Source organism: Manis pentadactyla, chromosome 2 (assembly GCF_030020395.1).
Source record: "Manis pentadactyla isolate mManPen7 chromosome 2, mManPen7.hap1, whole genome shotgun sequence".
NCBI lineage: Eukaryota > Metazoa > Chordata > Mammalia > Pholidota > Manidae > Manis > Manis pentadactyla.
Window position 1 is genome coordinate 21,645,839 of NC_080020.1, and position 69,158 is coordinate 21,714,996.

At 38.5% G+C, this 69,158-nt stretch overlaps 1 protein-coding gene and 1 long non-coding RNA gene across 3 annotated transcripts; both read right to left on the minus strand.

Annotated features, from left to right (window-relative positions):
* Positions 1–781: 781 nt before the first annotated feature.
* On the minus strand, positions 782–36,403 carry G3BP1 (G3BP stress granule assembly factor 1). 2 transcript variants are annotated; one of them, XM_036879106.2, is made up of 12 exons: positions 36,247–36,403; positions 20,763–20,875; positions 18,636–18,717; positions 17,791–17,964; positions 15,496–15,586; positions 14,507–14,600; positions 11,475–11,676; positions 10,124–10,225; positions 9,802–9,913; positions 9,469–9,594; positions 8,632–8,741; positions 782–5,894 (listed from the first exon to the last, which is right to left on the minus strand). In XM_036879106.2, exons 2-12 carry the CDS (start codon positions 20,855–20,857, stop codon positions 5,688–5,690), a joined length of 1,395 nt encoding a protein of 464 aa, XP_036735001.2. In that variant the 5' UTR covers positions 20,858–20,875; positions 36,247–36,403; the 3' UTR covers positions 782–5,687. The 2 variants fall into 2 exon arrangements, with proteins under 2 accessions (XP_036735001.2, XP_036734999.2); XM_036879104.2 differs by lacking the exon at positions 36,247–36,403 and adding an exon at positions 35,530–35,553.
* LOC130680275 (uncharacterized) lies at positions 26,376–35,522 on the minus strand. The gene is made up of 2 exons (XR_008993241.1): positions 34,480–35,522; positions 26,376–28,114 (listed from the first exon to the last, which is right to left on the minus strand). It is a non-coding gene; the product is annotated as an uncharacterized LOC130680275 (long non-coding RNA).
* Positions 36,404–69,158: the final 32,755 nt, after the last annotated feature.

Here is a 69,158-nt window from a genome sequence, read left to right on the forward strand (position 1 = left end):
CTGGCTTATTAGAGGAACCTTAAATAGTTCAGCACAGCTGTAACATCACTTCCATGAATAATGAGAGAAATTACTGCAAAGGAAGATTAGGACCCCGATACATACACGGTACTGCCAGGCACTGAACAGGATACATGCCTAAGACCAAATTGCCGCCCCTTAGGAGCTTACAGTTACAACAATACAAGGTGGAAAAAGCACCACAATGTACAGAATGCAAAATGCTGAAGGATTTAGGAGAAAATTACAGCTGAGTTTCAGCTATTAACACATTAGGATACCCAATAGCTTTCTGACAGCTAGTAGTAAACCCATCCCTGAGGGGAGCACAAGTTAATGTCCTTAGACAAAGGCCCTGGTAGAACTGGGCATGAAGACAGTTCTAAGATAATAGAGAAAACCTGGGTATGGAAACGGTGTTATAGAAGCAACTGGATAAGCATATAAACTGTGGCTCCTTCTCTTTTCTCCCCACATCTGGGACGTTTGTAACAGCTCTGGTTTCCTACAGCAAAACTGGGGCAGATTGGTGATCCCTGGAAGGGCCCATGTTATTTCGACAAGCCAATCTAGGACTCTGTACTAATCAAGTCTCTGAGCCATCTACCTTGAGAAATGAAGGGGTCGTACAAATCACCTTAGTCCTTTCCAGCTTTAACATTCCACGATTCAAAGAATTCTGGGAGTCTCTCCTGTTTCTTGTGGTTAACAATCAGAATGGGAAGAACTTTAAGGAGATATTCTGGTGTTTACCTTAAATGAATTTTTTCCATATAAATCACAAATAAATCCTATCCCATCAACTAAGTTCCACATCTACCCCACTATTCTTCAAAATCTAACATCTACCTATATGTATTTGTTTTTAATATGATGTGTTCTATACAATCTACTTAAGTGTGCACTGAATCTTTAAAGAAACCAAGTCCTCTTCTTCTCCCATACTTCTTTATGCCAGATTCTCTGTACAATTCTTCATTTTAAAGGACCAAATCAGTGGTCATACACTCTTCATAAAAACATTTAAGAATTTTTATCAAATCTGAAATCAAACAGACGACATGTAATAAAGCCTGAGGAGAGTATCAGTAATCAAAGTGGTTAATTAGAGCAATAGTTTAACTGTTTATATCCAGATTAAATGAGATATAATTGTCCCTCTAATTGCTATCAAAAATAAAGGCAAACTTCCCCTAAGTGGCTTTCTGGAAAATAAATACTTGCTTAAGTAATTCAATAGTTAGTATCTGGTAAACTTCCCTTACCTTGCTTTGTTAAAAAACTAAGACACATCGGATAGATGCAAGTCCCTTAGCAATCCATGACACTGGCTACATTTCAAAGTACTGAACACACATGGATTTGTCACAGACCAGGTCACATGGTTCATGGGAGTTAACCGTAGAAATGCTTTCCAATACTATTTTCCTCTCAAAGGGAAAGAAAAAAGCTACCAGGTTCAAGTGGAAACTGGAGATGGGGAGATTGTCCAAGGCTCTCAAAACAAGTCATATAATGAAAAAGAGAACAACCTCGATTCTAAGCTAATACATAAGCATAATCAAAACCAAAACCAATTAAGGAATTTAAGCCACCTCTGATCAACTTTTATGATTATTATGGCCATTCTGAGACTGTTTCAGGAAAACATTTTAAAGCAAAGCAGTCTAATTTCAGTATTATCCTGAGCTAGATACATATCCACTAAAAAGAATGTAACAAAGTTTTATCTTACATGTACCACCATGTCTCCTTTAAGTCTAGTAAGAGTTCACAAGCCTGCCTATGGTCCCCAGAACCTGTTATCACAGTAAATACAAATCCCAAAGGTATTACCACCTCAAAACCAGAAACCCAATTATCTAGTGCCACATGGCCCTTACCTTGTCTAGCAAAGTTAACCTACAGCCTCACCCCAACACAAAACTTTTCTAAGTTTCTAACACATTCTTTAAGGTTTCTAAAACATGTGTAGAAGACTCCCTCTAAATGCCCATTGTCCATTGTTGATATAATAAGCAGCTAGCTAAAACCTGATTCAAATAAATGTTGAAATTGCTTCTTTTATAAGGTTGAAAATTGCTGAACCCAAAGTTCATCAATTACCTCATTTGTATGTGGTTCCTGCAGAGATTCTAAGTAGCACAAAAATAAAACTTTAATATAAAGGGTATCTTTAGATCAGCAGATTTGACAAATGCAACCATTTACTTAAAAGAAATAAGCCACTCAGCATAAACTATGGTCTACAAATTTAAACCTCATATAAAGATTATTTCCATTTAGATTCTAACAAACTGCTTTCTATAAAGTGCCACATTTTCCACTAAATCATTAAATTCTACAAGGGTTTTCAAGATGAAAGAGTATCAAAGGATGGCAGTTAGAAGCACAATACAAAACCGCTATAAACTCACCTGCATTATGCTATAATAAAAACATTGTTATGTTCCATATCCAAATTTCAATTGTACATGTAGTATTACACAGATGAGAAAGTAATCTAAGAACAAGTCATTATTACTGTTACCATGTATTCTGCAAATCAAAGCAAGCCACACAAAATCAGTGTTTACTTGTTGACCCTTAAGGAAATAGAGAACAGTAACGCTAACCTTGGTCTGAATGTTTTACAGACTCCAGTCTCTCTATACTGCAGTAATTTGTTATGGTCATGTCCTAGTCCCTTAGTATGTCATTCAAAAGTCAACAGATAAGACATTAATCGTTCTAAAGAAAAAGCATGTTTTGGAGGCCAATCTGCTCCTGGCTACAATGGATGACTTGGAGGCCCTGTCATATGTTTTATGCCATTTCTTCATCTATTACTTTGGGAAAAACAGCATCTATCAATCCACAGCATAGTTGTGAAAGTTGCTAAAACTAAAGTGCAATTCAACTAACACTGTGGTTATAACCTACTCTTCCAAGGCCATTATTTTTAGATTATCTACTTCCTGCTCCCCAGCAATCGCTCAAAGATTGAGAACACAAGAATACACAAGTCCAACTTCACCATAAAAGCAAATAAAAGTACTATTGTAAGGCCCAAGACCTTATTTAATTTCAACACATGTGAAGACTAAACCCCAATGAGCCAATGTAATCCCACTTAGCTAATTTAATACACATGGGTGAAGGTTTTAAGTTCAGTAGAAAAGAACTGTACATTGGGCCATATTTACAGATGATAAATTTTATTTTAAAACCTAAAAAAGATTGAACGTGATGAGCTGGGGCTGCCTATGGAAAATCTTGCCCTAACTTATTTTTCTACTTGTGAAAACATGTATCTCTAGGGTGTTTAGTTTATCAACAGTAATGTAAACAACGATAACAGCGTTCTTAATAGTGTTAATACTAAATCCTACTTACAAAGTCCAATGCTATTCAAAACTCCATAATCATCTCATTCTGATGACTTGAAATTACCGAGGCAACCTTTTGTTTTCGGAAATTATGCAGTAGTTCCCTACAAGTTAAAAGCAGCATCTAGTATATTGCTACTGCGTCTCCAATTTTCTTAAAAAAAAAAAAAACATACAATTGGTACAAATAAAGTGTCATTACTTCCAGTAGATGTTACTATAATTCCTGGAAAAGATTTCTAGTTAATAATCAATCTGTTTGTTTATCTGAGGCTGTTATCTCAAAGGAATGAGTCTTCAGCTCCGTTGTCCTAACCCACTGCCCCACCTCCGATGCACTGTAGGAACAGGGACTGTCCACATTCTCAACGGGGTCACTTCACTGTTACTTAACTTTGGCATAGCTGGGCCCCACCTACTGAACGCCAGACTCGGCTACCACCCTCCCGAATCTCACACCTTCCCAAAGGTCCTCTAGGATGTAACAGCCCCAGGTCGAGAACCACTATTATTTAGTTAGTGCCATGAAATCTCTTGAGTACACAGAACTCCTATTTTGAAATGCGTATTCACTTGCGAAAAATGACTTCTAGGTTATCCATGATTTATGATCTTACTGTAACTTAAACTTAAAAAAAAAATAACTCAAGCTAAGTTTCTTTCCATCACAAGCTTAATATAAGCTACAAAAGCACAAGCTGAATTTCTTCCCATTACCACTGGTCTGGGTCAAATGGTTACCAAAGTTACTTAAACTGACCCAAAAATAGCTATGTGACTCAAATTATTTAAGTTTCTTTTTGTGAAAGAGATGTTGCAAATTCTCAAATATCTGAGGTACTGAGGACCAACTAGTAACATTAGACTTCATTTTAGTTTAAGACTTCAGCAAACCTAGTTTTCCAGTAACACCAAAACATTTCCTCTTCTTACTCATAGACTATACTCAAAGTCCTAAAGATGAACACTGTCAAGAAAATAAGTTAAATTTGACCTCATCACCCTTCAATTAGTAATGACAAGTTATCATATCAAGGATTGCTTCACAAATGTGGACACAAAACCTTCACCCACCCCACACAGCACTCAAAATATAACATACTATTTAAAACAAATATTAATCTGTATTGCCAGATTAATTTTCTTCCAGAAATTTTAATAAAAATTGGCCATTTCCAAGAAACACCCACTGCATGCCCATCAACAGAAGACAACTTTAACAAAATAGACAATTTACCATGGCTATGATTTAAAGAAAACAAAACTAGCAGACACTCAAGCACATCAGTGAAGTCCAATGTTAAAGTCACATTCCTTCTCATGGTATGATTAGGCTTCTGAACAGATACTGAAAAACTACAAATGCTGAGCTATTTAGGTCAAAGGACCTCTTACAGAAGAAGCATCTGTCTTCAAAGGCATTCCAGTTGAGATTCAATTTCAGTATACAAGGTGGAAGAGGGATTTCATCCCAACATACTCTGAGCCTGGTAAAACAAACCTAGTTTTTTAAATTATTTTTTCTTTAAACAATTGCCAAGACTGGAATCAAAGATAAATAGAAGGCACAACCGTTTTGCTCTGGTTTTGTGTTATTCAGGTTTGGGGTTTTGGTTTTTGGGGGTTTTGTTTTTTCCAGCAAATACAAATTAAACATGAAAGAAACTCTACTTCAAAAAAACACCTAAGTTCATTGCATTGTACACATTTAAAACCTATCTCACAATTTAAATTTCAATGGTAAAAACAATAGGTTTTAAGAGTTGCTTTGTGATCACAGAACAAAAGAAAAATTCCACTAACACCATTTATTCAGTTTTTAACCACATCAGTGAGAATCAAAATTTATCATTTTTTCCAATGGCAATCTCTCCATACCACAAGTTTGTCATAACTCTCAAAGAAGAGACAATTTGGGTTTTTCCTGTCTCCAAGATATCAAATCCTGTACTTCTCACAGGCTTTTGAAACTCATAGAAAATAAGAATACTCCAATGAATGAAAACATACCAAACGTCAGTAATAAGCAAGACACATTCCTTTGGGAAAACGGCTGTTAAAAAAAATCCAGTCTGTATATGCAAAAGTAAAGCAAGGAAATTCAGTCTTTTTTTTTCTTCTTTAAAAATTCATTTTTCCTAAAATATCATTCCACAAAATTGGAAGTGAAGGACTAAAAGGTCAGGAGGGAAGGGATAGGGAGGGAGCACACACCATTAACACAAAAATTGTACAAACTGAAGCAGTTTATAATAGCAGTTTATATAAACCGCTGGAGCTAACGTTTGTATTGCTGCGTGTAGATCAGTGAAGAGCAATTCACTGCTTTGGAGCAATTCCCCTTCCCACTCCAAATCCTGGTTTCTGCACCATGCCTCCACGGGGAGGGCCTCTCATTCCACCACCCAGCCCACCTCGTGGGCCTCCAGGTCCCCGCAGGCGGTTTTCTCGACGGTCCCCTTCCCGGGCAGCTCTGGTCTTCTTCTCTTCCACATTCAGGCGAACCTCACCTCTGAACATGATAGGCTGTAACAATTAAGGTGGACAGACTTAGACAAGGTGAGCAGACTTAAGAGCTAATAGGCTACCAACTATCACAGATAAAGCTATTATGAAGAACCAGCAGCTTACAAATCAGCTATTTTCTCACAGTTCAGTTTTTGTTTTGAACTCACAACACATAATTTTCCCATTAACACATACACAGAAAGGAGGGGTTAGGTATGCAGGCTAGTTCAAGGAAGTCAATTTACACAGCACAACAAGCTCTCACTGCACTTATTAAAGCAAATCTGACTTTTCCATTGAATTATGTAAATAGAATATAAAAAATGCCACCTTCTCCATGGATTTGGAGGCTTAGAATAAAACCCCACCAGCACCTATAAAAGATTGTGCTGCACGTATTTATGCAAACTACATATATATCTTTCAAAAACATAATTAATTTCACCTAAATATAACATTTCAAAATTCTATTTGCTTTAAGAGGATTTTGGAAAATCTTAATATAACCTTAGTGAAGGAAAAAAAAGATACACATCCACAACAGGTCTTGGGCCTTCTTTTTGCCCAATAGCACTAAAGGAGAAAACAAAACATTACTCAGGATTCCATGCTTATCACTGGCACTCACTGGCTTTCTACCTGAAATATTTTTTTAAGATGTATCATACTATGAAGTGTTCAATGTATTTCATTTATTATCTTATTCAATCTTCACAATAACCCTTCTCAGGATTGTAAGGCCTATTTCAGAAACCAACAAACTAAGGGCCAGGTTGGTTAAGGAACTTACTGCATGGATTACAGTGCTAGTGAGTGAAGAAAAGGAATGTACACGAAGGCATCCTGACTGAGAAGTAAAAGCTGTGAAGCACCACTCTACACTTTGATCACATGTCACACACCATGGTCATCAGTTTTGTTAAGAAGTTTCTGTACCCATAAAAAAAAATCACTGAAGGAAGTATGGTAGATTTCTACTAGCGCAGTGAAATCAGGGAAAGGCAAGCTACTTTTGAAGTGACCGAAGTACGAGTGATATGAAAGTACATGAGGAAAACTGCACACAGAAAACACCACAAAATAAAATATACAACAGGCCTCTTTTGAGCTAATTCTGATGTATATTTTAAATTCTGATTAACAAGTTTATATTTATAAATGTTAATTTTATTTAACATAATTATAGTTTTAAAAAAATACACACACTATATGAATCACTTCACACACATATATCTGAAGCACTGTTCCACCCAATGTTCTATATACAATGGGAAAAAGAAAACCATTATTAAAGTCTTAAAAATAAAGGGAAAGAGACTGAAACCGAAGGTGTTTTAAAAGGTAGTTATGGAAGACATGTCTGAGGAGTTACCACTAGGGTAGAAGGAATCTGAATGAAGGTACCAGACATACAGCCCTTTCTAAGGAAATGGTAAATGCGTAAATCATTTACGCATAAAGATGTTACAGCTTACCCACATGTATTAAGTAAATGAAACAAACCCCGTCTTGGACAATTAACAAGGAAGCCAGTTATCATATCTAGCCTCGTTTCAGATCTAGCCTCATTTGACCCACTGGGAATATTAGTCCCTATAAGGAAGTATGAATTCAAGACTGCACCAAAAAAGTTGACCATGGGATCCATTTATTGCTGAATGATGGATTTAAGCACAAATCCTCCTGGACATTTTTGGGTTCAGTATTCTGTGATCTTAGCGAAGTAAGCTACTGTTCTCTTTTGTGTTTTGCAGATGCTTCACAAAAATACTAGTCAAACAGACTGAAAGGCAATACACACTTGCAGAGTAAGGCTCATATAATGTTATGACCATAACATTAAACTTTACAGTATACCCATTAGTATCTGGGAGACCACCAGAGGTCCTGAAGAACCTACGGGAAATCATGATCTAGGTTTCTATTACAGAAAGTGTAGTTTTCATTTGCAAAGACTGAAAGTAGATTAATGGTTGCCAGGGGCTAAGCAGAGAAGATATGGGGAGGGACTGCTTCCGGTTAAGGGGCTTGCTTTTGATGAAAATGTTTTCTAAGTAGGTAGGTGGGAGCTGCAAACACCACTTAATAGTACACTTTAAAATGGTTAAAGCGGGGTTTTAAAAACCCTACATCCATTTCAGTAAATTAACAATATTTGCACTCTTGTTCTACTACTACTACTACTATTACAGAAAGTAGTTTTACTAATCAAAGATGTGGGGGAAGGTGAGTTCTCTAAGAACTACACAGCAGTTAAGATTCCAATTCTACAAATCCCTCTATTATGAGAAGTACTTGTATGAACACTGTTGGTAAGAGTGGTTCCGGATAGGATGACTTCAAACCCAACTTAGAGAAGGAGAAACTCCTCAGTTATACCCAGATAATCAAGACTGCTCTGGGCAAACTGGCTCTTAATTTATCTTAGCTAAAAGTAACATTGAATTTCATCTTCTACACCAGAAACTACCACCAAGAAAAGAAATTCACATAGATCTCAGTGCATTGTTAACTATTAGTTATTTAATTTTTATCACTTACTCAAATCCTAAGTTTTTTAGAGAGAAGTTTTTTTCCTAAACTCCCAGACAGGTCTTTTGATAATAATGATGAATGTGATAAACTATATTATACAAACATGTTAGAATAAATTGTACTTTATCAACAAGAAGACACAGTTATAAGGATAAACACATTCTAAGAGTCAAAACACACTGTTATTTTAAAAAATAAATAAAAGTGAAAACCTGCTTACCCTGTTGCTAAGGACCTTCTGAACAGGCTCAGAATCATCAAACACAACAAAACCAAAATTGGGCAATTTCCCACCGCTGTTAATGCGCAACTCCACTACATTCCCATAACCTGCAAGAGAAAGAAAGATTCTCAAATAATGTTCTTTTTAGAACATTTCCCTTAAATAATACATGCACACTGTCCAATATGACAGTCACTAGTCACAAATGGCTACCAACCACTTGAAACGTGGCTCGTCTGTAGTAAGACATGCCTTATGTTGTGTGATATAGGCACTAGATTTCAAAGACCTAGTGCAAAAAATGAAAAATACCTCATGTATTTTATTTTTACTTTCTGAAATGATGTTTTAGAATTCTCCAGTTTCTTTTTACTTTTAAAAATGTAACTACTTGAAAACTTAAAATTAGATTTGTGCCAAGCAAAACAGAATGAACAGAACAGCAATAGACTTATAGATATTGAGAAGTGACTAGTGGTTACCATGGGGGAGGGGTTGGGGTAGGTGAAGGAGGAGGGTGAGGAGGATAAAGGGATACAAAAAATTCCCAAGCATAATACAAGCTGGTCATGAGGACAGTAGTAAACACAGAGAACACAATGATTCAAGAACATCTTTCTATGTTGACACATAGTAACCACACTAGTGGGGAGTGAGGATTTAATATATGTAACTGCTGAACTGCTGTATTATACACTTGAAACCAATATAGATTGTATATCAACAATCCTTCAATAAAAAATAAAAATTGTTTAAAAATTACATTGCGGCCCATCTATTTTTATTGCAAAACACTGCCTTAGATGAATCTAGTGTTTAAATTCAGTAACCTACTTTGAAAAAAATCTTTAAGCTCTGATTTGTCCACCTCATGAGGCAGGTTGCCAATGAACAGCTGATGACTGTCAGGGTGTCTCACAATTCTGCGGGGTTCATCACCTTGCTCACCAGCCTCACGAACTTAAATTAAGAAGAAATAAAAACAGCAGTGAAAGACAGAAAGACACCTTTCAGTGACTATTCCATTCATTAATTTTCTAGTCTAAATACAGGTAATTCTATCAACTCCACAAAATAAATTTAAGTACACAAGTATTAATGAAATCCCCCAAAATAAGCTCTCACCCCAAATCCCCCAAACTAGGCAAGTCACCCTTGAGCTCTTACTTGGTCTAGGTCCCCTCTGGGGAGGAATGTTTATTCGTTGTTCTCGTACTCTTTGATCCCTCTGAGTCCTCTGTGGTGGAATCTGAGATTCAGGCTTAGGTTCTGGACGAGGCTGAAAAATGTATGTTAACTTTTGTGTAACAAGCTCACCTTTTTCTTGAAGTTTCTTAGGTAATGTAAGGTTAAACTACAAAATTGACATTTTCTCACACAAATGCACAAAAATTAAAAACTACCTTGTACTCTTCTCTAAACCTCAGAAACCACATTACACAAAACACAAGTAATTATGACTAATATACAAGCGTAATTAGAAACTCACCTGTGAAGCTGGTACTTTAACAACATGTGGTGGTATCCCAGTAACTGGAACAGCTCCACTGGGTGGAAGGTTCTTACTGGTCACAGATGCCCAAGAAAATGTCTAAGGTAACAACACCAACACTGATTGATTAAACCATTTACCAAAATAATATAAAACCTACTAGCTCTTGATTTCTTGTACCTAATACATGAATCACATTTTCATAAGCAAGGTAGAGTTTACAAGTTATCTTGAGATGCCTTTTTTCTCCTTACCTACAATTTAGTACTAAATGTCCTTAGCATGACTCATCAAGTATCAGCAAATAATGATGTTTAGAGTCTAAGCTACTTTCACTCAATTTCAAGTTCATGCATCAAAGAAAATTCTCTCCTCCAAAAACCAGTTCATCCATTGATTCCGCCAGTCTATGGTACAAACACTGACCCAACTTTAGAATTATCTTCAACACCTTTTCAACCCACATCCAAATCACCATATTGTTATTTACCTCTTAATTATCTTCTCTCCATGTCCACTACAACCCTAACCCAAGATACCATAATCTCTCTCCAGAACTACTATAATAGCCACCCACTTGGTCATCCTTTGTCAATCTAGGCCTTCTTTTTCACCTGCAAGCTAAAGTCATTTCACCATTTCTCTTTCCTACTTACATAATAACAGCCAGAGAACCAAGAACCTTATCTGTTTTACCAACAGTTCCTGTACTTATAACAATGCCTAGCACATAGGCACTTGATAAATGAAATTCAAAGAACCCTGGCCCCATAAACACAGCACTAAAGCATTTTCCTTCACAGAGCACCCAATGTAAAGATTCTTTGAGTTGTTATCATTATCCTAATGTGATTCAGGAGGAGTAACTGAAAATTCTCCAACTTTTGATCAGGTATTCCAATTAGAAAAGTAGTTGTAATTTCAGCAGTTTGTTTTTACTTCTACTATAAAGTTATGTTCAGTTAGGTTTCATAGAAACAGGCAGAGTAAAGTCTATTGTGCCATGACATATTTTTAAAGATAGATTATTATCACTGTTGTAACTAGTATGTAATGATTTGTAATATGAAAGATGAAGTATTAAACAGATGAGGGCTGTTGATATGGTGATAAAACAGCACTGGAAATTTCTGGTTGATAAGCTATTCAAATTTCCTTAAAAGTGAAAAAAGTTAACTTTTGATTTTTAAAACAATATGCATCTTACTTATCTGAGTCAGGCTCAATATTTAAGAAATTTCTCTGATCAAATGAAAATGCATCTACAAAAGTCAATGTAACAACAATAAAGGAGGAGGAGGATTTTTTAAAACAAGAAATAGAATAAAAATGAAGACATGTCGCATACCCTCAATTCTTCCTGTACTGTCTGAGCTATGTCTGCAGGTGCTGGAGAAGAACTCTTCTGAGCATCCTCAGGGGCAGCTTCTTCCAATACTGGCTCAGACTTTTCCTCTTGGATTTCAGCTACGGGCTCTTGCTCTGGCTCTGGTTCAGGATCAGGCTCTGGTTCAGCTACAGGTTCCTCTAAATGTTCTTCCAAGTCATTGCTTTCACAGAAAAATTGAGAAGTATCAATCTGCCTCCACTGATTTAGCAAGAAATTCCCAAGTATTTATTACCTATAGAGACCAGAACCCCCAAGAATTCCCTCTCTCCTAAAAGATCTAAGAATTACATATCTGAGTATCAAAACAAGACTTTTTACAAAAGTACTAAATGAGCAGATTTTAACTGCAGTGAGATTTGCCAAACTCTAATAAGCAAATCCATCAAAATTGATCAAACCATTATTTCTCAGAATCCCAAAACTATTACATTTCCCTATCACACATCACAAAACTCTTAACAGGTTGTGGAGAGAGGGCCAAGGGGGAATTCCTCAATATGTACAGTTTTGATTTTCTAAGATGAAAAATTCTACAGATCTGTTGTTACACAACTATGTGCATAGTTGACACTACTATACAGTATGCATAAAAATGGTTAAGAAGGTACATAAACTTTGTTTTGTATGGCTTTTAACTTCAAAAAAGTCTCTCATAATAAATAAAAACACATGAAATTCTAAAGAAAAAGACATTGGTTATGATTTAGAATAGCAGTTCTACAACTTCTACATAAATCACGGTAATGTTTGTTGAAGCTGCAGATGTTTTTCCCCTGAAATTCCAATTGGATAGGGTGACGAGCAACCCAGGTTAAGTAATGTGGTTAATCCATCATTACACCCTGAAAACATTTGAGAATATCCTTTAAGCATTGAATATTGAACATTAATATTAATTAGTATTAAGGGTGTCAAACCACAATTAAATATTAATTTTTATCCCTGTCAAACACATTTCTATTCTGGTTGCAGAAAAAGCACATTTATGATCTGATTACACACATCTACTGCATATTAATCAATGAAATTCTGTTACTTAAAAGAAGCCTGAATTTCTATCAATTTATGACTGATCTCTAAATAAGTCTTGATATACTTTATATTTCCCCCGAGGTACTTAATGCAATTCATTGATAGGTTAAATACCTGATAAGAAATCCCAAACCTAAGACCCTAAATAACCAAAGTAATCTTAGGACAGAGGTTACCACACTACCAGATTTCAAACTACACTGCAAAGCTATAATAAAACAGTATGGTAGTAACACAAGAGAGCATAGACTAAGAGAACGAATAGAGAGCCCAGAAATAAACCCACACTTATATGGTCAATTAATCTACGACAAGAGGAGGCAAGGATGCACAATGGGAAAAGGACAATCTCTTCAGTAAAGGGCACTGTGAAAATGGACAGCTACATGCAAAAGAATGAAACTGGTCTACTTTCTTACACCATACACAAAAATAAACTCAAGACTTATATTTAAGACCTGAAATCAAACTCCTGGAAAAAAACATGAGGAGTAAGCTCTCTGACATTTATCTTAGTGATTATTTTTTTGTACCTGTCTCCTAAGGCAAAGACAATAAAGGCAAAAATAAACAAGTGGGACTACATCAAACTAAAAGGCTTCTGCTCACCAAAGGCAGCCCATCAACAAAACAAAATGGCAACCTACTAAATGGGATATAATGCAAATGATGTATCTGATAAGGGGTTAATATCCAAAATATATTTAAAAACTCAAAATTCATTATCAAAGAAGAAAAACCAAAAACCTAATTAAAAAATGAGCAGAGGGCCTGAATAGACATTTTTCCAAAGACATACAGATGGCCAATTGGCACATGAAAACATGCTCAACATCACTCATCATTGGGGAAATGCAAATCAAAGCAACAAGGAGATACCACCTCACACCAATCAAAATGGCCACTATTCAAAAGACAAGAAATAACAAGCAATGGCAAAGATGTGGAGAAAAGGGAGCTGTCATACACTATTGGTGGGAAAGTTAACTGGTGTAACCACTATGGAATATACTCCCGTGGGGGGGTGGTTTCCTCAAAAATTTAAAAATAGAACTACCAAAGGATCCAGCAATTCCACTTGTAGGTATGTATTTGAAAAAAATGAAAACACTAACTCAAAAATACATATGCACCCCTATGTTCACCTCAGCATTATTTAAAAGCCAAGATAACAGAAGGAACTTAAATGACCATTAATAGATGAATGGATAAAGACGTAGTATATATACACAATGGAATATTGCTAGGCCATTAAAAAGTGAAATCTTGATTTGAGACATGGCTGGACCTAGAAGGTATTACACTTAGTGATAAGCCAGAGAAAGATAAGTATTTTATGACTTCACTTGTATAAAAAAATAAACCAACAAAACAGAAACAGACTCATAGATACAGAGAATAAACTGATTGATGCAAGTGGGAGGAAGGGTGAGGGAATGGGAAAAACAGGTAAAGGGTATTAAAAGATACAATCACCCAGTTATGAAATAAGTAAGATATGGGGATGTAATGTAAAGCATAGGGAATATAGTCAATACTTCTTCAACAACTCTGTATGGTGACTGATAACTATATTTATTGTGCTGACCATTTCATAATGCATAAAAATACTGAGTCACTATGTTGTACACCTGACACCAATGCAGTGTTATCAGTTATTGTTCCATTAAAATTTACTAATTACAAAATTTCAAAATGAAATCCCGAATCTATTTTTCACCCATTGCAACAAAAACACTGAACCAAACAGCAACTGATGGATACTACTTCAGTAGTCCTTATAATGCAATCTATATTTAATGAGTTATGTACTTGTTAGCTCCCACACCAAAAACAAGACCTTTCCTTTAGAAAATGACCTTTATTTTGAGGTAACGTAGGACTGCCTTCCAACAAAGGAAAAACCTGAACAACCCAAACTCACATGCAGTTCTGCAGATGAGCAAAGTTTTCCTTACCTGACAGTCTGATCATAGAAGGTTCCAGAATCATCAGGTACAACCTCGGGTGTCTGCTGTCTTTCTTCAGGTTCCTCTACTTCTTCCTCAGATTCTAAATGAAAAAAGAAATTTAAATTTGTGGTTACTTAATTCAAATATATTCACTTTTAAACACAAACACTCATCATGATCAGAAAGGCAATGAAGAAAAGCATACATATATAAAAGTAAAGACAACAGAGCAGTTTGGTAGAATCATGGCATAGCTCTAAGGACAGAAGTAAGGCTACTGTAGTGTTCAAGTTAAAGAAATGGAATCTTAGATCATATTATCCATAATCCCACACAGACACCTCGGTGCCCTACTCTATTAAATGGAAACAAGGCTGCCTCAAGTACTTACCTATAAAGTTGTTTTGTTACACAATAAATATAAAGTGCGTACTTATCTCAGCCATATAAAACACTAAAATACCAATTACTGTTAGTGTTTGGAGACAATTCTTCATGGGTCTCTTGTGTTTCTGCACATCTTAAATTGAGGCAACGGCTACCCTTTATTTCAGATTATCTTTTAGTAACATTTATACAGCAAACAGTCCTGGGAAATAATGTCTCCCCTCCAGAGCAAAGGACAGGTGTGTTTACTACACATCATCAAAGCTTTGTTTCCTAAAACTTATGGTTCCACTCTTGTAATGCACCTCACTGCACTTCAGGTACCATCTGGACTTCTTCATGGTGTCCTGTGGAAACTGGCAAAAGTGCTACCATTGTTGTTATGAGTAATAACCCGTGTGCTTATGACTACGCATTCTGTATTGTACCAATATCCATTAGTAGCCTAAACTGTTAGCTACAGCAGCTCTGGATATTAAACCCTTTGTATGTCTTGACAATTAGAAATTGTTATTAAAGAATAGAGTATAATGAAAACATTCAAGAAACCCAATATTTTCTTCAGGTCAATCTGATGCCATCAAAAAAGGTTTAGCCAAGTAACTTACCCTCCTGAGGCTCAGTAACAAAGCCACCAAAGACTTCATCTTGGTATCTGAAGATATCATTGTGAACATAGAACTTATTCGCAACAGAGCCCTACAATGCCAACAGAAAGTGTTCATTTACCCAGCAGACTTTTTAAAAGCCAAATAAATCACCCTACACCAGTGGTTCTCAACTGAGGGTAATACTCTCTCTCAATCCTAATGAGACACAGCAATGACTGGACACATATCAGTTTTCATGTCAGGGAATACAGCTGGCAACTACTGAGCAGAGAGCACAGGGATGCTTTCAGCCTGTAATGCACAGGATGCCCCAACAAGAAATTACTCAGTCCAAAATGTTAATAGCACCAATGCTGAAAAATCCTGCTCTATAGTATGGCTATTAAAAACTACACCCAAATATATTGCTTGCTTAAATTATCACCAGATGGATTTCCAAAATTGGTAAAGCTCTAAATAAGTAAAATGCCAGAGACCACACCTTAAATCATTTCCTGAACAGTAAATAATTATTACCAATAGCAGCAGACATTTAAAATCACCTAAATCTGCATACAAGAGTATCAATACAAGCACTCAAGCCAAAAAAATTTGCCCATACTAGGTATAAGACACAACTGAATATAAATCTAACCATGTCATTTCCTAGTTATTCAATTTCTAGAGATTCTTCCTCACCAGTAAAGAGAGCGTATTAAATGAGACACCTTATTAAGGTAATTTTAGATTCTTCCTTTAAAGGAAAATGAAACTGTAAGTAAACTTATAATTGATTGGTAATCACAACCCACATGATTCTTTGCATATTTAGAAGTCCACCAATAGTTTTACACTGCCGATAATCTAAGCTTTACTCTAAAAATAGTGACTAAAATGGCTTCATGTAGTTTTTCAAATAATCAAGTTATTATTCAATATTAAAATGAAAGGGGCTTTAGATTCACTACCCTCAACAAAAAATTATCTCGAGTATTGCTAGAGAAAATCTTTAATTAAGTCCATACTGAGTCACTTCATATACTATGCAGATTGGCTTCCTGATTGTTCAATGTGTACCACCAGAAAGACAATACAAATGCAATTAATTATTCAACACAAACCTATGGTCCTTTGATAAGCATTACAAAAGAACCAAGGCTCCTGTACATTTGATTTCTAGAACCGAGGCTGGGGCTGAAATCAGGGACGGTGCAAGATGAGCCTGAGATAACTGTGCCACAAAGTTACAAAGTGCTAAACAAAGAAAGAAGAAAATAGAAGCCAGATTGAAGGGTTCCAAACTTACCAGACCTGGGACATTCTAGACATCAACGTAAAATTTATTTAATGGATTTAACCCATTAACAAAGACTCTATCCATGATAACAGATAGGAGACAAAGTTCTTTACAGTAGAATGCCAACTATTAATAACAGAATTAGATAATCGCCATCTAACCATCAGAGCAGAAGGTGATTCTGACAAGAATCATCAGTGAATGTTAAAACTAGTGCACTAGTTTGATGAAGAACAGGGTATTTACACAGTCTCAAAGAATCACCCACAATTTACTTACTAATGAGAAAAGTAAAAATACTAAATATAGAACTGCAAAAGCTGGTGACCATTACCTTAGTTAGGTGATTATGGTTAACATCACTAATAGGACTAATACCGGGTACCTCCCTAATATGAAGCACTTTTATGTATATAACCTAAATCTAATCACAAGGAAACAGACAATTCAAACTGAGATGTTCAACCAAGTAATTTGATAGTGCTCTTTAAAAATGTCAATGCCATGAAAAACAAAAGATTAGGCATTATTGCAGATGAAAGGAGACTGAAAAGACACAACAGCTATACTCAATGTGTAATTCTGGATTGATTCTTGGACCAGGAAAAAAAAATTTACTATAAAGGACAACATTAGTACAATTACCAAAATTGGACTATAGATTACAAAATTACAAAAATATGGAGTGGTGATTGATAATTGTATTACATCAATACTTCTTGTATTTGGTGACTGCACTATTGTTTGGAATAGAATTCCTTATTCTTAGGAAATGCTCATTTAAGTATTTGAGTATAACTAGGCATGATGTCTCCAACTTATTTCCAAATTGTTTAGAATTAAAAATGACAGGTAAACAAAGAATTATAAACATATGGACAAGTGTTGACAGTGGCTCTAGGTAAGGAGTATGTGGGAATTACTGTATTATTATTCCAAATTTTCTGTAAGTTTATATTTTCAAAATAAACAGTTTTTAAAGATACCCACAACCCTTCATTGTTTCTTTTTCATACCTCAGGAGCAAGGACAAATGTCTGCATGAATCTCCTCAAAGCCTGGTTGTTGTTAGAGAGCAGCCCCATCACCTGGACGACCACACCATCATTCAGAGTGGCATGAGCATCAACATGGCGAATCTTAGTGTGGCAATTGGTGAAGTTCTGTGACATCACTTTCCTATGAATTTCCTAAGGAATCAAAACAAGAGTTAATGCCTTAAAATTCATAATCTCCAACAACAAAAAAAACTTTCCCACACAATACAGGCAAAGAGAAATTTGCATGTTTAAATTACAAACTACATAGACCCCACTCCAATTTGGCTTAGTATAATATACTCCCAGAGACTACCTTGAGCCTTGTAAAATAACTGTCCTGAAATAACATACCTAAGGAAAATGTAACAGATGATCCCCATTCTAAAACCAATTACTCATCACACACACACACAAAAAAAAACCTATCATACAAAATGAGCAAATGTGACATAATCTTTTTGATGTTTGTCGTATTAATCAAATAGTTACTGAGTACCTGTATTTCTAAAAAGAGGTTGAGAAATTTGATCATTAAATATCAACCATCTATTAAGCCATGTATCCATCTCAAAAATTTTCTTTTTATTCAAGTATCATACAATCTTTTATTGGTTTCAAATGTACAACACAGTGGTTCAACAGGTACCCGTATTATTAAATCCTCATTCCCTCTCATGAGGTTACTATCTATCAACATAGAAAGATCTGACAGAATCACAGACTATATTCTCCATGTTGTACTACTGTCCCCACGATCAACTTATATTATGGGTTATTTTCTAACTGCCTAACAGCCTACATAAAAAGCTTGATATTCTTACTTTCTGTCCATATACTGCATCTGCTGGCTTTCCATTTGAATCCAGTCCCCCATGGACATACGAAGAGTTCTTTCCATAAAATCTGTAAAATGGGAAGATCATATTCACATATCATAAGACCAGGTATTTATTATTCATGTTTGGTACCTATCTGCCTCACTGGCAGATTCTTGGAGGCAGGAAATGTGTTTTCTTCTTCATCTTTGTATGCAATCATAGCTCCATCCTTTACATGTCAGTCAACTTTACTGAATGAGAATAGATTTGTTCAGTGAGAATGAAACACTTATTTCACAAGTTACAAGTTTCAGGGTACGATGATCACAGCGGGAAGGATCTGGTACTTCATGCAGGAAGGCCACTTAAACCAGAAGTTCCTGTTTCTGAAGTAAGTCAAGAAAACAGGCAATTTTGATATAGATGAAAACATCTATACTTTCCATAGACTTAAAGAGTCTTTTGAATCCTTTTATGTCTGAGAATGCATGTCAGGAGTTCCCACTAAAAACCCAGTAACTCACACAGGTAGGTTTTATAAATTCTTTCAAATTTCTGCTAATGCATTAAGGGCCTCAGAGTTATCCCATTTAACTCCCCAGAACTTACCCTCCATTACTTTGTGTTCATTACAACAAATACTGATCAGACAGGCGCGCGTGCGCGCGCGCACACACACACTCTGCCCCTGCCCCCACAATCCAGGGATAACGACTACTAGGATTTCTTGATAACTGTACTCCAGATAAACAGTTCTTCACAAATGGGTCCACCCATATTCATTCACAATCCCAGTTTCACCTCCCCCACCCAAAAGGGGGCAGATCTGGGCCTCTAAGAATCCGAAGTCCACATTTCAACTTTCAAAGTTACTAAAAGGCTGCACTTCATCCAGTAATTAATTCCATGCTGGCTAATCCACTTTTAATTATATCTAAGATGGTATACCTCAGAGATGATATGAAAAAAAAAGATAATGTGTATGAATTAATATATGACAATGCTGACAAAGAAACATTAATGAATTTAGTTTCTTTCAACTTCTGCTCCTTTTCAAATACCAAATTTATCTAACTTCTAAATGCACAGTATAAAATCTTGACATTAAACACACAAAAAAGGAAAAAAACTGGAGACTTGGTCCATCACTTAGTAGTCATGTGAATACCAGCAAATTTTCAACCCCTTAGCATTTTACCTGCAAAATGTTAACTCTCCTACAAAGCCTTACTGAAAGGATTTTGTGAATATCAAGAGTAAAAAGGTGAAAATGTTTGGAAACTGTAAAGCTTTAAAAAAACACAAGAGATATTTTCCACTTTCAGAACAAGGGCTCAAAATGAATTTATAAATTTTCTTTTGCACCAAATAACCATATGACAATATGTAAGCTGGTTAAAATATAAAAAAAAAAATTGCTCTAGTCCAGCAAATACACATTTAAAATTTCTAGGACATTATCCTAACAAGTCCACGTAAATAATGGTAAATTTTCTATAATGCAGCATTTCTGCTTTTAAGAGGAAATAACAGAAGCAACCTATATATTTCATCATTGGGGGATTAAAGAATGGTATGCTACATCTCCATAAATTAAACACTTTGTAGACACTAAAATTAAAGTGATATATGTGGCTACCCTTATAAAGATGCACCCAGATTATTAAGTGTAAAAGTTAAATGACAGTATATTATAAATGTTTGCATATACACAAAAAAATTGTTAGTGTGGTTTTACTAGACACTTCCATGTTTACTTCATAATCTATTTTAATTTACAAGTATACATTATTGCCACTAAAAAGATATTCAATTTTTTAAAGGCACATCAACACGAAAGTATGTTACTACAGAACAGTCAATACATTCTTACTAAATAATTAATGATGCATACAGAAACAAATAATTTGATTATACCTTTATATTTTCAGGTATTATTTTTCTGGTAATGTGTAAATTTAAGTAGCTTATTCTAATTTTTAAATAACATTTCTATATTTTACTTAAAAATATTATATAATTTTAATCAGCCATCACTTATTGGTACTTACGGTGTATGATAGGTGAATCAAGGGTAAGCACCCACATACTGAAATACTTCTGATAATGCAAGGGAAAAAAATGTTTCACCTGTGTAGCATGTCTGGGGCCTGGTTCAGCAGTGTGTAATACTGTCTCACAAATTCCCGCCCGACCAGCAGGGGACTAGGCTTCTCCATAACCATTGCTTTGGTCGATTCAACCTGGGAAAAAATGTCAAATATAGTCAACCTAAAAGATCAAGTATTAAGGGGAAAAAGTGGCAAGGGAGAAGACTTAAATCGTTTAGCTAAAACCAACTCAAAGACAGGATCACTTGAACAATTCTTGGTTTTATAAAGAAATAAACATTGCAGATGTAAAGGGAACCATACAGACTAGGTGAGATTTTATCCATTCAAAATTTACTGCACCAGATTGAGTTACTAGAGAAAAAAAAAAAAATCACTGTAAGGAATTCATTTGTCTTTATTCCCAATATTCAGGTTTCTTAAAAAACTGAATAGAAGAATCTCAAAGATATGTATTTTCAACATGCATCCTTCCTAAGTTATTAAACCCACTGAGGAGTGTTCCAATTGCAAGATTAAAAACATTATGTATGGCAATATTAGATTCAAGGGTAATAAATGAAAACAAATACAGCTTTCACAAGCAGGCAGATACTATTACGTCTAGTCGAAGCAAATCAATTTTTAGTACCCTTGAAAGAAACCACAAAAACTACAAATTCTAAATATGCCTACTTTATTATGGGATCAAATGATCCAAAAATAAATAAAATGGTCAAAAGTTAACAAAGAATGTTTTACTCAACAGAATCCCAATCACCTCAAAATTATCATTTAAAAGTCATAAATGATGATTTAAAGTCAATATCTTTGAATGCTAAGAAAGGCACGTGGTACACAGTACATTTTCATTAAACTTAAAACATAAAGGAAGCCAACAAATTGAAAGATGCTCCACACAACTCACCATCAGAGAAATGCAAATTTAAAACCACAATGAGATACCACCTCACACCAGTAAGGATCGCTACCATCCAACAGACACAACAAATGTTGGCGAGGTGGAGAAAGGGGAACCCTCCTACACTGCTGGTGGGAATGTAAATTAGTTCAACTATTGTGGAAAGCAGTATGGAGGTTCCTCATACAAAAAACTAAAAACAGAAATACCATTTTACCCAGGAATTCCACTCCTAGGAATTTACCCTAAGAATGCAGCAGCCCAGTTTGAAAAAGACATATGTACCCCTATGTTTATCACAGCACTATTTCCAATAGTCAAGACATGGAAGCAACCTATGTGTCCATTAGTAGCTGAATGGATAAAGATGTGGTACATATACACAATGGGATATTATTCAGCCATAAGAAGAAAACAAATCCTACCATTTGCAACAACATGGATGGAGCTAGAGGGTATTATGCTCAGTGAAATAAGCCAGGCAGAAAAAGACAATGTATCAAATGATTTCACTCATCTGTGGAGTATAAGAACAAAGAAAAAAACTGAAGGAACAAAACGGCAGCGGACTCACAGAACCCAAGAATGGACTAACAGTTAGCAAAGGGAAAGGGACTGGGGACAATTGATGGGGAGGGAGGGATAAGGGGAATAAGGGTATTACGATTAGCAGACATAATGTACAGTGGGAAGGGGGGCAGGCGGAGAGCTATACAACACAGAGAAGACAAGTAGTGATTCTATAGCATCTTACTATGCTGATGGACAGTGACTGTAATAGGGTATGTTGGGGGGGACTTGGTGACAGGGAGTCTAGTAAATATAATGTTCCTCATGTAAATGTAGATTAATGATGCCAATAAAAAATAAAAATAAAATAAACATAAAGGGAAACATATATATATATACAGATATACTGAGCATAAAAGACAAAGACAAATTTTATTTCAGGTTTCTTAAAGAATGGGCAGTATAGCAGGTCAATTCTTGACCAACCAATTTGTAAGAGATATGTTTATCCTCATCTAGTACATTTCTGCATTACTCTTGAGTATTTGTCCCATTTACTACTTGTTTCTCCAAAAAAAAATCTAAGAAATTATTTCAAGCCCTGTTCATTTTCCCCAAATTATTACCACCAAGTATATATTGAATGGCTCCTGGTCATCTTTACCCTTCTTTTGAGACTCCTAGATAATTCAAATTAAAAGACTAAAAAAAGCTTATTACTGGCTTGATTACACCACTATCATGAGTATTTTATTTCAGGTCATCACTACAAAACCAAGAAAGTTAAACTTCCATCTGCTGAATTGGTCTTCATCTTATTTGTAGATTTTTCTTAACTGTTACTGCCAGGAGCCATGCTACTCAAGCTGTGCAGCAAAGCTCAGGCTGGAGGAAGACCCCCACAAAGAAGGGGCCTTCGCAGCTGGCTCCCCCTATTACCCACCTTGATTTTGTTATTTTCCATTATACTATTGGCCTTGCTTTTATTTGCATTGTTGCCAAGGGCTAAGCTAACCTTTGATAGACAGTACAGAGGAGATGAGAACATAAATTTCCCAGAAGCTTTTCAACACAGTGCTCCTGAAGAATGGAACACACAAGATAGCCATCTTGGCATAGAATACTGAAACCTACAGTTAGTCAAATACTGTCTACCCCATATCCACCTAAGTGGGAATGCCCCCCCTTTGTTTTTCAATACTAGTGAAGTTAGTGATGAAGAGTTTTATAGGAAAATTAGAGAAATAGTTATAGGGAAATACTGAATGGAATAACCCTGTCTGACAATCATTCTCATGTTTTCTTCCCTCTACTACTTCTATAGTTTTTCTTCTTCCTTCCTAATTACAGCCCTTTATTAGAATTTGTACCTCATATGTGAAATTACTAAGTAACATAATTCTTCCAAGTGATAATAATACCTCAAGACAAGTGCTGGGCGTAGAAGTCATGGGGCATAAATCTGCAAAGAAGTGAAAAGCTAACATTTTCAAAGAATATTGCTTCTCTCTCACTTACCAGCTTTACATCTCCCTGTATGGCCCCGGAAGATGGCTGGTTAGATGGGTAAGATTCCTCAAGGGAGGAACAACCTAAGACAGGCACAGTCGCAGGGGGGCCATCAGGTGAGAAAATGGGGGCCAACAGAGGTGAGGCTTAGAACCTCATCCCCCAGTTTTGAGAGAAATTGTCTACACCCGTGGATGTTTTGTTGCCCTCATCTAACTTGGATTAATACCTAGTCTATAGGCACAGACCTGATCATCTACATTTGCCTTCTTACAACACTAAATTATGCTTTCTATCTTTATCTTGCATCTACTTATAAATGAATGATTATATCTGATCTGAGTGTTTATAGTTCATCATTCACGATCAAAACAGAAACAGTTTCTAAGATATGAATGCCCTCGCATTGTTCGCCATGTAAGAATTTGTTTAGTCCCTACACTAATAGAGCTATAGAGACCTGCATATTATATATCAGAGAAATTTTGGTGTCCACCCAGAAGAAAAAGAAATATAGATAAGAAAGGGAAATTTATTTTGCTGCCTACTGTGCCCTATGAAGAGGTGTATAGTGAAGATATGAGTTTATGATTTTAGACTGATTATAAATTTATTAAAGCCTCTGAGAATACTTTTGTGGGAAAAAATTCTAGCTAACTGTAGCAGTGAGTGACCTGTATTTCACCCCGAGCTGATAAGATTCCATAGTCACTGCTACACGCTGCACGCTTCTGCGCTCACATGCAATACTTAGAAACTGTGTTGCATAGAAACGAGAGACACAAGTTTAAGTCAAGGAACAGAAAAAAGATCACCTAACACTTGACTAACCATGTATAGATTAGAAAGAAACGGAAAGAAAAAAGCTTGCCTATACTTATTAATCAACAGAATAAAAAATAATCATATCCTTGTGCAAAATGGTATAAATAAAGCTGTCATCGGCACTTTGTCCAGAGACCTCCTCCATATGCCAACTCCATCCTGCACCTTCGGGCATCCCACCCCTAGGCTGGAGCTGGACTCCTGCATGTTACAATTCTGAAGCTTGTCAAAGAACCTGTATCATTCATCAAGTTGCCAAATATTTTCTTAATTAGTTTAACAGTTATAATCAAATGTTTTGCAAACTAGGTTCTCAACATTTTTTAATTCCAAACAGTAAGTACTTCAGTTGGGGTTGAAATTTTCAACTTCAGAAATATGCAGTGTAAGCCTTGTTGAAACCAAATTTTCAGCACTCCCAACACTAAACTTACAAGTTTTACTCTCAGTCATCAGGGTTACCTCAAATATCCTCTTGCTCCCAAGGCTTGTATTTATATCACAAGCACTAGATGGTCTCATTAAAGTAAAAGCCCTGGCTCTTAAACTATCTTCTTCAAGCTCTTCTAATAAATATCCCAATGACCTCAAGAGAAATGAAAGCATTTAAAAATAATACTGTCAATAAATATTATTTCAATACAACTGGAGGGGAAAAAGCCATGGTCAGACAAAACCAAAATTTTGAAAGATGAATGCAAGTTTCTTCCTAAATGTTAAGTTTCTTAAGAGTAGAGACCATTTCTTACATGACTTTCTGGCCCCAAAACATTAACTGACACATAATAAGAATAAAAAGTTTTCTTTCATTCAACATTCTCACACAAAAGGTTAGAATTTTATAAAAAGCAAAACAAATTTCTAATCATCCATTTGTCATTTGTTGGGTGGAATTATGTTATCCAGAATTTAGATTAAGATAGCACATGTAACACTGTTTCTTTAGCAATTAAGAAAATGCCAGAGATCTAAGGTGCTAGAAATTAAGTAGTTGCCCCAGGGGTAACTGACTATAAAGGACCACAGGGAAATTGGCTGGGGTGTGAGAAATGTATTTGGATGATGGTTACACACCACTTTAAAACTTCTCAAACTAAACCCTCAAATTCAGTAATTGTTTGTAAATTATGCTTTCAAAATTCTAACTTACAAATGCTTCCAGATTAAAAAGATCCTGAAGACACCATAAAATGCATTAAAATAATTAAGAATACTGAACCACCAGTAACACCAGTAACTACAAAATATTTAAGGAAATTCTTCAGTAATCTAAGACCATACACACACTGAAAACTTTTGTGAATAACCCTAATTGATCATCATTTTCAGTAAAAAAGAAAAAAGCAGAAAATATTGGTGATCTGTTAATCCTAATTAGAAATCATTATTTGGTGAATCACCTCTAAAATTTTCACCTTCATCTCTGGCCCGAACATAAAACACAAGCGTGAGAAATATGTAACTAACATACCTCCTGAATCTTTAATCTCCCTCTGGTAATCAGAACTCTCAATTCTATCAATCCAAAATAAAGAAAACAAATTCACAAGCATTCACCTCAGAAAAGCAGGTTTTGCCAATTACTACTGATCTACTGTGACATTATAAGCTATGCATATCACTGAATACACATGCTAAAAGTTCTAAGATTCTCCCTCATTTGTAAAACACTCCCAGAACACTGCGTCCTTTTAAAAGAGGTTTCACCAATTTGTATGACTATGGATTCTAGCTGTTTCTAACGTAACAGCATGCCAATGGATACAATGTCAAATATACTATGAAGCATGTAACAAAATCAGAATAGGAAACTACAGTTGTCCTTTGACCAACATGATCTAAACTGGGTGGGTCCACTTACAGGCAGATATTTTTTCAATAAATATACTGGGAAATATTTTTTGGAGATACTCAACACCTTGAAAAAACTCAAACCCAATCACCTAGAAATACTGAATAAATTTAGAAGTCAGGTATGTCCAATACTGTATTATGAATATGACACTCATACTGTATGCCATGAAAATTTTATAGCAATTCATCAATTAGTGTGTAGGACAGGCAATTGTGAAACATCAATTATATTAGACTACCAGAATCCTACTGTTGCTTTGTTATCAATGCATGAATCATTGTATCTGTAAATAAGTATGAATTTCCTGTCCACATCATGCTTTCATTTTTGAAGGGTAACATTAGTAATACATGTAACATCTAGTGTTTTGTATCATTAAGACAATACTGATGCAGGTACGCACAATTCACCTTGTCAATAGACGTCAACCTAAAGCATTAATACAGTATTCTCTTCCTTGTGATTTTTAATAACATTTTCCTTTTTTCTAGTTTACTTTATTATAATACAGTATATAGTACATATACAAAATATGAGTTAATGGACTGTTATTTGTTAGGCTTCCAGCCAACAGTAGCTATTAGCAGTTAAGTTTTGGGGAAGTCAAATGTTATACATGGATTTTCAACTATTCAGGGTGTCAGTGAGCTCAAACCTCAGTTGTTTAAGGGTCAACTAATTTTATTGTTTCAATTATCAGTAACAGTCATTCCCCCCTCCCAATGCCAATGTGAAGAACGGAAGACTTCCTAAAAGATACATGCCATTCTTTCAAGGCAAAGTTCATCAAACAAACATTCCAAGTATTCCTATTTGGAGATTACTCCCTTATTACACTGCTTTCAGATCAACAGGATCATAAACCTTCTGCAGCATATATTACAAAATCACTCAAAAATAATATTCCTAAGAACAATGTAAAAGCAAAATCACTATCGTCTAGAAAGATCAGATACGAAACAAGACCTGGGAATAAAAGGGGAGGGAGGAAATCATCTATTTTCACTAAAGGAAGCTTACTTTCCATGAATTTTACATCTAAGTTTATACAAGTCATAGAACTTTTGAAGTCAGTATTTCCAAATTGTACTCCATGAAAAGGACAGGAAAAATACATTTTAAAAATCACACTTTCCCTTAAATATTTTCTCAAGAAATAGTGAAAAGGTACTATGGTAGGGAAAGGGGAAGGACAGGACAGTTCTTAACCTCATTAAGTGAAGAAAAATTGGCCACTTAGAAATCCTTAAGAAAAACAATAAACACAATCTCCAGTTTACCAGTTCTAATTGAACCACCCAAACAAACCTAAGGCAAGTAAAATAATGACAAATGAACTTCAAGACTGACTGCTCTATTTTAAAATGAGTAGATGAGATCCAAAAGATCTAAAAAAACCCAATATCTATTCATTAGTGATATGCTACCTTACATATTTTAGCTCTTGAAATGATCTTTAAAATCCCATAAGATTTACAATTCCATAAATTAACTCCACTCTGCGATTTTAATTAGTGTAAATGAGGTACTTAAACAGATCTGAGGATCATGTAACATCTCTGCTAGCAGCAGGTGTGGAAGGTCCAATTTCAACTTTTTCCTGGTTCAAGAGAAGTTTTACCTGGTTATTTTCTCTGAACTCTCAGGGCTAAGGTCTAAGAGCTAATCAGAGTATTTTCTGATGGAGTTTCCCAATTTCAGAAGGGAACTCGCTTTTGGCTTGTAATACTAAAATTTTTCAAACAGATCACTTTGTGTTGGCTTTAGGATCCTGCAAAGCAAACAATGAAGGCATGATTAAGGTAGCTTATACCAAAGGAAAAAAAATGTTTGAGGCAACAGAATTGATTTGTTGTCCACTGGGAATGTTAATTTTTATACATCTACTTTGAAAAGCAGTAACACTGTCATGTCAATAAGGGCTACTCTAAAAAAACATAAACAATGGAAATGTTAATACATCACAGATTAACATAATCAATTATTTATTTTACAGGATTGACCCTGACCTATGAAATATTCCCTTAACTTTCAAAATGTCCACTTGAATCCCAAATTTTTAGATTGGCAACTGTAAACAAATTCCCCATCAGTAAATTTACTAGTGTTAAAGGTGCTTCAAGTAATTGTGGGCATTTATGTTCCAAAATCAGGGAAGCATGAAGACCAATCATAATCCACCTGAATTTTTAATAGTAGAGCTTTCTTTCTCTTTCTACTAAAAGCAAAATGGCAAAATACCATAATACCTCAGAACCTTTAAGTGTCAGTCTTAAATCACAAAAAAGTGCATCATACAGAAGATTAGAATCCAGAATATATACAGAACTCCTTTACATATCACTGAATAACCCAAAAGAAAAACAGGAAAAGGAAAAGGAACAGGCAATACTTGGCAAAGTAAATGGGAAACAAAAAAGATAAACTAAATTAACCGTAAAATGCAAAATTAAAACCTATCACTTCTCACAGGAGACTCCCCAAAGTATTAAAATACCAGTCTAAACCAAACACTGGCAAGGAAGTAGGGAATTGAGAACCTGCAAACTGAAGGGAGTTTCAACTGCTACAAACACAGTGGAGAACTATTTTGCAACTACCTAATAAAATCAAAACTGTTGATGAATCTAGCAATCCTCTTCTAGATTTATATACAAGAAACATCCATTTGCACGAGACATAAACGGAGAATTTAACTGTTTTATTCTGCCACAGTATTTCTAAAACTTAAAAGGAGTAACAACCTACAGGTCCATCTAAAAGGAAATAGATTAAGCTGTGGTTATTCACATCATGAACCTCAAAAATCATCATACAGGTACTTGAAAAATTAAAAAGTGGTAGGTACTATTTATAATTTTACCAGGTTAACTGCAGTGAATTAGGGCTGTCCCTGGGAAACCAAGACAGTCACCCTATTTATAACAATCATAAAGTGAACATGACACATCTCAAGAACAGTATTAAAATGAAAAAAGTCACTTGACACATACTGTAACTAATAGCCTTTAAATATGTTTCAGTATTTTCAGTATACACAAAATGCCAGATATTGTTCATAGATTAACATGTTTCACAGATACATTATAGTCAGACTATAGTGTGACCATAAAAACTAGACAAATAGATATGTGGAACAGTTAAGAAATATACCCAGACTAAATGGACAAGTGATTTGCAACAATAGTGCAGATATCAGTAGAAAAGGATATTCTTTTCAACAAATGGTGTTGGAACAATTATATATCCACATACAGGGAAAAAATAGAACCTCATTTCATGCCTCACACTGTATTAAAATTTAACTCAAAATGGTTCTCTGTAAAACCAAAAAACAAGAAACCTGCATCAGGTGGGGAAGCGGCATTAATACCAGTTGTAAGCCCTACTGCCAACAAAGGAAAAATAGTAAGAGATGTTCATTGACGAATTATGCTTTTAAATCACCCAGGCAAGGAAGGATCTCCTATAGTGGCCAAAAATAGCAACGCTAAAGATTTAGTAGAAGGTCAAGCTAAAAATATGAAGTAAATGTATGAATTTTAAGTTCTTACTGCTCTGTGTGTATGAATATCAGCTTTTTATAATAAATGCCACAAATCTACAAAAATATATATATATAAATGAAATGAAATTTTAAAATTACAAAAGAAAAAAATCTGCATCATCTTGGGTTAAGTGAAGAAATGAGATACACCACCAAAATCCTGATCTGTAAGAGACAGATAAATGTCATCAAATTTAAAACCTGCTCTGCCAAAGACACTTTTAAGAGAATGAAAAGGCAAGCTAGACTGAGAGTGCATATTTGTAAAGCACAAATCTCGTAGAAAACTTGTATCCAAAATACATAAAACTGAATAACCCCATGAGCAAACAATCTGAAGACACCGCACCAAAGAAATTATTTGAATGCCAAACAAATACATGAAAAACGCTAACCACCATTAGTAATTTCAAAAATACAAATTAAAACCAGTGAGGTACCACTACACACCTGTCAGAATGACTAAAATGTAAGAGGCTGACCATACTGTACTGGTTGGGATACTGAGGAAATGGAACCTTCAAATATTGCTAGTGCGAAGGTAAAGTGGAAAACTTAGGCAATTTCTTAAGAGGCTTTAGTTGTAGTAGCCGAAAACTGGAAACAAACCAGAAGTCCATCAACAGGTGAATAAACAAACTGTAGTATATTTAAAAACACATATTGTAAGATATCAACTGTATAAAATAAATGAAATGCACACAAATATTCAGGGAAAGCAGGTAAGGCATTCCTGGGGGAAGCAGATGTGGGGGAGTGGACAGGAAAGAAGGAATGCATGGGGGCAAGAGAAAACTTTTGGTGGCGATGGATACATTCACTATCTTTTCTGTGGTTATGGTTTATTGAGTATAAAGTGTCAAAAATTACCAGAATGTACATTTGAAATAAGTGCAATTTATTGTATGTCAATTACAGCTCAATAAAACCATTTGAAAAAGGATTTTTTTTTAACCCACTAATAAAACAGCCTGGGGAGACATAAGGTTTTCTCAGGGGAAGAGAGGAATGGGCACCTGTACAGGAAAAAAATAGTCAGACTTTTTAAAAATGCAAATCTGAGTACAACGTATACAAGTGGTCTTTTAAATCTACCTGAATAATTTATCAAAATCACTAAGAAAAAATAAAAGGCAAGGGTCTGTGTATACTAACATTTGTTTAATTAAATTGTCACAAATTTTTGTTGCAAGGTTATGTTATGTACTCAAACATCTGAAATTTGGGTTAGCTATTAAAGAAACAAAAATGTTTTCCCAGGCTAGAGAAACTTCAAACAGAAGCCAACATCAGTGCTCAGAGCAAGAGCAATATCACCATCACTGGATCTGTTAATCTACTTTCCAAAATGTTCATATTTGCTCCGTTACCCCTTCCCCCTCCCAAATTCTTCCTGATAGCTCTTGGAAATAATGGTTATTTCTAAGGCTGAGACAGGCAAAAAACACAAGACTAGCCTGAAGCATCTGATAAAGAAAGACAAAAGAATAAGATAAAGGTGTGAGGGGAGGGGGGAAGGGGGAACCTCAAAAGCACTCAAGAGCCAAAACTGCAACAATGTGAATAGTAAGTAAAAGAGCAAATATTAAGTTAGGGTAACTCTGGATTACAACCCAAAGAGTTAACTGATGAAATAAAAAGATCATGGTAAGAAAATAAAGTCTTAATAAAAAAATGAATGAGGGAGAAGTGACAAATGAATGAGGGAGTCATTATTAAAACACCACAATAAAAGCCATAGGCAAGATTCACTAATAAATGCTAAAATTAAGGGTAACTTGGGAAAAATTACAGTTGCTGATTCAAAGTGTCTTCCCAAAAAACATCAAGTAATTACAGTGGTAGCTTTAACACAGTCCACAAATTCAGACGCTTCTCCCTCTTAGAAGTGACTAACTTCTAATGAAGAGAATATGCAAAGGAGAAAAATCCTAACCTGGTAGACACTACTTTAATCAAATGATCAAGATTAAATTCAACCATTATTATGTTCCCCAAATGTGGTAAGAAGGCCAAATCACCTCTGTGGTATTCTCCAAAATCTATAACCTTAGATCAAAAGTGTCAAGGTAATCAAAGATAAAGGAAAGACAGACAGTGGTCAGAGAATCAAGACTAATGAGACATGAGTACTAAATATAACATAGTATTTTAGAATAGATCCTGAACAGAAAAAGGGCATTAGCGGAAAAACTAAGGAAATCCCAGTAAGGCCAATAATTTAGTTAACAGAATTTTGCTGATGTCAATTTCTTAGTTTTGATAAATATATCATGATTACATAAGACTTTAACTGAGAAGTTGAGTAAAGGTATCTGTATGACAACTCTCCAGTAAATCTAAAACTATCTCAAAAACTTGTTTTCCTAAAAGAAAAAAAGTTCAAAGCAGTTGGAAAACTTAACAATTCACTAGCTTTTCTTGCTTTTTTTAACATCCCTTCCCCATTCCACTTAAAAGCTAGTCATCTGGGTTTATAACCAACATTTGTTTTCTCATCAAAATGAAAAAATGCTTTATAGTTAATACTAATGCCTCATCTATGAAGTTCCTAGAAATATGAATTTCCCATCCTTTAGACCTCATAAAGCATAGGTGAATATACTCCAGAAAATGCTAAAAGCTTGAAGATCAGAGTCCAAAATACTGGGTGTACTTGATGAATGAATGGCCTCTAAGAAGCCTGTAAGAGCAGGAAGGTGTCACACTCACACCTTCCAGATTCTGAATCATTCAGTTTTTTCAATAGCTAGCACACATGCTAGATATACCACCTGCTTTACAAAATAGGTTAGACAACTATTTATATTTCAGAGCTTTAGTTCTCCTATAAATACATGAGAATACCTAAGATGTGTGAAAGCACTTTTAAAATTTATAAAGGGCTATACAAATACAATGACGCTGTTACCCGGCTAAGTTAACACCCAGAAAGGATGACATCCCTAAAAAGGAGAAGTGTGCCCCATCGAGCTTACTTTCTCTGAACTATCTTGAATATCTATTTTATTAAATACCTAAAATACAATACATAGGCTAAGCAGCTAAACATTACAAGACAGGCTGGCCAGAGGACAGATGCAGAAATCTATAGTTAATGTTAACTGAAGACCTTATCTACAAAGGCCACAGTCAGTGAGCGAAATGTTTTAAATTACTTTCTGCTTTATAAAGCCCACTATTCATGTGCAGATAATTTCTACACCACATTATCCACCTTATAGCTCAGTTTTTCCAATCAAGGTCAGATAGGGTGTACTTCAGACAATACTTTAAAAAAAGAGAAAGCTAATTTTTGAAATTTGAAAACACACACCAGTTTGCTGCCAGTGTGATCACCGAAGTTAAGATTACAGTTGCTGAATCTTAGCTGGAAGGACAGTATGGCACTGAAGGTTTTTCCCACTAGCTGTTAACTTACTAGCCAGGAAAAAAATGTGTTTTCTTTAACCTCCCTACTTTGACAATTTTCTCCCTTTGTAAAATAAGTTTTGTCCAAGGCAGTTTTAAAAAGCACAATTTAATGAGCATCCAATATGTATCTGAGTTCTGAAATATTATTTTAAAAAAACAAACTGCAAAATGTTGAAGATCAAGTAATTTTATGAAACTGATAAAAAAAAAGGAAAGAAATGGTTTAGGTCATAGTATCAGGCTTTGTATTAAATTCAACTTTCAACATTGCCTCATCCATTCTCCTCATGATACACAAATTCACAAACCTACAAAAATTTAAAACCTATCCCCTTTATTTTATGTGCAAACTTCTAAAACAAGTTTTTAAAAATGTAAATTACAAGTAACTGCTACAAAGTAGGTCACCAACAAACATTACCGAATCTGATGTTCCCTTAGCAGACTACCAGCTGAGAACAGCAAACTGAAAATGAGTTAAATAAAGAACAAAGAACTGCCTACTTTTCTACTAGTTAGAAGTACAAAAGCTTAGAGTGAAAGGGTTTAGCAACCAAAGTAAACTCTGACTTGGCTGGGAAACAAGAAAGCACAGAAGTCTGTATTATCACAATTTGCTTCAATTCATTTGTTCTTGATAAAAGAATGCACAAGAGGATCAGCTGGGCAACCAATCTGTGAAATATCAGTTTTCCTATTCCTGCCCAACAACTGTTAACCAATGGCTGCAGGTCAGAAACAGTATTTTGTTAAAACAGCTGAAGGAGAAACTAACAAAATTATCCCTCAGTGGATACATAAAGTAATTTCATTCTGATTATCTTCTACATCAAGCAGTAATAAAATTAGCTGGAATCAAACAACGGTTTAAATGTAGGTCATTAGTGTTTTAACATTTGGTAACTTAAAATGCTAATTCAACAGCTCTCCCCCGTCTAAATGCAGGTAACTGGAATTGCTACAGAGGCAAGTTCCAAGAAAAACAATGTTATACTCTAAAGCAATCTGTTATTCATGGCAACATCAAAAAGGCAAGAATGTGTCGATAGGAAAGAAGTTGTCCATTCAACATTTCGATCCTTTTACCTACTATTACTTTCGGTTAAGAAACATGGAAAGCACAAGGTAAATGGAAACACTTGCAAAAGGTTCCTCATAGTTTCTAAACTTCTTACAAGGCTGTATGTGCTCCGACCGCAAAAAAAATCCTTAAAGACCAATCCTTGAAAGTGCCCAAACAGAAGATACGTCTTTAAAAAAAAAAGTTGAAAGCCATTCCAATGAACTAGTCCCAAAATTTTTATTGTAGTTTTATCTCCAGTAGACATTTGTGATGTGATGATTTGGGCTGCAACACAAGAACATTTATTATTTCGTTAATGACTACACTGGCTTTTAAAAAGTCTAAAATACATACTTGTCTTTGGAGGTGTCTCCTATGTTGCATATGCACAGGAGCGTTAACAGAAAATGCTAAACAAATGAACTGAATGTAAACAGGCTTCCATCCACAAAAGATCCCAACTGCCATTAAGGGTGAAATATTTCCAACACATCTCAATCACCCGTAATTCACCTAGTAAGCTACAAAGAAAGAGGTCAAAAGTAGACTAACTTGTAACTGGGCACCTTCCTTTCTATTACGATTTCTAATTTTAACCTACACACGATAGTGAAACGTGAAGTCGTCGCTCCGCACCTCATTTTCTTCAACTACAAAACGAGGAAGTTAAACTATCTTTTGGAAGGTCTTTTTAAGTCCGCTCCGATTAAAAAAAAAAAAAGGTTCAAGGTCGAATATCAGAGCCTAACTTCCTGCTGGCGGGAATTTCCCATCCTCGTGCTATGAGTTTCATCTAAGGACACTGTTCGTGTCCATTTGCACTTATTCATTTTATTCTATCCCTTTCCCAGAAGTATTTTTAGTGCACCACATTCATCAACTACATGTATCAATACACGTAGAAAAGAAGTCCAAATCCTTTCTTTTCCTTTGTCATAATCCCACTCCTAACCCTCGTCTCTCTAGACGCCCGACTGGCTCAAGGACAAATGCCGCTGCCGTCTTCACGGCAGCTGGCCTTTGAAGGCTGACGCTGTCCCCAGGGACGAGTGCCCTAGGGGCAGAGGTGCTCTGGAGCCGCACAGGGCCTGCAGCAGAAAATAAAATGGGCTCGCGCACTCAAGTCAGACGGCCTGGGTTCACACAAATACCTGCCTCTTACCGTCTGCGTGCCTTTGACCATGTCGCTCCACCTCTGGGCCTCCGAGTCCGCTGTAAAGCGAGGAAAATCACAGAACCTACCTCACCGAGTCGTTGGGGGTGCACATGAGAGGCCCACAAGTTGCTCAACACAGGCCTGGCACACAAGTGAAACCTCAGGAAAAAAACTAATTATCATCACTCGTTATCCATGGACCCGCGGCTCCCCGTTCACATCCTGGAAAACCAAGAAGTGTCACTTCTGCTTCCCCTGCCGAAGAATTATTACCGCACTTTCGTGACGCCCCCTCGCCTAAATAAATGCCTTTGGCCCGGGCCAAGCCAGAACCCCATCCCAAGACAGGATAAAGACCCGACTGGCGCGTGGAGGGGCGGGCGGGAAAGGCTGGCCGCGCAGGGCCCAGGCCCACAGATGGCCCTGTGCCCCGGGCGGCGGCCGCAGGTCGCTCCAGCCCCGCGCGGCCGTTGGGCAAGGCACGCGCATGCGGCGGGCGCGGACACGGCCACGCGCGCCGGCCGGTGGGAGCCGAGGGGGAGAGGGGGCGGGAGCTGGACGCTCCGCGCGCCCGTGCGCTCAGCGCGCGCGCGCCGGCGACCGTTAAGGTTTAGGGGTGGGGGGGCGCGCCTGGCGCGGCCGCCGCTCGGACTGGTCCCTCTCACAACCGTCCAGCTCGTCTCCATCCCTGAGGCGCCCAGCCCCGCCCACACCCCGGCGTACCTGCGCGGCTGAGTGGGAAGGGGACAAGCTTCGCTCCAGAGCACAGCACACACAAATAGCCCCTCACGCAGCTGCGTCCGCACACACGCGTGCTCGGTCGCCGGTCTATATAATAGCGATTCAGCCTAACTTGTTGCGACCAACTGGTGACCAATCCCGACGGCGTCCTCCAGACTCCTGGAGCAGCAATTGGGTACTGACTCAGGATGAAGGCGTGGCTCTTGATTGGCTTTGACTCTTACCTATGAGACTCTGAGGATCTCGTTTCCCTAGTAACGGATGGCACCGAGAGAGGCCAATTACTTAAAGGTAAGGTGGGAAGGAGGGTGGGAAGTTCTTTGACCGATACCCACGAAGGCCAGTAAGTGCATGGGGCCGCACCCATTCGTTGAAACGTCTTTCCCTGGGCGGAGATCCGTTTGCCATGCAGGAGCGGTTGCTCCACAAGGTGGGGCCCGTGTACTTTGGGGAAGTAAACCCCAAGCAACTAGGAGGTGGGCACCAGGGAGACCAAGGGAGTCCCCGGCCAATCGCAACGCTAGGAGTTGCTGATTGACACTGGGGTTGGACTGCACCAAGGAGACTGAGCCCCAGGGCCGCCGGCCCTCTGGGGAGGTTCTGAGGCATTCCTGTGCCGCGCTTCTAATCTCATTTCTTTCCCTTGTTGGGTCCCGTCCCTGAGGTTTCTCTCCCGCCTTTTCCGCACATTTCGGCACCCGGGGAGCCAAGTGGTAAAGTTTCCCGTTCTTTTTTCTTCTTATAACAACTTTTTTAATTTACACGCGGCCGCCCAAGGGCACTTGCTGGCTCTCATCATTAGTCAGCACTATTGTTGGACAACCGTTAAGGGAAAGCCAAAACTAGCTCCCGGTGTGTACCTAAGATCTTGTGAAAACGTCATGCGTGAAAACTGCTGTGGAGTTTGAGAACACACATTTCTGCTCTGCTTTCCTTGGCAAATGCTGCTGCAGGTTGGCCCCATGATGTTCACAGAGGTGTTCCCTATTGTTGCCGAGGAGCAGTCCATTGTAATTCTCCGATCAGCTTGGGCCTTAACGCAACACCCTATACGTCACCATTGTCATTCAGTTTTCTAATTGCTGTGGGTGTGAGGACTTATTTCCTGTCATTACATCTTTAAAAGATAATTTGTCAAATTCCTATATGGACACCCCCAAAGATTTCTTGAAACCCTTCGAAGCTAAGTGGCGCTACAGCCTGGTACTGTCCACGTCTCTCGGTGTTTTGTTGGGCCCTCTGTTGGTCACCATAAGCATTTTATAGGGAAATACGTAGACATGCCTCGGTCCGTTCTCATTCCAGGCATGCGGCCCTGCGGTAGGGTCTCCCGTTAAGTTTTGCAGGGAAATTAGGTAATGAAGCACACGGGAGCTTCTCTGTTAGGGGAGGTGAGAAGGGGAGCCGGCAGCAGCCTGGTGGGACCTGGGTGCGTCTCCCCTCGCCTGGCCCCAGGCTGGCGACTCAGGCGTCCCCGGGAGCGTAATACGAGCATCCCTCTGGCCCCCCCACCCCATTCCAGCATCGGCCTCGCTCACTCAGCAAATACTGAGCTCCAGGAGCTGGGGTCAGAGATAATCAAGACGCTATCCCTGCTCGCCATCACCCAGTCGACACAGATGCGGAAGCAGCCCTGGGCCAGGAAGTCCCAAAACCCGGGAACAGGGTTATGGGGGCAGAGTGCAACGCGGGGGGGGGAGCTCAGCCCAGAGGAGAGAAGCCGCTAAAGGTTTTCTGGAATAAGGAACCTACAGGATCTCGTTAGTCTTGCTGAGAAATTGAAATTTGTCTTGGAGGCATTGGAGAGACCTGGAAGGTTTCTTAAAGGGACTAAGAAGTTTGCATTTTACAAGAAGACTCTCCAAATTGAAATGCTAATGAAGCAGATTGTCAGTTTAAACCAGGTGGCCTGTGATAATAATCATGGCTATTCTTAGTCACTTTTGGAGGAATTTTAAGTGATACACTTCTTTTCGTAAGGATATTAGCAGTGTTATTTTGTATTTCCCTCAAAACAATACCATTTCTTAGTTGATAACCACATTTTTTTAGCAAAGAGACTTTTTTTTAACAAAACATTGTAAGCTTTGTTAAAATAATTAAAAGCTGAACATGTAATTGCTCATCAATTGGCAAACTAAGTGGAGATATGCATATAATATAGAGTATTTTACAGCAATTTAAAAAAGAATAAGGTAGAATTAACAGATGTGGACAAGTCTTCATTTAATTGAATGTTAATTGTTAAAAACTCAAGTTCAACAAAATAACAGTGAATGCCGTTTATGTTAAAACCAAGAGTTTATGTTGAAACAAAGAACAAACTCCTGATTTCAGTATGCGAAAATAACTATGTAAGTGCATAGGAAGAGTTCTAAATTTAAAACAATAGTTATTCCCCATAAGGGATCCCCTAGGTTGGGAGTGATGAGGATAATGTATTATTTTGTAAGGTGAGACTGCATTCATTTACTGTGTTGTATAAAGGGCGGTAAGAAGAAAGGAAGGAAGGGGAATGGATTACCACGGGGAAAGTGTGGACAGGAGCCCAGGTGACTGTTGCTGTCTTCCACAGGGGCAGGCAGGTTGGCATCCTGTGATTGTTTTCTCACTCAGGTCTCAAAACTCTCATGTCCCAGATGCTGGATGCTTAGTAAATACTCACTGAGTAATTTACCACCAATGAATTGTCTAGAGCATCCGGTTTTCAAGGCAATGGAGGCAGGAGATTTTGATCCCAGAAGACATGAAAACACTCACTGGTCCAAACTCAATTAAGTGGACACGGAGACAAAGAGAACAGCAGAGCAAGGCTTTAATGACGGTCTTGCAAGATCGTGTGTCCGGCGGGCAAGCACACCTGTTGGCGCCAAGTAATTTATTCCCTAGTACACGAGTCCCTCCCCTGGTTCCTCATTGGCTGAGTACTACATGTTAGGCTGGAGGAAGGAAAAACAAGGACATGCAAACAGAACAGACATGCCATAGGAGGAGAACAGACCAGACCCCAAGGTCCCTGCCTTATATGGAAAGGGGACAGCTCTTCCTGAATTCATCCTTCTGATGTGCCAACTAAGACCCGGATGTAAGCCTCCTCCCTCTTGGAAGGAAAAAAAGTTTCTAGTTGTCTATTATGTCACCTTTAGCCAATCATACCTCTCCACCCTCCCTAGGATAGATTGCCCACTCCTCCCCCTCCTAACCCCTTATAAGCCCCCACCTCCCTGACCGGGTGTGACTTCCCCAGCCTGTAATACTCAGACCACGGAACGTCACCGGGACTTGCACTCAAATAAACTACCTGGCCCTTTGTTGCCTCTCTTCGCCTGCTTATTTCAGCTAAAATTTTTCTTACACTACAGGGTTCACATTCTTCCCCGGAAGTCGCCTAAACCAGTTATATCCACATTGGGCCTTCTCTTATTTGTCTTAATTTCACTGGTAGGTTTAAAAAAAACTCAAACAGGTATAGCCAGGCCCTTACCAATTCCCACCCCTGGTGGGAATAAATCACATTTAGGTTTTATGCTTTTTCTAACAGCCTTGTCACAACTGGGTAGAGGGGGCTACTGGCATCTAGCAGATGGAGGTCAGAAATGCAGAAGAGAGCTGCCCGTGATAGATTATCTGTCCAAATGGTCAGCGGTCCCACAGATGAGAAAGCCCAGTCCAGTTCTCCTCGTCACCTAACGGAGAATCCCCAGCCTCCTGCTAGTCTTTCTCTCCACTGGCACGCAAAATCTGCAGACCCCTCTAGAACACTACACCCTTCTCTTCCTAATTCTTCCATAGCTCTGAGAATCAGGGTGGGAAGAAACATGGGCAAGACCCCAGAAAATAGTTTGGTAGGGAGAATAGCATAGTGGTGGGAAATATTACGTAAGTAATGATCCTAAGAATACCATCTGGGGGAGAGGGGCGGAAGATGGCGGCGTGAGTAGAGCAGCGGAAATCTCCTCCCAAAACAACATATATCTATGAAAATATAACAAAGACAACCCTTCCTAGAATAAAGACCAGAGGACACAGGACAATATCCAGACCACATCCGCACCTGAGAGAACCCAGCGCCTGGCGAAGGGGGTAAGATACAAGCCCCGGCCCGGCGGGAGCCGAGCGCCCCTCCCCCCAGCTCCCGGCGGGAGAAGAATAGGCAGAGCGGGAGGGAGACGGAGCCCAGGACTGCCGAACACCCAGCCCCAGCCATTCGGGCCAGAGTGCAGGGCGCTCGATACTAGGAAAACAGGGCAGCAAGAACAGTGAGCAGGCACTGGAGGCTGGGCGACAGAGGACATAAGAAAAGTGCGCGAACACTTTTTTTTTTTGCTTTTTTGCTGTTTTGTTTTGGCGAGCGCTTTTTGGAAGTCTTAAAGGGATAGGGACCCCAATACTAGGGAAACAGGGCAGAAAGACCGGTGAGCAGAGGCCTGAGGCTGGCACTGGAGAATAAAGAAAAACGAACGACCACCTTTTTTTTGTTAATTAAAAACATTTTTTTTTTTTTCAATTTAAAAATTTTTTTTTCTTTTTTTTTTTTTTGGTGGTCGTTGTTTTGTTTTGGCGGGTGCTTTTTGGAAGTCTTAAAGGGGCAGGGCGGGTCACTTAATCCAGAGGTAGGGAATCCGGGATCTCTGGGCACGCTAACCCCTGGGCTGCAGGGAGCAGGGACGCTCCTTACAGAGATAAATAGCCTCCCAGCAGCTCCTGCTCCAACGCGACTCCACCATATTGGAGTAGCTGCCCGAGCCAGGCCACGCCCACAGCAACAGCGGAGATTAACTCCATAGCAGCCGGGCAGGAAGCAGGAACCCTGTCTGCGCGCAGCTGCGCAGCACAAGCCACTAGAGGCCGCTGTTCTCCCAGGAGAGGAGGGCCACAAACCAACAAGAAAGGAAGTCCTTCCAGCCGTCACTCGTCCCAGTTCTGCAGACTATTCCTATCACCATGAAAAGGCAAAGCTACAGGCAGACAAAGATCACAGAGACAACACCAGAAAAGGAGACAGACCTAACCAGTCTTCCTGACAAAGAATTCAAAATAAGAATCATAAACATGCTGACAGACATGCAGAGAAATACGCAAGAGAAATAGGATGAAGTCCGGAGGGAGATCACAGATGCCAGAAAGGAGATCGCAGAAATGAAACAAACTCTGGAAGGGTTTATAAGCAGAATGGATAGAATGCAAGAGGCCATTGATGGAATTGAAATCAGAGAACAGGAACACATAGAAGCTGACATAGAGAGAGACAAAAGGATCTCCAGGAATGAAACAATATTAAGAGAACTGTGTGACCAATCCAAAAGGAACAATATCCGTATTATAGGGGTCCCAGAAGAAGAAGAGAGAGGAAAAGGGATGGAAAGTATCTTAGAAGAAATAATTGCTGAAAACTTCCCCACACTGGGGGAGGAAGTAATCGAACAGACCACGGAAATACACAGAACCCCCAACAGAAAGGATCCAAGAAGGGCAACACCAAGACACATAATAATTAAAATGGCAAAGATCAAGGACAAGGAAAGAGTCTTAAAGGCAGCTAGAGAGAAAAAGGTCACCTATAAAGGGAAACACATCAGGCTAACATCAGATTTCTCAACAGAAACCCTACAGGCCAGAAGAGAATGGCATGATATATTTAATACAATGAAACAGAAGGGCCTTGAACCAAGGATACTGTATCCAGCACGACTATCATTTAAATATGACGGTGGGATTAAACAATTCCCAGACAAACAAAAGCTGAGGGAATTTGCTTTCCACAAACCACCTCTACAGAACATCTTACAGGGACTGCTCTAGATGGGAGCACTCCTAGAAAGAGCACAGCACAAAACACCCAACAGATGAAGAATCGAGGAGGAGGAACAAGAAGGGAGAGAAGAAAAGAATCTCCAGACAGTGTATATAACAGCTCAATAAGCGAGCTAAGTTAGGCAGTAAGATACTAAAGAGGCTAATCTTGAACCTTTGGTAACCACGAATTCAAAGCCTGCAATGGCAATAAGTACATATCGTTCAATAGTCACCCTAAATGTTAATGGATTGAATGCACCAATCAAAAGACACAGAGTAACAGAATGGATAAAAAAGCAAGACCCATCTATATGCTGCTTACAAGAAACTCACCTCAAACCCAAAGACATGTACAGACTAAAAGTCAAGGGATGGAAAAACATATTTCAAGCAAACAACAGTGAGAAGAAAGCAGGGGTTGCAGTACTAATATCAGACAAAATAGACTTCAAAACAAAGAAAGTAACAAGAGATAAAGAAGGACACTACATAATGATAAAGGGCTCAGTCAAACAAGAGGATATAACCATTCTAAATATATATGCACCAAACACAGGAGCACCAGCATATGTGAAACGAATACTAACAGAACTAAAGGGGGAAATAGACTGCAATGCATTCATTCTAGGAGACTTCAACACACCACTCACCCCAAAGGATAGATCCACCGGGCACAAAATAAGTAAGGACACAGAGGCACTGAACAACACAGTAGAACAGATGGACCTAATAGACATCTATAGAACTCTACGTCCAAAAGCAACAGGATATACATTCTTCTCAAATGCACATGGAACATTCTCCAGAATAGACCACATACTAGCCCACAAAAAGAGCCTCAGTAAATTCCAAAATATTGAAATTCTACCAACCAACGTTTCAGACCACAAAGGTATAAAACTAGAAATAAATTCTACAAAGAAAACAAAAAGGCTCACAAACACATGGAGGCTTAACAACATGCGCCTAAATAATCAATGAATCAATGAACAAATTAAAATAGAGATCAAGGATTATATGGAAACAAATGACAACAACAACACTAAGCCCCAACTTCTGTGGGACGCGGCAAAAGCAGTCTTAAGAGGAAAGTATATAGCAATCCAGGCACACTTTAGGAACGAAGAACAATCCCAAATGAATAGTCTAACACCACAATTATCGAAACTCGAAAAAGAAGAACAAATGAGGCCTAAGGTCAGCAGAAGGAGGGACATAATAAAGATCAGAGAAGAAATAAATAAAATTGAGAAGAATAAAACAATAGCAAAAATCAATGAAACCAAGAGCTGGTTCTTCGAGAAAATAAACAAAATAGATAAGCCTCTAGCCAGACTGATTAAGAAGAAAAGAGAGTCAACACAAATCAACAGTATCAGAAACGAGAAAGGAAAAATCACGACGGACCCCACGGAAATGCAAAGAATTATTGGAGAATACTATGAAAACCTATATGCTAACAAGCTGGGAAACCTAGGAGAAATGGACAACTTCCTAGAAAAATATAACCTTCCAAGATTGACCCAGGAAGAAACAGAAAATCTAAACAGACCAATTACCAGCAACGAAATTGAAGCGGTAATCAAAAAACTACCAAAGAACAAAACCCCCGGGCCAGATGGATTTACCTCGGAATTTTATCAGACATACAGGGAAGACATAATACCCATTCTCCTTAAAGTTTTCCAAAAAATAGAGGAGGAGGGGATACTCCCAAACTCATTCTATGAAGCTAACATCACCCTAATACCAAAACCAGGAAAAGACACCACCAAAAAAGAAAACTACAGACCAATATCCATGATGAACGTAGATGCAAAAATACTCAACAAAATATTAGCAAACCGAATTCAAAAATACATCAAAGGGATCATACACCATGACCAAGTGGGATTCATCCCAGGGATGCAAGGATGGTACAACATTCGGAAGTCCATCAACATCATCCACCACATCAATAATAAGAAAGACAAAAACCACATGATCATCTCCATAGATGCTGAAAAAGCATTTGACAAAGTTCAACATCCATTCATGATAAAAACTCTCAGCAAAATGGGAATAGAGGGCAAGTACCTCAACAAAATAAAGGCCATCTATGATAAACCCACAGCCAACATTATATTGAACAGCGAGAAGCTGAAAGCATTTCCTCTGAGATCGGGAACTAGACAGGGATGCCCACTCTCCCCACTGTTATTTAACATAGTACTGGAAGTGATAGCCACGGCAATCAGACAAGACAAAAAAATACAAGGAATCCAGATTGGTAAAGAAGAAGTTAAACTGTCACTATTTGCAGATGACATGATACTGTACATAAAAAACCCTAAAGACTCCACCCCAAAACTACTAGAACTGATATCGGAATACAGCAAAGTTGCAGGATACAAAATCAACACACAGAAATCTGTGGCTTTCCTATATACTAACAATGAACCAAGAGAAAGAGAAATCAGGAAAACAACTCCATTCACAATTGCATTAAAAAGAATAAAATACCTAGGAATAAACCTAACCAAAGAAGTGAAAGACTTATACTCTGAAAACTACAAGTCACTCTTAAGAGAAATTAAAGGGGACACTAACAGATGGAAACTCATCCTATGCTCATGGCTAGGAAGAATTAATATCGTCAAAATGGCCATCCTGCCCAAAGCAATATACAGATTTGATGCAATCCCTATGAAACTACCAGCAACATTCTTCAATGAACTGGAACAAATAATTCAAAAATTCATATGGAAACACCAAAGACCCCGAATAGCCAAAGCAATCCTGAGAAAGAAGAATAAAGTAGGGGGGATCTCACTCCCCAACTTCAAGCTCTACTATAAAGCCATAGTAATCAAGACAATTTGGTACTGGCACAAGAGCAGAGCCACAGACCAATGGAACAGACTAGAGAATCCAGACATTAACCCAGACATATATGGTCAATTAATATTTGATAAAGGAGCCATGGACATACAATGGCGAAATGACAGTCTCTTCAACAGGTGGTGCTGGCAAAACTGGACAGCTACATGTAGGAGAATGAAACTGGACCATTGTCTAACCCCATCTACAAAAGTAAACTCAAAATGGATCAAAGACCTGAATGTAAGCCATGAAACCATTAAACTCTTGGAAGAAAACATAGGCAAAAACCTCTTAGACATAAACATGAGTGACCTCTTCTTGAACATATCTCCCCGGGCAAGGAAAACAACAGCAAAAATGAGTAAGTGGGACTATATTAAGCTGAAAAGCTTCTGTACAGCAAAAGACACCATCAATAGAACAAAAAGGATCCCTACAGTATGGGAGAATATATTTGAAAATGACACATCCGATAAAGGCTTGACGTCCAGAATATATAAAGAGCTCACACACCTCAACAAACAAAAAACAAATAACCCAATTAAAAAATGGGCAGAGGAACTGAACAGACAGTTCTCCAAAAAAGAAATACAGATGGTCAACAGACACATGAAAAGATGCTCCACATCGCTAATTATCAGAGAAATGCAAATTAAAACTACAATGAGGTATCACCTCACACCAGTAAGGATGGCTGCCATCCAAAAGACACACAACAACAAATGTTGGCGAGGCTGTGGAGAAAGGGGAACCCTCCTACACTGCTGGTGGGAATGTAAGTTAGTTCAACCATTGTGGAAAGCAGTATGGAGGTACATCAAAATGCTCAAAACATACTTACCATTTGACCCAGGAATTCCACTCCTAGGAATTTACCCTAAGAACTCAGCAATCAAGTTTGAGAAAGGCAGATGCACCCCTATGTTTATTGCAGCACTATTTACAATAGCCAAGAATTGGAAGCAACCTAAATGTCCATCAATAGATGAATGGATAAAGAAGATGTGGTACATATACACAATGGAATACTACTCAGCCATAAGAAAAGGGCAAATCCAATCATTTGCAGCAACATGGATGGAGCTGGAGGGTATTATGCTCAGTGAAACAAGCCAAGCGGAGAAAGAGAAATACCAAATGATTTCACTTATCTGTGGAATATAAGAACAAAGGAAAAACTGAAGGAACAAAACAGCACCAGAATCACAGAACTCAAGAATGGACTAACAGGTACCAAAGGGAAAGGGACTGGGGAGGATGGGTGGGTAGGGAGGGATAAGGGTGGGAGAAGTAGGGGGGTATTAAGATTAACATGCGTCGAATTTACCGAGTATCATAATTCTTCCAAGTGGTAAAGACACCTCAAGACAAATGCTGGGCATAGAAGCCACAGGGCATAAATATGCAAAGAAGTAAAAAGCTAACCTTTTCAAACGATAAGGCTTCTCTCTCACTTACCAACTTAACATTTCCCTGTATGGCCCCAGAAGATGACTGGTTAGCCAGAGACGGGTAAGATTCCTCAAGGGAGGAACAACCTAAGACAGGCACAGTCGCAGGGGGCCATCTGGTGAGAAAATGGGGAGCAGCAGAGGTGAGGCTTAGAACCTCCCCCCTCATGTTCTGAGAGAAATCTTCTGCATACATGGATGTTTATTGCCCTCGTCTAGCGCGGATTGACGCATGGTCTACAGGCACACACCTGATCATCTACATTTGCTCTCTTACGGCACTAAACTCTGTTCCCTACCTTTATCTCGTATCTACCTACCACTTCAGCATTTTATTAAAAATAATAATAATAGAGAAATGTGGTATCCACATATAAATCAGGTTTAAAAATCAAATGAGTATTCATATTTGAACTGACTGTTTATAGTTCATGATGCATTAACAAAACCGAAAGCTTCTGTGATGACTGCCCTTGCACTGTTCACCATGTAACTTATTCACTATGTAAGAATTTGTACTCCATGTAAGAATTTGTTCATTATGCATCAGAAGATTGGAGACTGACGAAAATTGGGCTTGGGGTGGATTAATGATTGTGCATTGAGTATTGATCCCCCTATACAGAGATTTGTTGTGGTTAACAACTATTTGATCAATAAATATGAGAGATGCCCTCACAATATATATATATATATATATATATATATATATATATATAAACACACTTCCAATTGTAAAATAAATAAGTAACCGGGATGTAATGTATAGCATAAGGAATATAGTCAAAATATTGTAACAACTTGGTATGGTGATACCTGGTACCTGGAAATATCATGTATATAAATGTTGAGTCGCTGTGTTGTACACCTGAAAGTAATGTAAGGCAATGCTGTTGTCAACTACCCTTCAATAAAAAAAAAAAAAAAAAAAAAGATTAACATGCATGGGGGGGTAGGAGAAAAGGGAGGGCTGTACAACACAGAGAAGGCAAGTAGTGATTCTACAACATTTTGCTATGCTGATGGACAGTGACTGTAAAGGGGTTTATAGGGGAGACCTGGTATAGGGGAGAGCCTAGTAAACATAATATTCGTCATGTAAGTGTAGATTAGTGATACCAAAAACAAAGCAAAAAAAAAAAAAAGGGCAGTACCTGTGTGGTAACCTCCAACGAGATCTACGCAAGGGTATAAAGGGCATATAAAAGTGTAGGCAAAGGGTCTGTTTTTGTTTATACAGAGGATCAAAGCCTAATTGGGCTACCCCGAAAATGAACTAAGATACGATATGAAAAAGAACTTCCAACATCTGCACTCTCTGGAAGACTCATGCCAGAAGATGATCATCAAAAAACCCCAACAGAGATCCACACACTGCTACAGCTGTAGATGCACTCATCCCACCAGTTCCTGGACTTGCCATGGGAATGAGGAAGGAGATATCTAAGCTGGCCTGTGCATACAGTAAAACAACAAATTTGACTGGATCTATACTGTTGGAACTCAACCAAGAATTTGGAGAAGTGCAAATTGTAGCGCTCCAAAGTCTTACAACTACAGACTATTTACTGTTAAAAGAACATATGGCATGTGAACAGTCCCCAGGAATGGGTTGTTTTAATTTGTCTGATTTCTCTCAGACTGTTCAAGTTCAGTTGGACAATATCCACCATATCATAGATAAGTTTTCACAAATGCCTAAGGTGCCTAACTGGTTTTCTTGGTTTCACTGGAGATGGCTGGTAATTACAGATATGCTTTGGTTATGTAACTATACTCCTATTATGTTAATGTGTGTGCGCAATTTAAGTAGTAGCTTAAAACCTATATATGCTGAAGTACTCTACAAGAAGCTATGTCAAAGAAATAATCAATCTTCCCATGTTTTCTTCTGCCTGCTACTTCTATAGCTTTTCTTCTTCCTTCCTAATTACAACCCTTAAATAGAATTCGTGCCTCATATCAAATTTACCGAGTATCATAATTCTTCCAAGTGGTAAAGATACCTCAAGACAAATGCTGGGCATAGAAGCCACAGGGCATAAATATGCAAAGAAGTAAAAAGCTAACCTTTTCAAACAATAAGGCTTCTCTCTCACTTACCAACTTCACATTTCCCTGTATGGCCCCGGAAGATGACTGGTTAGCCAGAGACGGGTAAGATTCCTCAAGGGAGGAACAACCTAAGACAGGCACAGTCGCAGTGGGGCCATCAGGTGAGAAATTGGGGATCAACAGAGGTGAGGCTTAGAACCTCACCCCCCCTTTTCTGAGAGAAATCTTCTGCATACGTGCATGTTTTATTGCCCTTGTCTAGCTTGGATTAACACATAGTCTACAGGCACACACCTGATCATCTACATTTGCTCTCTTACAACACTAAGCTATGTTTTCTACCTTTATCTTGTATCTACCTACCACTTCAGCATTTTATTAAAAATAATAATAATAAAGAGAGAAATGTGATATCCACATATAAATCAAGTATAAAAACCAAATGAGTATTCATATTTGAACTGACTGTTTAGAGTTCATAATGCATGAGCAAAACCGAAAGTTTCTGTGATGACTGCCCTTGTACTGTTTACTATGTAACTTATTCATTATGTAATAATTTGTCCTACATGTAAGAACTTGTTTGTTATGCCTCAGAAGATTGGAGACTGACGAAAATTAGGCTTGGGGTGGATTAATGATTGTGCATTGAGCATTGACTCCCCTATACAGAATTTTATTGTCGTTAACAACCATTTGATCAATAAATATGAGAGATGCCCTCACAAAAAGAAAACAAAACAAAACAAAAAAACAAACAAACAAACAAAAAAGGACAGACTTCCAATGGTAAAATAAATAAGTAACCGGGATGTAATGTATAGCATAAGGAATAAAGTCAAGATATTGTAACAGCTTGGTAGGGTGATAGCTGGAACCTGGAATTATGTATATAAATGTTCTACCACTGTGTTGTACACTTGAAACTAATGTAATGTAATACTGTGCGTCAACTACCCTTCAATAAAAAATAATTATTTAAAAAAAAAAAAAAAAAAGAATACCATCTGGATCAGTGTTTCCCAGGCATTGCTAATCGTTTATGAAAAGTGATTAAAAATATGTGTCTGCATATATCTTTAACTCTTAAACTTTCACCTGTGAACAAAGACCTAGTATAATAATTTTCATTACAGCCCTAACTTGTAGTAGAAAGAGGACAGGAAACAACCCACATGTGAAGCTGTACAGGACGCTTAGATGCAATTCTACAGTGCAGTGCACTCTTAACAGTGGACGGTTGTCTAACCATAGAGAAAATGAGGCCCATCTCTGTGTGCAGTTATAGAGTGATTTCCAAGAGATACCCATAAATGAAGAAAGCAAAGTGCAAGATGATGGGAAGAATAAAATAGAAGGAGGCACACCATGGGAAGATTATTTCTATTAAGATACACTGTATTACTGTAGTTATCTATTCACGTTCCTGTACAGTTTTGCTGTACATGCACAGATTATGTCTGGAAGGAATCACAAGAAACTGTTAATGACTGCCAACAGGGAGGTATAGTTGGTCCAGGATAGGAGAAAGGCTTAGTTTTCATTCATTCAATGTACTCTTTTTATGACATGCACATATATTATTTTATTATTTTATAACATGTACATATATTATTTTTCAAAAGAAATTCAATATGAAGTATAGATTTTAATAGTGATATGAGATATTACAAGTATCGAACCTTTGATCTTTAAAACAAACAGGATGAAATACTATATTACCCTTTAGCTATGTGAGGGGTTTTGAAAATGAGGCATCAAAATTTTGATTGGTCTCCCTCCCTGACTGCTAACCTTTTTCCTTTTGCTCCTTACCATATAAAAATCATGTAAAAGTCCAAAGAGCCCCTTTACTGGCTTAGAAATGCATGCTTAATTGGATTTCTCTTTCCTTTGGTACTGACTGTAATCATATCACCTCCTCAAACTTTGTGGAGTGCTGACCATGAGACAGGCACCTTGCTAATGTTCTCTGTGAAAATTATCTTATTTAATATTCACAACAACCATACTTCTGATATCTCAGAAACAGGTTCAGAGAGGTAAAGCCACTTATCCAAAGTCACACTGCTAGGGCTGAAAACTAGGACTCTCTGACTTCAAGTCCATGTTCTTTTACCCACTTGTCAGTACTGTCCAGGGAAGGAAGATACAGCCCCAAGGTAGGGAAAGGGGTATAGCCTCCTCTGGACACCCTGAATGGCTTGGATTTTCTTTCATTCTCTCAGGCATGCTACCCAGTGAAGCTGCATAGACAGCTCCAGGTGATTTGAGAGTTCTGGAAGCCATGGTAAATCCATGTAAATCTGCAACCAAAGCTGTTTGCAAAAGGCTCTTTGTCACACACTCTGGTACTACATGCATATCTAAGAGTCCCTATCTCCTGTGGTTTCAAAGAAGGACAAAACTTGAAGTCCAAATAACATAGTATATATCAAGTACCTACTGTGTGATAGCCATGGTGCTGTCACAGTTTTTCAATTACTCATCACAAAAACTCTGTGAAGTATTAACTCAATTTTACCAAAATAGAGGCTATGGCTCAGAAGCTTAAATGACTGGCCCAAGGTCTTATAGCTTGGAAGTGACATAACTAGTATTCAAAATTGGGTTAATATCAATCTAAACCCAAAGCCCCTTAAGGAAGAAAGGAACAGTAAAATCATCAAACCCTCAAATGGCCCATTTTAACAAATGGGAAAAACAAGGCAAAAGGAAGTTAAATAATTATTTACTCCTCAAATTGTGTAAAACAATTATTTGCTAATATCAAATGCTGGCAAACATGTGGAAAAATAGTTATTCTCATAAACTGCCCATAAACACCACAAATTAGTGTAGGCATTCTGAGGGAAGTCTGAAAGCATCTATTAAAATTTAAAATCCATGCACCCTATACCCCAGAAATTCCATTTTTTAATATCCACACTGAAGAAACACTCCCAAATATATACAAAGAGCAAAGATGGTCATTATAGCATTGTTTTAATATTGAAAAATAATCCAAACATCTACCAATAAGAAAATATCTAAATTTACCATAATATATCCAACTAGAGAATTTTATACAGCATTTTTGAAAATCGAGCTAGTTTATATATGTGTGTGTGTATATATATTCATACATCTAAAAAATACATATTACATATGTTCTTTTACCCATACATAATGTTTATATAACATATGTTATATATTATACATATATAATATAATTCTCCAGAGCATGTAGTTAATTAAAAAGAGCACCTTGCAAATTGTGTGCAGCATGTCAGCTATGTTTAAAAAGACATCAACAACTATATATGCATATATGTTTCTCGGTATTTGTAAAACCATAGAACAAGGTATGAAAGATGTACAACAGTCTGATGATAGTTACTACCTCTTAGGAAAATGATATAAGGGTTTGAAGAAGACTTTCACTTTATCGGTATTGTTTTTAAATTTTTTACATTAAATTTTTCATATATTATTAATTTTAAAGTAAGTTGTCATAACCCTGAGAGTGGCTACTGAGTGCTTATTATGTACCAAGCACTGAATGAATATTTTATGAGTGTTGTCTTACCTCTCATAATAGCAGTATGAGATAGGTCTAATTATTATTTTTATTTTACAGAGAAAGAAACTGAGGTTCAGAGAGTCTAATAGCCCAAAACAGCCAGGAATTGAACACAGGCTTGTCTAGATTATCTCACTGAACACAGCTTTGAATCCCTAAAGCCTAGACTAGTGTGGCAGAGAATAAGGGAACAAGAGGACAACATGGTGGAGGTCCTCTGAACTTTGGCTGCAGTGCTGGGAGGCACTAAGGAGTGCTGGGGACTGTGGTAGCCCAGAGAGTTCATGCCTTGTCTAAAGAGTCCTTGGCAGTTGGTTGTGTTGTTTACTGACATTGCTGTTTCTTCTCCTTTCAGGTGCCTGGCAGAATTATACTTTTCTGCTATCTTTAAAGTTAGGCATGATCACTTTGGCCAAAACAATGTGAGCAAGAAGTGACACATATCTCTTCCAGGCAAAGAAGTCTAAGGAGGTGGTGATTGTTTGCTGATGCCCTCTTCCCCATCCTCACTCCATATTGTGTTGTCCTATATAAATGGGGACTCTCCCTCAACCTGGGTCCCTGAGCAAAAACAATTTGCACAAAGCCTCTCCTACCTGCCCAAACTGATGGGTATACAACACTAGTAAGAAATAAATCTTGTGGTTTTAAGCTGTTGAGATTTGGGGATTTTTGTTACTACAGCATTACCCAGCCTATCCTGCCAATTACAGATATGCTTCCAGGTCTTCCATTTTTTCAGCACACATTCAAAATCTGGGTCAACATGTAATATCTCTCATTGTTCTTGTTTTAAACATTTTATTAATGGTATAAACATTTTTTGCTCTCACTTTTTAAAATACAATGAAAATATTCTTTCTAAGAGGACTGTAATTCTTTTTTAACTTTATTTGGAATTTTTCTAAGTGCTTAGTCTTGTAATAAAGAAGCAACTAATTTTACATGTCCATCTACAAACAGATTTGTTATTTTAGCTGTGATAAAATACACAGCATAAAATTTAACATTCTGACCATTTTTAAGTGTACAATTCAGTGGCCTTAAGTATAGTCACAATGTTGTGCAACCACTCTCAGTGTTCTTAAATGTTGTCAACTAATCAAAAAACATTTTGAACACATTAGGAGCTGAATTATAATATGTATGTAGGCCAGATTCAGCCAGTTTGAAACTGCCTGAAGCCATGCTGCCTCTCCCAGGCCTGCAGCCCAAGCTCCTTCAGCTCAGCAGCCCTTCTCTTTTGCCTGGGCTTTTCTGAGAGCCATTTCAGCTCAAAACCTTAGATCCTAAGATAAGGGTTTCTTGGTGGTAAAAGCAGTGAGGTAGCTAGCGCATACCTGTGTTATGTAACACAGAAAACAGATACTTGGTATTGAGAAAGCCCAGGCAGTAACTGCAAAGGTCTGTGCAAGCTTAACTCTAGCTTCTGCCACAGGGTCACTCTGGTAGGTGGAGTCCAGGAGGTAGGGTATATCAGGAAAAAGGTACAACCACTGCCTGCAAACCCACTACACATAACCACAGTCTGTATATTCCTGTCCTCATAACAACACTATTAGCCATTTCCCAGGCCCACTGGCTTAGTGATGAAATGACTTATTCAAGTTTACAAGGCTAGTAAGGAGACTGCTGGGCATCTGGAACTCAGAATTCCTGAGCTCTGCTTTTTAAAAATATTTTTCCCTGTGATTTTTTTCTTGATACATTTTCAAGAAAAGTAGAAGAAAGGAAATAAAAATTGGAATGGGTGAGGGTAGCTTAGGGAGAATGGAAGTTTCCACAGCCAGGATGTTCACCTGTCCCTATCTACTTGCCCACTTGTGCAGGTACAATGAGATAATTGGCCTACTGCATAGGTGCATGCTTGTACATGTGTTGGCAATGAGCCATTATTGTCTGTATTGCTATAGAAAGACCTCTGCCCAGTGCTTTGCATGGAGGTAGAGTCAGTGGCGTATTGTGAATTGTGGACTTGCTGGATGCAGACATGATTCTAGCCTTCAACCTGTCACCATGAGAATAAAGCTTGATATAAGATTACTATGTAACAAAGAACATTACATTGTCATTATTTGGTCTCACCAAATACAGAGTGAACTTGCCTGGAGCTGAAAACCTCTGGTGCTACATTTTGGCATACTTGGCAGGATTCACTGCAGCCTGAAAAAAAAAAGGAATAAGTTTCCCTCATGGGAGGGGTGCTTCAGTGGGCTGCCCTTATGGGTTGGGAAATTCTGCAGGAACCACTATGGAAGAGGAGATATTTGGGCATGTGGACCAATTGAGACAGGGACCATGGGTGTAGTCAGAGTAGGGTGAGGGCCTCCAGAAAAAGCAAGGTAGGATATTTACAGACAGAGCAATGTAACCACATGCAAGGAAACCCCCTACCAAACTCTGTGTTAAACATTAAGCTCAAGAGTCATTCTTCAGTGAGATCAGTTAATATTCCCCAGATAAAGAAAAGTAGCACATGTTTTTATTATGCTAATCACTTGTAATCATGTGTAAGATTCACTTTAGTGTGCTAAATGGCCCAGACCTATGTGCTGTCTTTCCTCCTTCAGATCTGATGAGGTGATTTGCAATCAGGCAATTAATAATGGCAAGCAAGTCCAGCCGTAAACAATATAGTAAAAGGCAGGAAGGATTCCATCTTAAAAATAAGATTGCATTTTAATACCTAGGAAGATAAAAAGTAAGATTTTTAACTTACTCTTTGGCAAACAGACCATACTTCAGCTCACCTTGGATGCTGGGCAGGCAGTCTTGTTTGATAAGCTCCCAGACCAAAACACTGGTATCTCAGGAAAAAATCAGAGCAGTAAATTTCTTGTGTTAATTTTAAATATTCAGGGACCACTTAAAAAGTCCACACCCCTAAGCCCTTTATCACATTCCCAACTGCCTATAAAACCCCTACACAATGCAAAACTACAGGCTCTCTTGTCCCCTCCTGGTGTGAGCCAGGAGTTCTGTCCTCTCACTTTATTTCTAAATAAAAGCCTCTCCCTGGCTCTCCTACCTTGAGTGTTTGCTAAGTTCATTCTTCAACTCCACAAACAAGAACCCCAGCATCACAATGGGCATGTGGACCAAGTGGATTTTTTTCCTAGAGGAGTGGGCCCCTCCCCAGGACTGGAGAGAGGTGAAGGTGATGCCTGAGGCAGTGACAGCAGCCCTCCACAAGACTGGGAGATCCTTGGGGAGATCCTTGGAGAAACAGAGCATCCATGAGATGGCAGAAGCCATGGGTTGGCTATTTCTCACAGTGTTAAAATAAAAGCTACAGATTAGAGGGATGTACTCCTGTGAGAAACACAAGAAGTGGCAGCATGAGAACATGAGCTGTGAGACTCTATGGAAAAGGTAAAGACCATGAAGGACAAGGACGAACTCCTGCAAGAAGCACAAGGCAGCATGAGAAAGCAAACTGCGAGGTGCTGCGGAGGAGGTAAGAGGTTTATTGAAGACTGAGATAGCATTTCTGCAAGGTGCTGTGGTGAAGGTAAAGAAAGTAGTGTTTGAGCACTCTGTGGAGCAGCAAGAGAGCTGCTATTAGCCCCAGAAGAGCATACGCAGAGAGAGAATGAAAAGGTGGAGATGGTACTGGAGGCACCAACTCCTCCTCTATTGAAATCCCACCCGGTTGTAGTCAAGAAAATAAAGATGCAGAAATAGTAGGTTCCTCCGGGAGAGGTGCAGCCACCTCAGATGGTGGACCACTCCATGTTCTGCTCCTATACACAGGTGGAACTGGTGGATTTAGGCTTCTGGTTTCAGCAGAAAACCTTGGAGTCTATATCAGCCTGGCTTCTGCACCTTTGAGATGTAGGGGTGGACAGTATCTTCCTGTCTGGATCAGACATGGGAAATCTGGCTTCCATGACAACTCATCCTTTCTTTAAGCAGCAACTGCAGAATGCACTTCAGATCTCAGGCAATCATTCACTTCTCGAATGGTTTATGGCTGCCCTTCACACTGCATTGCCCAATCAGGGTGACTTAACATCTTCCCCTGCTAGGTGGCAGATGTATGCCAAGCTCCAACAGATGTTACAGGAGTTGGGCATGAAAAATACCATTTATAACCCAGGAAATCATAGCCCAGATGAGGAACAGTTTACCACGGATGAGGAATATGGTACTGCAAATGGCTCCCCTGTCCCCCATTGGGCCCTTAGTGGCCATCCTTGCCCCTCACTTAGGGTAGCCCATAAATGCAGTTACCCATACTGTGACAGATTTTGGGGAGGCTGAAGCAATGTGGGCAAGGAAGAGGGTACAGTTCACTACTGAGAGGAAGGGCTTAAAGAGCCATGTGAAGGTCACGAGGACCCAGATGTGAGTTGATTTAATAGGCCAGGGGCAGACAGAGAGAAATTTAAGAGCAAGTCAAATAGAATCTTATTGGAGCTGTGGCAACAACTGAGACTGGAGCAGTGGTTTCAGCCACTGAGGACAAAGAAATGGAAGCTGAAAACAAGTCAGGAGTCAGCCTGTGTCTGCAAGACTTCCTTCTGGAGAGTGAGCTGACCTCACCTGGACTGTTGCAAGAAGCCAATTGGGTGAGATGGTTTGACTGAGGAGAGGGTCGAGGCACCCACCTTGAAGGACTAGGTGGGGACCGGAGGCCACATGTTGAAATATCAATTCATTTGTCCCCATGAATGTACAATGTGTCCTGGTTCTGGTATACACAGGAACCAAATGCTCACTGATTTACGGCAACCCTGAGCAGTTTCCCAGGAGTTGTGCTGCAATGGATGGATATGGGGATATGGCTATCAGAGTGAAACAAGCCTGAATCTCATTGGGAATAGGGTGTCCACCCCCAAAGGCGTATGCTGTGTCTATCTCTTCCATTCCTTAATATATTTTTGGGATAGATATCCTGCAGGGCCTTTGGTTATAGAGCACTTCAGGTGAGTTCAGACAGAGGATACATGTGGTGAAGGAATTTCTGGGGGAACATGCTAAGCACCTACCCATATCTTTGCCTGTCTTTGGCAGGTGACTAATACCAAGCAATACAAATTTCATGGAGGGCATAAAGAAGTGAGAGAAACCCTCCAGGAACAGGAGAAGGTGGATATTATAAAGCCCATCCATAGCCCTTTTAATTCCCTGGTGCGGCCAGTAAAAGGGCCAGATGGCTCCTGGCATTATGACCATGGATTACAGAGAACTGAATAAAGTCATACCTCCTCTACATGCTGCTGCTGTCTCCTCTATTGCAGCCCTCATGGACCCCCTCAGATATGAACTAGGGACATATCATTATATTGTGGATCTTGCTAATGCCTTCTTCTCTATAGAAATGGCACAGGAAAGTCAGGAACAGATTGCCTTCATGTGGGGAAGATGTGACTTCATGTGCCTTCATGTGCTTTCATGTGGGGTGATAGACTTACACAGTCCTTCCCTAGGGGTACCCCCACAGTCTCAGTATCCATCTCGGACTTATAGCCCAGGACTTGGCAGCATGGGAGAAACCACCAATGGTGCAGCTGTACAATTATTTTGATGATTTCATGCTTACACCTAGACTGCTGCAACATCTACAGGAGAAAGGATGGGCCATGAATAGCACCAAGGTCCAGGGACCTGGTTTCTCAGTCACATTCTTGGGGGTTGTCTGGCTGAGTAAGACCAAAGTTATCCCTGAAGCAGTCATAGATAAAGTCCAGGCCTTTCCTACCCCTACAACTGTGGCACTATTGCAAGAGTTTTGGGTCTTTTAGGCTACTGGAGAGTGTTTATCCCACTCGGCACAAATTCTGAAGCCCTTACACAGTTTGGTATGAAAGGGCATTAGGAGGGACTGGGATGAAACATGTACATCTGCTTTTACCATTGCAAAACAGGTGGTCAAGGCCATGCAGGCCTTGAGTGTGATAGACCCATCAAAGCCCTGTGAGCTAGATGTCCATGTAACTGAAGACAGTTATGACTGAGGTCTCGGGCAACAGCTTGAATGAACTTGCCAACTTATTGGATTCCGGTCACAACTCTGGAAAAGGGCAGAGGTATAGTACACCTTAATAGAGAAACAATTGGTTGCCATGTACCATGCCTTGCTGGCCATGGAGCCTACCACCAGAATGGCCCCAATAAAGGTAATAACCACCTATCCCATTGTGGGGTGGTTACAAGATTGGACCCAAAAGCCATGGAGTGGTGTGGCATGGACATCTTCACTGGCCAGGTGGGGAGCATACCTACAGCAGTGTAGCACCCTCCTACTAGTCCCTTGAGTGGAGAACTCCAATGTTTACTGGGGCCAGTGACATATACCAGTGAAAAGCAGGAAGAATTTGCTTTAGAGCCATTAGTAGCAGAGAATGCTTACCTGGAGGAAAAAGCCCCTATGCCCAAAGATGCATGGTACACAAATGGCTCCAGCCATGGGCAGCCCCCAAAATGGAGGGCCATAGCTTTCCATCCTAAGACTGAGACAATATGGATGGAAGATGGTGAGGGGAAGACAAGTCAATGGGCAGAGTTGTGGGCAGTATGACTCTTGATCACTCAGGAGCCCTCCCTACTAGCTGTTTGTACTGACAGCTGGACTGTCTATTGAGGCTTGACTGTGTGGCTACCGACATGGTACCATGCCAGCTGGTTGGTCACTGACCCCTTTGGGGGCAAGAGCTGTGGCAAGACTTATTGGCCTCTGATCAGACTAAAACAGTTACAGTATATCATGTGACTGGCCATTTGCCACTGGCATCCCCAGGAATTGATGAAACAGATGAATTGGCCCAGATACACTGGTTAGAAGGAGAGCCTGCCTCTGATGTGGCCCAATGGTTACATCAGCATTTGTTGCATTTTGGACAGAAGACAATGTGAGCTGTAGCCCATCGGTGGGACCCGCCTTTGACCTTTGAAGAAGTCGGCAGAACCCGGCAGGAGTGCATTGTATGCTTTAAAAGGGACTTACACTGAATCCCACAGCATCTTGGGATGATAGGTAAAGGGCCTATACCCCTTGTCAGGTGGCAGATAGACTGTATTGGTCCTCTGCCCATATCAGAAGAGTATTGATATGTCATGACTGGTGTGGACATGCTACTGGACTTCTGGTTGCTTTTCCTGTGTGTTGCGCAGACCAGTCAACAAACAAGAGGCCTAGAGCATCTCTTTATGGCCTATGACCAAGCACAGGTAATTGAAAGTGGTCAAGGTACCCACTTTACTGGACACACACTACAAGAGCAGGTGCAGCACTTAGGGATAAACTGGAAGTTTCATGTACCATATAACCCTACTGGGGCAGGCACAATAGAGAGATACAATGGTTTGTTACAATCTGGCCTGAAGTCAGACACCAGTAGTCTATGCGAATGGTGAGTCCACCAATGGACAGTGCTACAAAGTTTGAATGAAAAGCCCTGGAAGGGGCATTGAGCCCATAGACATGCTGGCACACTTTGCTGCCTCCCCTCTACAACTGCAAGTACAAACCAAGGAGGAATCATTGAAGCTGGGGTTTGGCCACCAGGATACTATCTTGCTGCCAGCACGAATCACAATAAACCCTGGACACTCCATTCAGTGGACATTTCAACACATAGATCAGTGATGGCTGGCTCTCCTGGCACTTTGGGTGCAAGACCTGGAAGCAGGCCTCCTTTGTATTTCTGGAGTAACAGCAGAGTGGCCCCCCCTTCCTGCCATGGTGCTATCACAGGACCACTCCCTTGCATGCATCTTACCTGACGGACAAGATTTGCCTATGTTGGTGTCATTAAAACATGTGTCTTATCGCACATAAGGTTAATCTCCTCTAATGTCTTCACGGATTGGGCACACACCCTAGCAAAAATGTCTGCTTGCTGGGTAAGCACAGAGCTCCCTATCAGTTCTGCTATTGATCTCCTTTGGAAAGTGTGAGTCAAGATTTCAACTGAGTGGAACTGGTTTGAATACAGTTGGAAATGACTATGTGGTGGCAATCATCTCCTCAGGCCTGAAGATGACTATTATTATTATAATTTTTGTTGTTATGTGTATGTTGTTGTAGCCTCTATTAGTGTTGTAGAATCTGGTTACAAGGTTCCAACTTCCTCACACAGGGACCGTCATGGAAGATTGAGGGCACATAGACTGTGAGGTGAGAATCCTGGATCGGTGGACGGTAGGGAGAATGGAAGTTCCATGGCCAGGATGCTCACCTGGCCATAATCTACTTGCCCACGTTGCAAGTACAATGAGGTAATGGGCCTAATGCATAGGCACATGCTTACACATGTGTTGGCAATGACCATTATTGTCTGTGTTGCTATAGAAAGACCTCTGCCGAGTACTCTATACAGAGGAAGAGGTGGAGGCAAATTGTGAATTGTGGACTTGCTGGATACAGATGTGATTCTAGCACTCGAAGTGCCACCACAAGAATAAAGCTTGGTATAAGACCTTTTAGCCCCAATGTTACATTGTCATTATTTGGTCTCACCGATTCCAGAGTGAACTTGCCTGGAGCTGAAACCCTCTGGCGCTATAGTAGCACACATGGATCTGGAGATGTGAAAATGTAGTGGACAAAATTTATTTGAAGGCAGCAAAATGGGAATAGAGGGCAAGTACCTCAACATAATAAAGGCCATCTATGATAAACCGACAGCCAACATTATATTGAACAGCGAGAAGCTGAAAGCATTTCCTCTGAGATCGGGAACTAGACAGGGATGCCCACTCTCTCCACTGTTATTTAACATAGTACTGGAGGTCCTAGCCATGGCAATCAGACAAAATAAAGAAATACAAGGAATCCAGATTGGTAAAGAAGAAGTTAAACTGTCACTATTTGCAGATGACATGATACTGTACATAAAAAACCCTAAAGACTCCACCCCAAAACTACTAGAACTGATATCGGAATACAGCAAAGTTGCAGGATACAAAATCAACACACAGAAATCTGTGGCTTTCTTATATACTAACAATGAACCAACAGAAAGAGAAATCAGGAAAACAACTCCATTCACAATTGCATCAAAAAAAATAAAATACCTAGGAATAAACCTAACCAAAGAAGTGAAAGACTTATACTCTGAAAACTACAAGTCACTCTTAAGAGAAATTAAAGGGGACACTAACAGATGGAAACTCATCCCATGCTCGTGGCTAGGAAGAATTAATATCGTCAAAATGGCCATCCTGCCCAAAGCAATATACAGATTTGATGCAATCCCTATGAAACTACCAGCAACATTCTTCAATGAACTGGAACAAATAATTCAAAAATTCATATGGAAACACCAAAGACCCCGAATAGCCAAAGCAATCCTGAGAAAGAAGAATAAAGCAGGGGGGATCTCACTCCCCAACTTCAAGCTCTACTATAAAGCCATAGTAATCAAGACAATTTGGTACTGGCACAAGAGCAGAGCCACAGACCAATGGAACAGACTAGAGAATCCAGACATTAACCCAGACATATATGGTCAATTAATATTTGATAAAGGAGCCATGGACATACAATGGCGAAATGACAGTCTCTTCAACAGGTGGTGCTGGCAAAACTGGACAGCTACATGTAGGAGAATGAAACTGGACCATTGTCTAACCCCATCTACAAAAGTAAACTCAAAATGGATCAAAGACCTGAATGTAAGCCATGAAACCATTAAACTCTTGGAAGAAAACATAGGCAAAAACCTCTTAGACATAAACATGAGTGACCTCTTCTTGAACATATCTCCCCGGGCAAGGAAAACAACAGCAAAAATGAGTAAGTGGGACTATATTAAGCTGAAAAGCTTCTGTACAGCAAAAGACACCATCAATAGAACAAAAAGGATCCCTACAGTATGGGAGAATATATTTGAAAATGACACATCCGATAAAGGCTTGACGTCCAGAATATATAAAGAGCTCACACACCTCAACAAACAAAAAACAAATAACCCAATTAAAAAATGGGCAGAGGAACTGAACAGACAGTTCTCCAAAAAAGAAATACAGATGGTCAACAGACACATGAAAAGATGCTCCACATCGCTAATTATCAGAGAAATGCAAATTAAAACTACAATGAGGTATCACCTCACACCAGTAAGGATGGCTGCCATCCAAAAGACACACAACAACAAATGTTGGCGAGGCTGTGGAGAAAGGGGAACCCTCCTACACTGCTGGTGGGAATGTAAGTTAGTTCAACCATTGTGGAAAGCAGTATGGAGGTACATCAAAATGCTCAAAACAGACTTACCATTTGACCCAGGAATTGCACTCCTAGGAATTTACCCTAAGAATGCAGCAATCAAGTATGAGAAAGATCAGTGCACCCCTATGTTTATTGCAGCACTATTTACAATAGCCAAGAATTGGAAGCAACCTAAATGTCCATCGATAGATGAATGGATAAAGAAGATGTGGCACATATACACAATGGAATACTACTCAGCCATAAGAAAAGGGCAAATCCAATCATTTGCAGCAACATGGATGGAGCTGGAGGGTATTATGCTCAGCGAAACAAGCCAAGCGGAGAAAGAGAAATACCAAATGATTTCACTTATCTGTGGAATACAAGAACAAAGGAAAAACTGAAGGAACAAAACAGCACCAGAATCACAGAACTCAAGAATGGACTAACAGGTACCAAAGGGAAAGGGACTGGGGAGGATAGGTGGGTAGGGAGGGATAAGGGGTGGGGAAAAGTAGGGGGGTATTAAGATTAACATGCATGGGGGGGTAGGAGAAAAGGGAGGGCTGTACAACACAGAGAAGGCAAGTAGTGATTCTACAACATTTTGCTATGCTGATGGACAGTGACTGTAAAGGGGTTTATAGGGGAGACCTGGTATAGGGGAGAGCCTAGTAAACATAATATTCGTCATGTAAGTGTAGATTAGTGATACCAAAAACAAAACAAAACAAAAAAAAAAGGGCAGTTCCTGTGTGGTAACCTCCAGTGAGTTCTACACAAGGGTAGAAAGGGCATATAAAAGTGTAGGCAAAGGGTCTGTTTGCGTTTATACAGAAGATCAAAGCCTAATTGGGCTACCCTGAAAATGAACTAAGATACAATATGAAAAAGAACTTCCAACATCAGCACTCTCGGGAAGACTCATGCCAGAAGATGATCATCAAAAAACCCCAACAAAGATCCACGCACTGCTACAGCTGTAGATGTACTCATCCCACCAGCTCCTGGACTTGCCATGGGAATGAAGGAGATATCTAAGCTGGCCTGTGCATACAGTAAAACAACAAATTTGACTGGATCTATACTGTTGGAACTCAACCAAGAATTAGGAGAACTGCAAATTGTAGCGCTCCAAAGTCTTACAACTACAGACTATTTACTGTTAAAAGAACATAAGGGATGTGAACATTCCCCAGGAATGGGTTGTTTTAATTTGTCTGATTTCTCTCAGACTGTTCAAGTTCAGTTGGACAATATCCACCATATCATAGATAAGTTTTCACAAATGCCTAAGGTGCCTAACTGGTTTTCTTGGTTTCACTGGAGATGGCTGGTAATTACAGATACGCTTTGGTTACGTAACTGTACTCCTATTATGTTAATGTGTGTGCGCAATTTAAGTAGTAGCTTAAAACCTATACATGCTGAAGTTACTCTACAAGAAGATATGTCAAAGAAATAATCAATCTTCCCATGTTTTCTTCTGCCTGCTACTTCTATAGCTTTTCTTCTTCCTTCCTAATTACAACCCTTAAATAGAATTCGTGCCTCATATCTAATTTACTGAGTATCATAATTCTTCCAAGTGGTAAAGATACCTCAAGACAAATGCTGGGCATAGAAGCTACAGGGCATAAATATGCAAAGAAATAAAAAGCTAACCATTTCAAACAATAAGGCTTCTCTCTCACCAACTTTACATTTCCCTGTATGGCCCCGGAAGATGACTGGTTAGCCAGAGATGGGTAAGATTCCTCAAGGGAGGAACAACCTAAGACAGGCACAGTCACAGGGGGTTCATCAGGTGAGAAATTGGGGATCAACAGAGGTGAGGCTTAGAACCTCACCCCCCCCCCCCCGTTCTGAGAGAAATCTTCTGCATACGTGGATGTTTTATTGCCCTTGTCTAGCTTGGATTAACACATAGTCTACAGGCACACACCTGATCATCTACATTTGCTCTCTTACAACACTAAACTATGTTTTCTACCTTTATCTTGTATCTACCTACCACTTCAGCATTTTATTAAAAATAATAATAATAAAGAGAGAAATGTGGTATCCACATATAAATCAAGTATAAAAACCAAATGAGTATTCATATTTGAACTGACTGTTTAGAGTTCATAATGCATGAGCAAAACCGAAAGTTTCTGTGATGACTCCCCTTGTACTGTTCACTATGTAACTTATTCATTATGTAAGAATTTGTTCTACATGTAAGAACTTGTTTGTTATGCCTCAGAAGATTGGAGACTGACGAAAATTAGGCTTGGGGTGGATTAATGATTGTGCATTGAGCATTGACTCCCCTATACAGAATTTTATTGTCTTTAACAACCATTTGATCAATAAATATGAGAGATGCCCTCACAAAAAAAAAAAAAAAAAAAAAGGACAGACTTCCAATGGTAAAATAAATAAGTAACCGGGATGTAATGTATAGCATAAGGAATATAGTCAAGATATTGTAACAGCTTGGTAGGGTGATAGCTGGAACCTAGAATTATGTATATAAATGTTTTATCACTGTGTTGTACACTTGAAACTAATGTAATGTAATACTGTGCATCAACTACCCTTCAATAAAAAATAATTATGTAAAAAAAAAAAAAGCAAAGGGAAAAAAAAATTTATTTGAAGGCAGTGTGGCTATATCAAAATTGAAAATAACAATTACACATCTAGGAATTTATCAAAGATTTAAGATTTACTTAAATTTTAAGGAAAGATGGTAGTATGTGAATTGACATTCCAACATCATTATTAGCATGTAAAAGACTGGAAGCAACCTATATGTCCATCAGTGAGGGACTGTATCAAGAATGCATCAGGGACAAATAACAGGAAGTCTTAAAGCAGTAGCTGAAATAAAAAGGGGCTTACACTTCTCACATAACAAGTTTGGAGGCAAGCTACAGGGGGCATAGTTTCATTGAGCACACAGAATTAGCATCTGTGTGCTTCTCTTGACATTTCTTTCATGGTTACAAAATAGTGCACTTGCACTCTAGATACCACATCAGTATTCTAGGCAGGAAAGGAAAGGACTTGTATCTGTTTCTTTTGAGGAACACAAGAGGTTTCCCAGAGCCTCCTAGCTGACTTCTGTTTCTGACTCATTGGCCAGAGCCATATCATATAGGCATATGTGGCTGCAAGGGAGGATGGGAAAGCAAGTATTTAGGGATCCAGCCTCTACAGTGGCAAGGGTAAAAAGATTGGGAATGAAAGTTGGATTAGCCAACCAATGGCTTCTGCAATAATTAAATAAATTATGATACAACTGAATAATGTAACACTACATAGTACTAAAAAAAATGAAGAGGATTGCTATGTACTAGTAAAGAATAATCTCTAGGAAATTTTGTGAAGTGAGCAAAGCACGGTACAAAACTGTATATAATATATCTTTTGTTTTAAAAGGATTAAAGATGGCAGCATGAGAGGTGAGACAGAAGCCTCCTCCTAAAACCACATATAATATGAAAATACAATTAATACAACTAATCCTGAAAAAGCAACAGGAACAAAGCCTGTGCCAGACTGCATACACCTGGAGAAAAGAACAGAGCTCACGGAACAGGGCACCAACGCTGCTCCTCTGCGACCACCAGCATTGCCCCAGGGGCTGAACAGCTTCAGAGAGTAGAGCTTCTGGCCACCAGAGGGCGGCACATACAAATATGAAGCATCAAAGGAATCTTGTCCTAAGCAAAATTATAAATACACCAGGCAAAGAATCAAATGAAACTGAACTCATGAATCTTCCTGAGATTTCAAAATAAAAATCATAGACATACTCACAGAGATACAGAAAAATATTCAAGAACTTAGGAATGAATTCTGGTCGGAGATCCAATCATTACAGAACACAGTATCAGAAATGAAACATACAATGGAAGGTTAAAAAACAGACTAGATAGGGTGGAGGAGACGATAAATCAAATAGAAATTAGAGAAGAGGAATACAAAGAAGCTGAGGCACAGACAGAAAAAAGGATCTCTAAAAATGAAAGAATATTGAGAAAATTGTGTGATCAATACGAACAGAACAATATTCATATTATAGGGGTACCAGAAGAAGAAGAGAAAGAGGGATAGAAAGTGTCTTTGAGGAGGTAATTGCTGAAAATGCCCCCAATCTGGGAAAGGAGATAGTCTCTCAGGCCATGGAGGTGCACAGATCTCCCAACACAAGGGACCCAAGGAAGACAACACCAAGAAATATCATTATTAAAATGGCAAAGATCAAGGATAAAGACAGACTATTAAAAGCAGCTAGAGAGAGAGATAAGATCACATACAAAGGAAAGCCCATCAGACTTTTCAGCAGAAACCTTACAGGCCAGAAGGGAGTGGCATGATATATTTAATGCAATGAAGCAGAAGGGCCTCGAACCAAGATTACTTTATCCGGCAAGATTATCTTTTAAATTTGACGGAGGGATGAAACAATTTCCAGATAAACAATAGCTGAGAGAATTTACCTCCCACAAACCACTGCTACAGTGTATTTTGGAGGGACTGTTATAGATGGAAGTGTTTTTAATGTTTAATAGCTGTCACCAGGGGTAATAAAACCACAATAAAGAAAGTAGAACAGTTAATTACTAAGCAAATGAAAAATTAAATCAACTACCCCCAAAGTTAGTCAAGCGATAGACAAAGAGTACAGAATATGATACCTAAAATATAAAGAATGGAGGAGGAAGAAATAGGAGCAGAAAAAAAAAGAACCTTTAGATTGTGTTTGTAATAGCATATTAAGTGAGTTAAGTTAGACTCTTAGATAGTAAGGAAGTTAACCTTGAACCTTTGGTAACTACAAATCTAAAGCCTGTGCAATGGCAATAAGTACATACTTACCAATAATCACTCTAAATGTAAATGGACTGAATGCACCAATCAAAAGACATAGAGTCACTGAATGGATAAAAAAACGAGACCAGTCTATATGCTGCCTACAAGAGACTCACTTTAAACCAAGACATACACAGACTAAAAGTGAAGGGATGGAAAAAGATATTTCATGCAACTAATAGGGAGAAAAAAGCAGGAGCTGCAGTACTTGTATCAGACAAAATAGACTTCAAAACAAAAAAAGTCACAAGAAACAAAGAACATTACATAATGGTAAAGGGGTCAATCCAACAAGAAGATATAACCATTATAAATATCTATGCGCCCAACACAGGAGCAACTACATATGTGAAACAAATACTAACAGAATTAAAAAGGGAAATAGAATGCAATGCATTCATTCTAGGAGACTTCAACACTCCATTCACTCCAAAGGACAGATCAACCACACAGAAAATAAGTAAGGAGACAGAGGCTCTGAACAACACATTAGAACAGATGGACCTAACAGACATCTAAAGAACTCTACATACAAAAGCAGCAGGATACACATTCTTCTCAAGTGCACATGGAACATTTTCCAGAATGGATCATAAACTAGGCCACAAAAAGATCTTCAGTAAATTCAAAAAGATTGAAATTTTACCAACCAGCATCTCAGACCACAAAGGTATGAAACTAGAAATAAATTATGCAAAGAAAACAAAAAATCCCACAAACATAATGGGGCTTCATAACATGCTCCTAAATAACCAATGGGTCAATGACCAAATAAAAATAGAGATCAAGCAATATATGGAGACAAATGACAACAATAATTCAACACCACAAAATCTGTGGGATGCAGTCAAGGCTGTGGTAAGAGAAAACTACATTGCAATACAGGCCTACCTCAGGAAAGAAGAACAATCCCATATGAACAATCTAAACCCCCAATTAACGAAACTAGAAAAAGAAGAACAAATGAGGCCCAAAGTCAGTAGAAGGAGGGACATAATCTAATAATAAAGATTAGGGCAGAAATAAATAAAATTGAGAAGAATGAAACAATAGAAAGAATTAATGAAAGCAAGAGCTGGTTCTTCAAGAAAATAAACAGAATAGATAAACCCCTAGCCAGACTTATAAAAAAAAAAGTCTACACACATAAACAGAATCATAAATGAGAAAGGAAAAGTCACTACAGACACCAAAGAAATATAAAGAATTATGAGAGAATACTATGAAAAATTAAATGTTAACAAACTGGATAAACTAGAAGTAATGGACAACTTTCTAGAAAAATACAACCTTCCAAGGCTGACCCAGAAAGAAACAGAAAATCTGAACAGGCCAATCACCAGCAACGAAATTGAACTGGTAAACAAAAAACTGCCTAAGAACAGAACCCTTCACCACTGAATTTTATCAAACATTTAGTGAAGACCTAATACCCATCCTCCTTAAAGTTTTCCAAAAAGTAGAAGAGGAGAGAATACTTCCAAACTCATTCTATGAGGCCAGCATCACTCTAATACCAAAATCAGGCAAAGACATCACAAAAAAAGAAAATTACAGACCAATATCCCTGATGAACACAGATGCAAAAATACTCAACAAAATACTAGCAAACTGAATTTAAAAATATATCAAAAAGATCATCATCCAACATGATCAAGTAGGATTTATTCCTGGGATGCAAGGATGGTACAACATTAGAAAATCCATCAACATGATAATCACCACAGATGCTGAAAAGGCATTTGACAATGTTCAACATCGATTCATGACAAAAACTCTCAACAAAATGGATATAGAGGGCAAGTACCTCAACATAATAAAGGCCATATATGACAAACCCACAGCCAATATCACACTTAACAGCCAGAAGCTGAAAGCCTTTCCTTTAAAATTGGGAACAAGAGAAGGATGCCCACTCTCTCCACTTTTATTCAATATAGTTCTGGAGCTCCTTGCCACAGTAATTAGACAATACAAAGAAATAAAGGGCATCCAGATTGGTAAGGAAGTTCAACTGTTACTGCAGATGACATGATATTGTATATAAAAAACCCTAAAGAATCCACTCCAAAACTACTAGATATAATATCTGAATTCAGCTAAGTTGCAGGATACAAAATTAATACACAGAAATCTGTTGCAT

Bases quoted from the DNA above. Each gene is read 5' to 3' on its own strand.
- G3BP1 (XM_036879104.2), bottom strand. From the start codon at position 35,550: ATGGTCAAAGGCACGCAGACG. The intron at 10,226-11,474 runs GTATGCGACATG...TTGTTACCTTAG, and splicing joins CAGTACAGGAAGAATTGAGG to ACATTTTCTTGGGCATCTGT. The intron at 9,595-9,801 runs GTAAGAGCTCAA...TCTTAATTTAAG, and splicing joins CCAGAGGGGACCTAGACCAA to TTCGTGAGGCTGGTGAGCAA.